Source organism: Bacillus rossius, chromosome 1 (genome assembly GCF_032445375.1).
Source record: "Bacillus rossius redtenbacheri isolate Brsri chromosome 1, Brsri_v3, whole genome shotgun sequence".
NCBI lineage: Eukaryota > Metazoa > Arthropoda > Insecta > Phasmatodea > Bacillidae > Bacillus > Bacillus rossius.
The window spans coordinates 182,907,620-182,979,708 of NC_086330.1; positions in this window are offsets into that span (position 1 = coordinate 182,907,620).

The following is a 72,089-nucleotide window of genomic DNA, read 5'->3' on the forward strand; positions in this document are numbered from 1 at the left end:
TACTTCTCAACATTACACAAATATAAGTAAAAGAAGCCATTATTGTATGTAGCCAGCTTTCCTCAGTTCTTTGAGTATGAAGGATATTTCTTTGATGCACGGATAGTTTCCTGCACAAAGCGAGACATGTAGAAGTCTTAGTCGGTCAACCAATATGTTTGGATCTTTCCATGATGTGTAATCAATCTCTTCTACCGCCATCTTACTTGCTTGTTTATTATAAATACTTTTAATATCACAATCGCCCCAGTGATCATGATAAGCATTATCAGATTTATTTATTACAACACGACGTATCCATTGTTTCGGTTTCAGGACATCGCCACATTCTTCGATCTTGTCAGCTCTAGGTGCTTCATCACAGTCTATGCCTTTGTAAACAGCCTCAGAGTCACTGTAACAATCACTGTAGAAGACATCCTCTTCACCCAGATTACCGTATGAATTCGCTATCGATGATGTCGAAGTGTCTTCATCGTCTTCATGTTTCCTTTTTAGGAGTCCATCATTTTTTCAAAGAATGGAGGATCTACTGAATATAGGCTTGAATGTATTCTGACTTTTCACGGTGTTGATACTTCCATTAGTTTCAGTCTTCCCGAAGCCATTAGCATCCTTCAATTTATGTTCTTCCTCACGATCGGGTGAGCTAATACCATCACGCTCAGGACAAGGAAAATTATTGCCATAATGCAGATCACTCTTCTTTAGTCTAGTGGATCCATCGGTGCCCTCTATGCCGTAAGTAGTCTTGACTTTACATGTTCTACCATGTCTTTTTAAGCTGTCAATTCGTGTTAACAACCTGCTACAACGATTACAGCTTAACATGTTGCGTAGTGGGTTTCTAGCACAATCATTCTTCTCATGACGTCTAGCATTCCTTCTCATGACAAAATCCTTGCCACAGTATCTACAGCGGCTTCCTTCCGTTTCAGCTATAGATAACAAACCACGATCCATGGTAACTTCTGTGACTAATGTTAGATACAAACTGCCAGTTTTCTCCAATTGGAACCATTTTTAAAATAGAGTTTTTGAAATATTTCATCAGCGAGAGTTAAGTTATCTAATGCAAAGCAAATTGATGCAAGTAGTTCCGACTGTCGTCAACGGATGGCGCCACGTGTTGCTTGCAGGTAAATAATATATATTTCATTAATGTGGGATGCGGAACGCTCACTATCGATCGCAAAGGGAGGTTGGCTTCGATAGTATCCAAGGAGAAAAAAGTTCGTCCTTCCTGCTAGTGCTTCTCAGATTTCTCACGGTCCGCCATCTTGGATTACGACGTCACGGCGACCATCTAGGATGGTTGTGACCTTGACCTTTGACCGAAACCGCAGGAATGATCGCAAGCACACGGATTAACCATCAAAATATTGATAAGAATAATCAGGAACACACGGAGAAAACCATCATAATATTGCCAAGAATAATCAGGAGCACACGGAGAAAACCGCCACAAGTTTTCTTTGAAATCATTAAAATACAAAAAAAAAAAATTATCAAAAAATTAAAAATAAAAACGAAAAAAAATTCAAACATTCTGGCTTGTACTAGAACTCTATCTTTGCTCAACAATGAGAAGTTCACAAGCCAGAATGTTTCAAGGACAAAGTCAAATTTAAAGGTCAAGGTCAAATTTCAAGGACAAAGTCAAATTTAAAGGTCAAGGTCAAATTTCAAGGTCAAGGTCAAATTTCAAGGTCAAGGTCAAAGGTCAAGGTCAAGGTCAAAGTTCAAGGTCACACCCATCCTAGATGGTCGCCGTGACGTCGTAATCCAAGATGGCGGACCGTGAGAAATCTGAGAAGCACTAGCAGGAAGGACGAACTTTTTTCTCCTTGGATACTATCGAAGCCAACCTCCCTTTGCGATCGATAGTGAGCGTTCCGCATCCCACATTAATGAAATATATATTATTTACCTGCAAGCAACACGTGGCGCCATCCGTTGACGACAGTCGGAACTACTTGCATCAATTTGCTTTGCATTAGATAACTTAACTCTCGCTGATGAAATATTTCAAAAACTCTATTTTAAAAATGGTTCCAATTGGAGAAAACTGGCAGTTTGTATCTAACATTAGTCACAGAAGTTACCATGGATCGTGGTTTGTTATCTATAGCTGAAACGGAAGGAAGCCGCTGTAGATACTGTGGCAAGGATTTTGTCATGAGAAGGAATGCTAGACGTCATGAGAAGAATGATTGTGCTAGAAACCCACTACGCAACATGTTAAGCTGTAATCGTTGTAGCAGGTTGTTAACACGAATTGACAGCTTAAAAAGACATGGTAGAACATGTAAAGTCAAGACTACTTACGGCATAGAGGGCACCGATGGATCCACTAGACTAAAGAAGAGTGATCTGCATTATGGCAATAATTTTCCTTGTCCTGAGCGTGATGGTATTAGCTCACCCGATCGTGAGGAAGAACATAAATTGAAGGATGCTAATGGCTTCGGGAAGACTGAAACTAATGGAAGTATCAACACCGTGAAAAGTCAGAATACATTCAAGCCTATATTCAGTAGATCCTCCATTCTTTGAAAAAATGATGGACTCCTAAAAAGGAAGCATGAAGACGATGAAGACACTTCGACATCATCGATAGCGAATTCATACGGTAATCTGGGTGAAGAGGATGTCTTCTACAGTGATTGTTACAGTGACTCTGAGGCTGTTTACAAAGGCATAGACTGTGATGAAGCACCTAGAGCTGACAAGATCGAAGAATGTGGCGATGTCCTGAAACCGAAACAATGGATACGTCGTGTTGTAATAAATAAATCTGATAATGCTTATCATGATCACTGGGGCGATTGTGATATTAAAAGTATTTATAATAAACAAGCAAGTAAGATGGCGGTAGAAGAGATTGATTACACATCATGGAAAGATCCAAACATATTGGTTGACCGACTAAGACTTCTACATGTCTCGCTTTGTGCAGGAAACTATCCGTGCATCAAAGAAATATCCTTCATACTCAAAGAACTGAGGAAAGCTGGCTACATACAATAATGGCTTCTTTTACTTATATTTGTGTAATGTTGAGAAGTAATAAAATATTGAAAGTAAAAATTTAATGTTTTTATTTCTTGTATTCTGATTTCCAACTAAGCCTGTGTGTGTTTCCGCTACTGTATGTGTGATCATTACGTTTCCTGTGTGTACTGTGTGTACGTTCCGTTTCCTGTGTGTACTGTGTGTACGTTCCGTTTCCTGTGTGTACTGTGTGTACGTTCCGTTTCCTGTGTGTACTGTGTGTACGTTTAGTTTCCTGTGTGTACTGTGTGTACGTTCCGTTTTCTGTGTGTACTGTGTGTACGTTCAGTTTCCTGTGTGTACTGTGTGTACGTTCAGTTTCCTGTGTGTGTGTGTCTACTGTGTGTACGTTCCGTTTCCTGTGTGTACTGTGTGTCCGTTTAGTTTCCTGTGTGTACTGCGTGTACATTCCGTTTTCCTGCGTGTACATTCCGTTTTCCTGCGTGTATGTTCCGTTTTTACTGCGTGTACGTTCCGTTTTACTGTGTGTACCTTCCGTTTTCCTGCGTGTAAATTCCGTTTTCCTGCGTGTACATTCCGTTTTCCTGCGTGAACATTCCGTTTTCCTGCGTGTACGATCCGTTTTCCTGCGTGTACGTTCCGTTTTCCTGCGTATACCTCCCGTTTTCCTGTGTGTACATTCCGTTTTTCCTGCGTGTACGTTCCGTTTTTCCTGCGTGTACGTTCCGTTTTTCCTGCGTGTACGTTCCGTTTTCCTGAGTGTAAATTCCGTTTTTCCTGCGTGTACGTTCCGTTTTCCTGTGTGTATATTCCGTTTTCCTGCGTGTACATTCCGTTTTCCTGAGTGTAAATTCCGTTTTCCAGCGTGTACGTTCTGTTTTCCTGCGTGTACATTCCTTTTTCCTGTGTGTACTGAGTTCATGGTCTATATGTCTGATATTGACATGACCCGGTCTTGCGGTCCGTGCCTTTACGATGACGGTGCTGCCTTTTCGTTGTCGGTGCTTCCAAAATGTGCTGCCTTTTCGGTGGCGGTGCTTTCTTTTAGATGTCGGTGCTTCCAAATGTGGTGCCTTTTCGTTGTTGGTGCTTCCAAATGATCTGTCTTTTCGTTGTCGTTGCTGTCTTTTCGTTGTCGGTGCTTCCTTTTTTGTTGATTGCGCGTAGTACAAAATGTAGTGATTGAATATTTACTAGTTTATCACCTCTTGGTGTTACTAAAATATTTTTCAAGGTTACTTGCTCCTTTAGTATGTATAAAAAATGACACGATGGATTAATTGAATATAATTAGCTAACGACGAAGGTCATGTGGCCCTGAAATACTAGCCTATACGTCTGATAATGACATGACTCGGTCTCATGGACTGAAGACAATTGATCTTTATGTGTGGTTTTGTACATGAACGGCTTATAGGTTATTCAGATTAATGAGAAATTAGACTTTCATAATAGGCTAATCGGCACTGTATTAATTCGTTGGTCCGGTAGATTGACTTGAGTTGATTTTCGTAGAGTGAATGATTAATAAACTCCGCGAAAGGTAATGGAAAACAGAACCTAACATTTATTTAATAATTAGTTACAACTGTCTCTGGTCAAGAATCGAACCGTGAACAGGGATCCATCGAATCAATTTGTAAATTAATAATTGATTTTTACGGAGACTATTGGAATTTTTCCCGCATTTCTAGCTAAATAATTACATGATTTCAAGATGGCGGTTAAATTTCAAGATGGTGGGCACCTCAGTAATAATAAATGATTACTGCACTATAGCATGTTAGAATAAAACTAGCATGATGGAAAGACAACTACACACGATATGGTGTCCTCCAGCAGACTAAAACAAGATGGTGGTAATGACCACTAGCATGTGGTAGCTCCTGGTAGCATGTACTAAACATAAAATGTTGGATCCATGATGGCAGACAAGGACAAAGTCAAATTTCAAGGACAAAGTCAAATTTAAAGGTCAAGGTCAAATTTCAAGGTCAAGGTCAAATTTCAAGGTCAAGGTCAAAGGTCAAGGTCAAGGTCAAAGTTCAAGGTCAAGGTCAAAGTTTAATGTTAATATACAAGGATAAAGGTATGGAGAACAGAACAATATATTAACATGACGTCAGCACACTCTAGTAGACGAAAACAAGATGGTGGACTCCAGCGGACGAAGACAAGATGGTGGACATGATGTCATACCAGCTGATGGTAAATACCTTGTTATTGGTGGAGGTAGGTCAGTCTGTAGGTGGCTTCTGTGGAGGAAGGATCTGATTTTTTTATTTTTTGCCCTCACCGGGTTCGAACCGAGGACGGTAATCGATATGATCAATCGGAATTCTATTAAGTTAATTTTTTGATGAATTTTGGAATTTTTCCCGATTTTCTAACATAAAAATTACGGATTTCCAAGATGGCGTCTAAATTTCAATATGGTGATTAATTTCAAGATGTCGACCATAACGATAATTGCAACATTAATAGGATTCAATATGGTGGTCGTAACGTAAAGTGTAAGAAAGGTATAGTACTCAAACAAGATGGCGGGTGTAACGAAATATGCAACATTTATATAATCCAAGATGGCGACCGTAACGATAACTGCAACAGTGGTTTTTAAGATTTTTATTTAATTCGATTATTTAAATTTTTTTAATGATTTTTAAAAATTTTCCCGATTTTCTAACATAAAAATTGCAGATTTTCAGGATGGCGTCTAAATTTCAAGATGGCGACCATAACGAAAATTGCAACGGTGACGTCATAATTCAAAATGGCGGACAACACAATGTCGGAATTTTCTAGAAAACAAAATGATGTCATCCAAAATGGTGGATCCAAGATGGCCGCCGTGATCAACTTGTCCCGTTACGTTATTTCCCGTTTCGCCGTGTCCCGTTACGTCGTGTCCCGTTACATTGTGTCCCGTTACGCTGCGTCCCGTTACGCTCATCCAAGATGTCCGCCGCGACGTCACAATGTAAACAATCATCAATCCACAGCCAGAAGCCAGGCGCAGCTCCGGCTATTATATACTACTGTTCACACTTGAAAATTTTTTATAACTAAATAATGATTTATGATTTGTTGGATTCGTCTCCGCCGCAAATAGCAGAATAACTTTTAAAATCTTGATACAATTCAGAAAAAATAATTGTTTTTAAATAATTAGGCTAGGAAATCCGCCTTATTCCGCAATTGACAGTTCATGTCACGCAAGTTGGCCAAGGACATAAGAAGTTAGAGATGTACAAACTGTTAGTGTTATTTCTCTATGTCCGCCCAGAAATAGCTGCAAAGTTATTCTAACGAATAAAGTAGTGAGTGTAAAAAAAACCAAAGGTCTAAACCGTTTGTCGTCAACATGTTTGGGACGACTGTTTTTACCCATTTTGTGATTTATTGTTTACTTTATCATTAAAATTAATTATAATGAATCACCCAATCACATTAATACTACAGCAGTAACACAGAAAAAAATAATAAAAAATATTGACAAGACAGAATGTATGAGAAACATTCGGAACATGCCAGTGCCGCTGCCTGTCAGTATATAAGCTGTAAGTTGCGAAAGAGTAATTTTTTGACGTGACAACGTCTAATAAATCGATGAACGCCGGCTGCACGCACGAAAAAGTGTCCCACTACGGATGTCCCACTACGGATGTGTTCTGTTTGCTCATTGTACGCATGTGTGGCATCTCTCTTCCACTCGATTGGAACAACCATCGATTTGACTTTTCTATCATATTTTCGTCGTTTGAGTTATTAATATTATGTAATTTAACGATCGTCCACCGATTTTCAGCACAATCGGTACGGTTATTTAAAAGTAATGTTGAAAATTCAAATACGTTTTGAACCAACAATGATGTTTTACAGTTACACATAATTCAAATTACACCCGGGATCTTTTGCACAATGTTTTAAAAAATATTGTAACACATAAATAAGTTTAATGTATTTGGGATGCGTATTTGTTATAAAATCGTGTTAATATTATACCCCTACCGTGAACAAAGTTTATATATATATATATATATATATATAACATTTGAAACTATATTATCTTAGTATGGCCTCGTGGGCGTTTGGTTAGCGTATTTAACTTTTATACTAAAGGTTGTCGGTTCGAAACCCGGCAACTGTCAAATTTTATTTTGTACCTGTAAAAATAAATATGGCGCACGCAACATTTCAAAAGTAATACATATAATTGAACTAATGAATGCAAATAAAAGTAAATTTATTAATTCAATTGCACATTTCATTTCACTCCTTTGTATCCATACAAAATAGTGATAATTCAATAAAAATGATTCAATTTTATTGATAAAAGTATGCAGAGGTATATTTTATCATGAAAAAGATTTAAAAATTAAAAAAAAAATTATTTCTCAAAGAATATAATATTTTTAATGCCTAAATGGTTTGGTTGCAAAAACCTATTACGGCTCAGTCTCAGGCCGAATATGATATTTCCTTTTCTTCTGGATCAATCATTTCATCAATGTTTTGTTATGACGTTGTCACGTTAAATTTTCGTCCGTAAACTACTTTACGGACAACCAATTTTTTTTGTTAATGTTGTCTATGATTTGTTTTTAAAAAAGCATATGATGATGACCGGTCGATTAGTTTGTTTTGGGTGAGTATTAGTAATAAATCTTATTGTGCTAGTATTTATATTTACAATGCCGCAAAAAAGAATATATAATCTTTCCCAACAAAACCGTAATGCAATTAGGCTTCGGAACATTGCAAATCAATGGACTGCAGAAAAACGATAATTCACAAGAGAAGAGCGCCGCGTTAGTATGGCCCGACTTCGTGTTTCTCAAACAAAAGAGCAAACAGAGGCAGACCGTGAAACGTCTCTGTTAACAATGAGAATTCGTCAAGCTTATCGCACAGATCAACAACTAGGTAATCTTCGGCGCGCACGAAAAAAATGATTCAAGGGTTGATTTGAATCGAGCAGCGTTTTTATACGATTGCACAATTGATAACAACTCGCATACTTTTGTTCGTATTGGTCCAATGGACCTTGTTTGCGAACATTGTGGCGCATTGAAGTTTGCTGGAGAAACGCCTGGATTGTGCTACCTTAATGGAAAAGTGAAATTGACATTATTCACTCCGCCACCCGATGCATTGCATTCATTGCTTCGTGGCGAAACACCAGAATCACGACAATTCTTAGCGATCACTCAAAAATACAATAGCTGTTTACAAATGACTTCATTTGGGGCAGACATAATCGAAGAACAGGGATTTAATTCAACATTCAAGGTATTATCTTTGAAAGATTTGACAATGGGCGTGCATAACATGATGTAAGCTTTTGGACATACGCCATTGCTAAGCACATGTATGTCTGTAGAAGAAAACTACAAAAAAATGACAAAAATTCAAATAAAGCAAAAAATCCTGACAACAGCAATTTTTTGCTTTATTTGTATTTTTGTCATTTGTGTTTTTTGTAGTTCTCTTCTACAGACATACATGTGCTTAGCAACGGCGTATGTCCAAAAGCTTACATCAAGTAACATTCAAGGTACTTTATTTACTCTCCCTTTTCCTCTAAAATAAATAAGGCATGCTAACATTTCCAAAAAATTGTGATTATAAATCAATAATAATGACTTCACTTTCGATTTTACAGATTCAAGGCCCAATAAACGATCGAATTGGATTGCTGCAACCCCTTGAAGATGCACAGCATAAATTCTTACAAATATACTTCATGGGCAATATGGAAGAACTACTTGATCGGCGTCAAGAGATCAACACAGTAATGAAACGAATAATACTTAACGAACTGCAGCAATTACTTCATGAACATCATAAATTGGTCAGGCTGTTCAAGACTTCATTGGAGCGCATGCCAAATAATGACTACAAAGTCGTGATCAGAGCAGATAAACGACCAGCTGCAACACACGAACACACTTTTAACACTCCAACAACAGATGAAGTAGCAATCCTGATTATTGGTAAAAACTTGGAAACACGCGATATGGGGTTTACACATCGCGATACCGGGCAACTGCAACAAATATACGATACACGCAGTTCATATGACACGTTGCAATACCTGTCGATGTTTTCGTAAGGAGACGATTGATATAACTTTAATATCAATATGATAAATCAATTAAATGGTGACTATCAATATAATTGTTTTCATTTCAACATGACATAAAATTTACTTTGTTTGGTTTTGGTTTCCAAAAATATGTAGATGCACTCCTAATTTCCCAGGAAGCACAGGAGTCGACTAACAGATTAGGGGCTGTTTGTCTGAAGAACATTATGCAAAGGGCTGGCAACGAATCTTAAAACATATATCTTGACCACTTTTAAATATATTGAAGGTGACATTCGGGGATTTAGTGACCACACAGTTCTGTCCACCACTTCAGGGAAGACGGACGTCAGATTTACGTCTAAGATAATAATTTTACTGTTTTTTATTTTAGGTGAGGAAACTACTAAGAAGGTTAGCTCGATGAATCATTGCGCATATCGTTTGATGTTTCTTCTTAATGCTGACAACTATTTGCTTGGATTTCATCGATTCCTCCAGCAATATTTCGTCGACATGTACGTCAAATTCGAAACGCAGACCCTGAATTCATTCGGTTCAACCAAGCTAAACTGCGCTTGGAGAGGTATATTCATTTACGCTTTTCAATTAGCATCGAAGGAGATGCAGTTAATGTTGGTCTATTGACTATTCCACCAGCGACGTACACAGGTAGCTTGCGTCATATGCAGGAATATGCGCAAGATGCAATGACAAATATTTGTCATTACAGTTGGCAGGATCTTTTCATTACCTTTACATTTAATCTGAAATGGATATAAATTTTTCAAATGCTGCTTTCCGGACAAACATGAAGTGAACCTCACGACATCACCACACGTGTCTTCAAGCAAAAAAATCCGGTTGCTGATGAACTACATAGTTAAACAACGTATCTTTGGGAATACTCGATGCTAGATGTATTCAATTGAATGGCAAAAACAAGGCTTGCCGCATGCACTCATTCTTATTTGGTTAGTCAAAATAATTCGACAAACCAAATTGATAATATCATATGTGCCGACATTCCTGATCCTGATCCAGTCTACATGATGTTGTAATTACGAATATTATTAATGGACTATGTGGCGCCATTTATCCCCAATACCGTGCATGGTCAACGGCAGGTGTTCCAAACTTTATCCACGAAAATTTATGGTGAAGACCAAAATTGGCAACGATGGTTATCCACTGTATCGTGGTCGATTGTCCGATGATAACGGTTGAACTATCACAAAGAAGGTGAAAGGAAACGATTTCGTGGTCGACAACAGTTAGATTGCTGGGGGCGCGGAAAAGTACCATACTGGAAAAGTACCATACTGATATGGTACTTTTCCGTATGGCATAATTCCGCCTCTCTTCTTCAAAAAAGACGGAAAAGTACCATACTGGAAAAGTACCATACTTGGAAAAGGACGAGGCGGAATTGTGCCATATTTTTTTACACACTCCATGGAATGACTGCAACGCCTCTGTTCTCAGAATAGTGTGGAGAATTCGCCTGTAGACAGCACTGTCAACTCCAACAGTGTCTTCGGTTAACTCAAATGACGCCAGATAGCAGCACGTCCTTTTTAAAGTATGGCACTTTTCCGGTATGGTACTTTTCCGTCTGTTTCGAAGAGGCGAGGCGGAATTGTGCCATACGGAAAACTACCATATTTTACTACCAGATTCAATAACATTCGGGCCAGCGATAGATTGGCTATAATTTTTCATTATTTTTTTAAGGTTTAAAAATATATATACAAATATTTACTAGGTATAATCTATAATACAACATCACTACTGAATTCATACTAAAATTTAATTTAATATATATTGCTTAAACTAAGAGAAAATGAATAAAATATCTTCACCAGAATTTTTTATTTTTATTATACCTCTACGGATATTATCTTATGACAATGAAAAATTCACTGAGGTGCAATTCATTTAAATAAATATCCACTTGTGTCAGATATTTTTATTTTATATTATTGTACTGAAAATTTGTGTAAAACATCATGTTAGCTTTGCACTAAGTAAATGAGGCAACGAAATACTTAGAATATGACACTCCATTTGACTTGTATGAATAGTGTACATAATGGAAATTGCTAATATGTAATTCATTCGACATCTCGTAAACATTTTCCATGTTTAATATGTATCATCAAATTTAAAACTGTTATATGTATTTCATTTTTACGCATTAGAATCAGAGGTTCTCCAAACAGTTTCAGATGTATTCATATTGAGGCCATTCAAATAATTATTTTTTTACACAATTCTTCCGTTTCTTACTAACAAGGTAGCTTTTTCCAGATATTTATTATTTAATTGCAGATAAATATGATTGCTTCCACTTATTGACTGTTTTCAACATTTAAATGAGCACTGAAACCGCTATAGAAGATGGAATATGAGAAAATAACCGACTTGTTTTATATAATGAGAACATGATCTCTATAAACTTCGCGATTGCTGTATTTTGATGCTGTAGCAAGTTTTATGTAAACTGCGTTTCGGCACTGAAAATGCATGGATATGTTTAAATGCAAATACCGATAGTCATTGAGGGTTTTACCAATGTTATATTCTCCACAAAGGCCATGAATCCATTTGTGTTCCTTGGCTTCTGGTTTCTTGCCTATCTATTATTATGCATGCCACAAATTCAACACAGCACTGGTAAAATAAATTTTACAAATGAAACTGAATATCACAGCTACGTAATTTCATCATAAAAACATACCTATATGTAACTGCCCTATTACGTAGATTTTTTGTTGATGCCCCCTAATGGAATATTTTGGGTACTATAAATATTCATATTAAAATATACGCAATACTTAACCCTTTCAGTCTTCAGTCACGATTGTGCATTACCACTTCACTTGGTCTTTATCTTGGTTAACGAAAGTACAGTGACTCATTAGTTTTAGGAGCTTTGTATCGTCAAACTAATTTTTCCATCGTCGATCTCATGTATTGTGGTTTGCAATCCCTCTTATTTAAACTTTAATCAAAATTGACTAAGAAAATTTAACTTTTATGATTGTGTTCTTATAGAGATATTTTAACCTATGCAAATAATTCTATATTCATATTATTCACAATACTTTAACTAACACTTCTCTGTTATTCAAGTTATTCGCGCATTCGTTTAGTTGCAAGTTAGAATGCAAAACTTCACACTCTCGCACTGTGTTCATGGTTTGACTGCAATTATTTGAACATGCCCCTCTTGGACCTGAGCCAACGATGCCCAGTTAGGATAGAAGTAAGCGAATCAGGTAATGCAACTTAACAAGGATAACAATGTTCTCTCTAAGAAATGGGAACGCAAACACGGGTTGGTCACACCTATGAATTTGAGTTATACCCTGGGGTCAGACGAATCCGCGAAATTTCCGGGGCTCTAGTGATAGGAAATGTGTTTCTAAAATAATGATGATGATTGCTGTCTATCAGAGGGAGTTAACTTCCGATCATAGGGAGAACTTATCCTAGGACATTAAATATGGGCTCAACTTTTTCTTTTATAAATCATAACGCGCCTATGGAAGGTATTTTAAATAAGGTAGTGTATAATCATTTGTATCGCCATGCAATAAGTCTTATATTGGCTGTGGTGGCACGAGAATGTAAACTAAACTTTAACAGCAACACTATATAACCCACAATGTTTAACATTTCATCGATTTGTTTGCATTTATTGCATACTTTTTCCAATTTGCAAATATGATATGCATGTTTTGGGAATAATAAAAAATATGTTTATAACGTTAGGAAAATCTATTTGGTGTAACATCATGCTTTCCTAAATGTAATGTATTTTATGTAGAGTATTTGTTTACTAGTGATTTCACTATTAGTAGTAAAGAAATTTTAAAATATTTGCTGCCCTAATAAATTTGTAAAGTTGTATTTAATTACAATGTGCTCTTACATACCTTCAATGTTTGCAAAAACATTTCATTTATTTGGTTTTACAGGTGTCGAAATGTTACTTCTTTATTTCAGTTGTGGAACTAAAACCTGGCCTAACGGAGTTTTCTCCATAGAACATCTCAGTGACTATGTACTAACGTGAAAATTTGAATGTTAGTGTATTTTTTTTCCTTTGCCAACTGTGTTTCATGAAATCTGTTTAGTTGTGTAATATTTATTATATCAAAACCTGTGAAACTTTCAAAATAAAGGTTATGTTTATATTTTCGCTATTTGATTAGTTCGTTGTAGTATTGGCTTGTTGCAGTGAAAAACTGTGTTTAAAATTTGAGCTTCGTGTAATATATAGTTGGTTTAAATCAATTGTCGCAATTGCTATATGTGTCTAAGTATAATATTGTATCGCTTTCCGTGTCTGCAGACTAACGAAATAGGCCTGTTTAAAAATGTTCATTTAACTATACCTGTTATAGTATTGAATAGGTTGTAATGAACACATATAATTTGTTAATGGTAAATGTCGTATCAATCTAAAATCTATTAGCTCGTGAAGCGTAATAATTTGGTTAAAATGTTAACAGTAGTTTTGTGATATATGATTATACTCATAAAATTCATAATACAAATAAATTTTTTGGAACTTTCAGTATTCTTAGGTTCCAAACACTCGATAATTAACAATCGCAGAGCCCAGCAGGAGCGTGCATTATTGAATTGATACAATGAACTTCCGAGAAACTAAAACGATTTATCAGGATTATTAAATTTTAGCTTCAACAAATCAACAAGTATAAATGGTTGTTAGAGATTTGTGATCATCGCAACGGCATTTCTATTTAGTAGGCCTAATATGAAATTTCAGTTAGGTACACACTGTAAGAATAAAAGTACATTTAAGGATTTTCCAAACAAGATTAAACCTTAAATAAAAAAAATGCAATGTTATTTCAAAATAACATAATCTTCGTAGAAACTACACTGTATTTTGATTTCCGAGTTTCATGTTCCGTTCGGAACCAAAATAAACACACACGTGAGCAAAAGTTGAGTGTTCTCAACAAGTTTTTGAAAGGTTTAAGATACCCAGATTTTTATTTTGGATTCAATTTCAAAGAAAGTTTACTCAGTGTCAGTCAATATACGACAGTAGCCTTAAATTAATGAAGATCCTTAGGTGATTTGAAGCAAGTGTTCTTCGTAACTTGACGGCAACAATTTAACAATGTAACTTAAGTTTCAATATGTAGGTATGACAAGCATATAGAAAAAAAATCATGGTTTGGAGATGCCTTGTCTTTACGCTTGTAGTTGGCTCTCGGCCTTCATGGTGTAAGTGTTTTATTTATAATTGTAAATGTATTAAATTTAAAATCTACTTAAAATGTTGAGTTATTGTATTTTCATAAAAATGCAATGTTTCATTTGTTAAATGTAAAATAACGAATTTTACTTAGTAAACTAACCTTCAAGAGGATTTTTCGCTTAGCTCATAATATTGTTGTTTTAATTTATTATTTTCGAAACTTTCCATTTGTAAAACCTCTACAACAGAAATAATATCTTTGCAGTGAAATTTAATACTCCGGACATACAACATTTGAGGCTTTTGAAAATATTGCGAAAAATTTTTACTATTTTTCACTTTATATATAGGTAGTAACTAGGAGACCGAGCTTCGCTCGATGACTTGTGTTTGTAGATATAATTTGTAGTCACATTATGGAACAGTGTTGCGAGGTAATTTCTATGATGCGCTTGCAGACTGTAACAGGAATTGACAGGAATAAATAAAGATTAAATACAAAAAATATAAACAAAAAATATATATTTTTATTAAGTAATATAATTTAGTGATTAATATTAAGTACTGGTCCATATTAAACATTTCTTTTTTTTTTGAAAATTTCATGACAGAAGTGTATAGCTGAAATCTTATTAACTTTATACTAAAGGTGGGTTTACGATTGAAAATTAACCCTATGGATTAAGAATTCGTCGTGTACTTAACGAATGACTCCATGATAAGTAGTTGCATGGTTTATGATTGTCGTGTGCGAGATTTGACGGGTCTTGTGCGAATCATACATTGACTTAAGACTCAACCGAGATCGTAAAATTTTATATTTTGACTTAAGAATTACTGTAAGGGAAGCAGCAATCAGTGTACAGTAGAATATGTTTCTGGTGCGAAACAATGTTTCGTTTGGAAAACAAGTTATCATGTAGTATTAAAGGGCTAAAAAATATAGAATCATTAGCATCATGTCCTGAAATAATGATATGCATAGCAAAAAAATTCAAGAAACCTTAAAAAATTTATTCGAATATCAAGTTTGTTTAGGTTTTGCTAATTGATCATTCTGATGTGGTTTTGGTTCATCTTTGTTATCACATGAGCCGCTACATAAAACGGTATTAAAATCGATGAATATATTTAACTACAATGCCATTTTGTGGTGGCATTGAATAGATAATATTAACAAAATATGAATAAGTGTTTACATATTAAGTATTCAGCTTCGTGTAAAAATTCTCGGTTACGAGCTTAAATATTATAATTTTCAGGTTCAGTCATAGCCATGTATTTGGTATATCAACTAGGTACGAAACCAATTTCACCATTAATTAAAATGTTAATTTGAATAAAATACCAGTCGGAAACGATTCCAATTCCAAACCAAAATGCATTTCAAAGTGCAGACGGTACCTAAGAATACAAAAGTTCAGCATAAACAACATGGCTGCTTTCTCGCACGTTTCTATTGGCTCAAATTAACAACCACTAACTCAATCATAAACATATGTCTTAACACTGTGTTCGTCATTGTACAGGTTAAGTTTATAACTCTTAAGTTTTTCGATCGTAATCCCACCTTGACTCTCATTTTCTACGACTTAGTCTACAAGGTATACGTATCTCTATGTATTTTATTTTACTAGAGTGTTTAGATATTTTCAATTTAAAATTGTATTTTCATGCAGTTGGGACCTATGTAGATGGATTCCTAGCCTCCAAATTCATATTTTTTTGTCAATTTAAACGTAATCATGAGAGCAGTTGACGAGAAATTAGGTTAAAGCAACATTTGTAAAAAATATTTTCTCTTTAGTAAAATCACACCTATAGAAATAAACTTAAAAATACAATCTCAAACAAACCACAAATTTCCATCGAAATGTTAGAGTCATTTACAATATCCTTATATATTTTTGTATATGTTCATATATATATATATATATATATATATATATATATATATATATATACGCTCATACGAATAGCTCGCTTTTAAGATATACGATTTGGTATACTAAACGTTTTCATATACATAATAATAACATTAATTTTCCTCTTTTTAATAGTTCTTTCAAAAGGGAAGATTGATTCAAGATGTAGCTTGGGACATATTATATTCCTGAATATATAGTTAGTCATAAGAAATCACAATAACAGACGATAAGGATAAATATGCAATTACAAAGAAAAAAAACCATTAATCAGGGAATTTCAAAGCACAGCTAATACCTTGGAAGGAGTTAGTCAAAAATTTGTTACATCACGGACACAGTAAGCCAACAAGACGAGACGGTAGCAGCAAGGACAGTAAATTAAGACAAAAAAAGGATTTTGGACAACACCATGACAAACAAATAACCCAACGATGATACTAAAAGATAACATTGAATAAACAACGACAACACAAAGACGCTAAGGCGAATCCAATGATGTAACACAACAGTATTCCTAACACAACGATAAATAGCACAGACGAATAAAGGGTTTCTAAAAACAACAGTTGCGACGTTTCGGGCGAGAGATTGTAGATTGTTCCCGTCCCCAGGACAGATAGTTTCTTGTCACATACACTGTAATAGTGTATGCCCAAAACTTCACCTTCAATTATTAATTGTCATGTTATTTAAAAGTTTGCTTTTGTCATTGGCAGTTTGATTTTTTTTAATTACATTGATATAAATATATATTAATATTGAATTCTCTTAACAGGCCATTTCTTGTTGACCTGTGATTGTTTTGTTTTATGGATTGTTTTTGTTTGCACTTCTATTAAAAATAGATACAGGTATTAATGCAGAGAAGGATACTCATAAGAGGAATCGGTGTATTTTCATGTTTTCCGTAACAGTACATCACAAGGACAGAGATTTGTCACATTTTTTCCGAACAATTTGTTTCTCAATTTGTATTGTATTACACAAAAAAACACCACAGGCATTATAAAAACACGTAAATGATCCTAAGATAATCTAAAATTCCATTATACGTATAGCACTACCTTTGTAGAAGATTTTCCGGAGGTAGGATACGCACAAGAGATGTAAAGTAAAATTTTTGTGTAATTTTTTTACAAGTAGTAGTTATATCGAAAATATTAAACATTAAAATTACTTTGAAAACATCAAAAATAATACTACGAAAAGTGTTCATTCAACCAGCTCATTACAGTATTTCGAAATCACCCCCTTTCTGCATATTCTGCAACACCATTCCCAATAACTGCATTCATGCAATTAAAAGCTAAATACACTGCAACTTTATCATTATCTTCAATTGCAAACATGAATGGTTCTCAAGTATACATTAAAAAAAACTGTAATAACGGTTGACAGGTTGGCCACACTGTCAATATTTTTTTTATACATTGATTATTGAGGAAACTATTTTCCAACACACAAGTACGCAGGAGGCACGCTGGTCGTGTGGTCAGAACACTTGCTTCCCACCAAGAAGACCGGGTTCCAAATCCCAGCGGGGTCGAACCCGCATTTTTACCAGTGGGAAAACGTTGCGGCCTTTGACGGGGTCTGTGGGATTTATCGGGGTACTCCCGTTTCCCCTACAAAACAATCCCGTCGATGCTTCATACCCCATACACTCCACCTCATGCACCGATATATGTCTGTCCCTCAGGTGGGCAGCCGGCTCCTGTGAATATGTGCCGCAAAATTAGGATTTTTGGCACAATCCTTAATTTAGAATTTAAAAAAAAAAATTCGGTAGTCATTTTTAGCGGCTAATATTTAAACACTCCCATTTAACCTTTGTCAGACCAGTCACCCCAATCTTTTCCTCTACTGGATCTGATTTTTGCCAATGCAATGCATGTCGTGCAGTGTACTCGTCTAACCCCGTTTCTAACGCACATTCACTGGCTGATATTCTCCTCCTCCTCTCCGTGTCAAAGAGTGCTTTCCCCAGAAGACTATCAGATCAGGCAGTTCCTGAGAACCCTCCTTACGTGAGCGAGTTTCGGACACGAACACGAGTCGTCTTGCCCAATCCCTCGGCACGTCCCCAGGCTCGGTAGAGCCTTTTTCCGACTGAGGTTACGAGTTTTCACCCCCCCCCTACCCCCTTCATAATGTGCCGTGTATTAAGTATTTAGGCACGTTTTATTTAAAAATTTTGTAATCTGAAATATTTTGGAAATATTATTATTTTTTTTCTCTCATCTTATTTTCTTTACGGCCAGGCCCTCAGCCTCTGTTCTCAGAGGCGAGCTGATTTTCTTTCCCAGCCTCATGCTAGGCTAGCATTCTGGCTAATACTTCCCCCGCCTTCAGTCACGCCTCAAGCCTGTAATATCATTTCCCTTCGTGACCCTAACTGCAAAGCAAGCCTGTAGCTTGCAGGCGACCAGTTCGCAGAGACGAGCTGAGATTCGCCTTTTTCATCACGTCGTAGTGTTATATTCGCCCCTCTGTAGCCACGACGGGGCGTAGTTTCCCATCAGCGTTGCATTTTACCCCACCTCCCCCCCTTCTAAGTTCCAAGTAAGACCAATGACCGGTCGTAACCCCCTGGACACCGGTGACCGTTTCCAAGGTCTCTTCGCAAAACGAGTGCGCCAAAACTGATCACAAGCGCTTCCTAGCGGCCAAGTCGCGAACTTCTCCGCTTGCCTACCCGCTAGGGCGCCAGAGAGCAGCACCTGCTTTGCCTTGAGTTATATGGACGCCCGGCGCGAGTCGATTCTTTTCAACTCAGCCGCCTCCGACAGAGTTCTCTACGGTCGCCCAGTGTGGCCAACTTCAAGACTCCTGCTAGAGTTTTTTCTCCGCCCACATTCGGGCAAGTTCGGTATTTTTCGGCGAGCCAGACAACCCCCCCCTTCCACCTGTTAGATCCGGGGGGCACTTTTTAATTACGAGACGCCATTTACCGCGAGACAGATCAACTCGCGTCGCGGCTGCAGACAGTCCTCCATCGAGTATCGGCGAATCGGGTAGATTTCATCCGACCGTTAACGAATATGTAGTCGCCTTGTATAAGGGATGCTATCCCTCAAGTCCATTTTAGTAGATTAGTCTGTCTGCATAGTTTAGTTATTTGCCTTAGAAATTTTTCTCTTTGAAATTTATTATTATGAAGAAATCATCCGCGTCCTGCCACGCAATTCGCGAGCTCCCGAGCCTGGCTGACTCCACGACTGCAGCGTGCTGGGCAACTCCCCTGTTTTGGTGAGTGATAATTCGCGAACCCTCCTTTTTCCCTTTAAATTTTTTTTCCGGGCATTTTCTGCCCCATAGACTGCCTGTATACCAGTTCTAATCAGTTTTGATTTGGACTGTTGCAGACAGGGTTCGATGACCGGGAGAGATTGATGCTCTCATCTCGTGGCCTCCCCCCCTTCCCTGTTCCGTGGGAAGAAACATTAGAAGAAACTTTTCTACCACCCGAAGTGATCGTTTGAAGACCCCGGGTGGTAATGTAAATTCAACATTTCCCCCTTACCTAGCTACGAACTATCTTCACCGGATGACCAACCCACCAGCGACCAGTGTTTTTCTCAAGAAAATGTAAAACTAATCGAACTAATTATCAATGTAATCATCGGATCCATCCAACTTTGGGTGTAAAACTCATAATGCAAATGTTTATAGTTCAAACTAAAAATGTAAATTATTCTCAGTAAGCCGGGCCGGCCCCAATTTCGTGTTCCTTTTGTTAATCTTGGAAAATGGTTAAATCTTTTGTATGTATGTTAAAATAATTGAAACATGATATTCATCAGGGCAAATAAAAAAGGGAAACTATAGATCAAGTTAATCGTGTAGTTTTTATTTTATTGATTATAACGATCCCCCAACTTCCCCTTTGCTTGTTACAGGAAGTTCCTAAATTGTGTTTGTTCCCACCTCGTGTCGCCTCTGGTAAATCATTTCATTTAACGTATTTTTTTTCCAGCTTGTTTCCAAGGCTCTTTTAATTAATTCCAAATAATTCTATTTTGAGGCACGAGGGGTGTCACAATAAAAGGCTTCACAGGGAACATTGGCCAGAGCAATGACGTGGGCCAATAACCCCGACGACTCAAGGCTAAGACACAGCCTTCCTAAAGTATGGCTGCGCTACACCACTGCCCCCTGGCGACTTCTGTTGTAAGCTATGTCCGCTAGTCCTTTTGCCAGTCGCCAGAGATCGGTACCTGTCCCTCGATTAGCCCCATGTTGTAGCAGACAATTTGAGTGAGTTGATATTTACTCGTTTCGGACACCTTTCAGTAGGTCGCGCGGACATCGGCCAGTGCTGCCAACTTCGAGATATTGAAGTCAGAGTTTTGTTTATTTACCACTCGGAAAACTACGGACTGAATCATATCATCGGTGAGACGCCCCGCAAGACTCCTGTCCGGCCGTAACTAAAGATGTAGTCAGCTCGGCAAGGGATGCTGTCCCTACAAGTCTTTTTAATTAGTTCTTATTCCATCTACATTCATCGTAGAAGTAGTTACGCTTCAGTAGTTAAATATAACATATAAATATCCGTGATTTTGCGATCTTCGGATCCTGGCGAGCTACGCTTCGAACACTAGAAGCCACCTCCCTGTCTGACAGGGTCCAAGGGTCCAATAGCCAGATCCGGACATAGCAGTTCCTCCTTCGAGTCCTCCAGCAATCAGGACGACTAGGGCGCCCTGAAAACATAAGATATCTGTTTCGGCCAGCGAGCACCAAACCTCCGGTGCTAAAGTTTTTTTTTTTTTTAACTTCCCTAACCACTTTTGCATCACGACGTAGAAAACATCAAAAACCAGAAATATTTATTTCGGGACTTTATAGCACTTATTCATCACTCTGGGATAGTTTTTTTCTAACGTTTTATTTCTTTATTTTTGTTTACCGACGCTAAATGAAACCTAATATTTCGTTCAGGGCCGGCCCTTAATTTCAGATATTTTACAAGCCATATTTTTAATTATGTAATTTTAATGAGCTTTAATGTAAATTCAATAATTCAACGATTTAATAATTTAATATAATTATAATATATATGTGAGTCAATCAGAGGTTATCAATTTCATGTTATAAGCATTACCAGTCAAATAAACATATAAATACTTATATCTAGACGAAATCACACCTTGTTTCTTTTTTTTTTTTTTCCTTTTTGAAACTAAAAGAATCACCGTTACAGCAGTGTATGATAAAAGGTTAGCATTGATATGTAATTTAAACTTATTTTCCAACACTGCACAAACGTAACAAATGTCAGCCTCATCCACATAGACCCTGCCTCAAACGAGGAAACTGTTTGCATATTTACATTTCTTACACCAGTACGTAAAAATAATCTTCTGGTATTTTTCACGGTACATGGCTGAAAACAGCCCCAACACGACCAAAACAGAAGCACACCAGATTTCAGACCAAGAAAACTGACTGTGAATCCCGACAACCCATCAGATACATAAAGAAGGTTAAATAAAGTAGTAATATATATTTTGTTTTGTAAAATAATCCGCTGAGTTTCACTTTATCGTACTTTTTATGTAACTTAGTTTATTAACCAAAAACAAAACTTAATTGAACTGATACCTCAAGGATGAAAATAGGTCGTGTCATTTTGAACATAATTTAAATCGTGCAATATTTAATTTATTTTTTATGGATTGTCAGGGACTTATGATTTTCGGTCACGTGACTAAGATCAATACAATGTATTGCATTTCAACTACTGACCTGGAGTTAACATTTGAAATAAAATCGCAAGCATTTGATTGCTGCTTGATTCTATAGCTTCTTTAGATAACAGCCATAATTTACCCATGTCTTTCGAGTATTCGAACTATGTGATAAGCATTTCATTACTCAAGAACATACAACGATTCATAGCAGCATTTTTATATTGAAATTCAGACATTTATTTGAAAGCAATTGTTATCGTTTAACAGTTAATCAAATTTAAAGCAATAACAATAAAATTTAATTCGATGTAGCAAGAAAATGATTATTACAATTATTGAACGAATTAACACCTTTTTTATTTGACATGTTTGAAAACGTATTTTTCATACATAAACAAATATTATTCAATGTTTTAAACTACAACTGTTAGTATGATACGTGTTGATATCAGGTTTATGTACGAGAAGGACACAGTTTAGCCATAAAAGAAACAAATGATATCACTATACATTCACCATATCTCATCTCAAACAAATAACAGATATATGTAGGTTTTTTTTTTGTAAAGGCAATATCAACATTAATCTTTAAAAAGTATGTTCAAAAAATCTAAGAACTTAAATTTAATGCTGCAACAGCTGATTTCCATGTCTTGGAAATTTCTGGAATTTGCGGTGCCAGTACAAACTTATTGCTTACTGGCTGACGTAATATAGGTATTTAGTAAGTAACAACAAAATATTTCGGAGGAATAAATTTAAAACAAACACCAAACGACCCATAAACTATACCTTTGTAGGTATGCTCGCATCCACGATTATTGTTTAGTGTTTCAATATATAAAACTCTTTAAGACCTTTGGATTTTTATTTGTATGTATCAATAAGCGTTACAAGAGTTCTGAAAGTATTTAAAATTCTTTCAGATAATTAATATTAACTACATTTATTTCATAAAGACATTATTTAATAATTTAATATGAAGATTTACTCAGAATTTAACTCATGCCAATGGTAGGCTATGCTATATTTTATTTATTTAGTACAAAGTTATCAGTTTACGGTGACCACATAAATAAGAACAATGATCCAAAATACATTACCTAACTATTTTTTATAAAATACAATCATTATCAAATTTTGAGTATCAACATTAGCACTCTAAAACTTATAACAATTATTTAATAAATTAATTTTACTTTTATAGCATCTATCCTGAAGCATGTTTGCAAAAATATTTTGTGTATGAAAGTAGTATGTAAATGGGCATACTAAATCAGGGTTCAGGGTGTGGATTGAGATTGTCGGTCCGCCATCTTGGATTGTGACGTCACGGCGGCCATCTTGGATTGTGACGTCACGGCGGCCATCTTGGATAAGCGTAACATGACACTTTTTCGTGCGTGCAGCCAGCGTAACGGGACACAGCGTAACGGGACATAACATAACGGGACAAGTATATCACGGCGTCCATCTTGAATCCGCCATTTTGTATGACGTCATTGTGTGTTCTCGAAAATTCCGGTGATGTGTTTTCCGCCATTTTGAATTATGACGTCACCGTTGCAATTTTCGTTACGGCCGACATATTTAACTTTTTTATTTATTATCCGATTTTAACGATTTTTTTTAAATTTATAAAAAAATTCACTTAATATAAATTTAATAAATTATTTATAAAAAAATTACATAAACGACACGGAGTTCGGAGTCCTCGGTTCGAACCCGACAGAGGCAAAAAAAAAATAAAAATGGCGACCGATCCAACCCTCACAGTGGACGCAGGCAGACTGACCCCCACCACTTATGTCAATGCACATATACCATCAGGTAGTATGACATCATGTCCGCCATCTTGAAATTCGGACGCCATCTTGAAAATCTTTATTTATTATCCGATTTTAATGAAAAAAATTCCAAAATTCATCAAAAAATTAACGTATTTGAATTCTGTTTGATTATATCGATGCACGTCCTTGGTTCGATTCCCGACGAGAGTAAACAGTCGATCCTTCCTCCATGAAAGCTACCTAGACTGATCTACCACCACCAATACCAAAGTATATACCGTCAACTGGTATGACATCATGTCCGCCATCTTGTCTTCATCTGCTGGAGACCGCCATCTTGTTTTCGTATGCTAGAGTGTGCCGATACCATGTAGTATAATTATCTGGTCACCACACCTTTGACCTTGACCTTGACCTTGAAATTTGACCTTGACCTTGAAATTTGACCTTGACCTTGAAATTTGACCTTGACCTTGAAATTTGACCTTGACCTTGAAATTTGACCTTGACCTTGAAATTTGACCTTGAAATTTGACCTTGGCCTTGAAATTTGACCTTCACCTTGAAATTTGACCTTGACCTTTAAATTTGACTTTAACCTTGAAATTTTACTTTGTCCTTGTCAACCATCATGGACCCGACATTTAATGTTCAGTACATGCTACCAGGAGCGACCAACTGCTGGAGTACGTCATCTTGTGTGTGTACTCATATTATAGAGTACATTTACATCTGGTTAATTTTATTTTAACCTGCTACAGTGCAGTAATCATTTATTACCGAGGTGCCCACCGCCATCTTGAAATTCGGACGCCATCTTGAAATCATGTAATAATGTAGCTAGAAAAGCGGGAAAATTTCCAAAATTCATCAAAAAAATCACTCATTAACTTACAAATCGAATCGATGGATCCCTGTCCATGGTTCGATTCTTGACCAGAGACAGTTGTAACTAATTATTAAATAAATGTTAGGTTCTGTTTTCCATTACCTTTCGCGGAGTTTATTAATCATTCACTCTACGAAAATCAACTCAAGTCAATATACCGGACCAACGAATTAAATCAGTGCCGATTAGCCTATTATGAAAGTCTAATTTTTCATTAATCTGAATAACATATAAGCCGTTCATGTACAAAGCCACACATATAGATCAATTGCCTTCAGTCCATGAGACCGAGTCATGTCATTATCAGACGTATAGGCTAGTCATTTCAGGACCACATGACCTTCGTAATCCATCGTGACATTTTTATACATTCTAAAGGACCAAGTAACCTTGTAAAATATTTTAGTAACACCAAGAGGTGATAAACTAGTAAATATTCAATCACTACATTTTGTTCTACGCGCAATCAACAAAAAAGGAAGCACCAACAACGAAAAGACAGCACCACCAACGAAAAGGCAACACATTTGGAAGCACCGACTACGAAAAGGCAGCACATTTGGAAGCACCGACAACGAAAAGGCAGCACATTTGGAAGCACCGACAACGAAAAGGCAGCACCGACAACGAAAAGGCAGCACCGACAACGAAAAGGCAGCACATTTGGAAGCACCGACAACGAAAAGGCAGCACCGACAACGAAAAGGCAGCACATTTGGAAGCACCGACAACGAAAAGGCAGCACATTTGGAAGCACCGACAACGAAAAGGCAGCACCGACAACGAAAAGGCAGCACATTTGGAAGCACCGACAACGAAAAGGCAGCACCGACAACGAAAAGGCAGCACATTTGGAAGCAACGACAAAGAAAAGGCAGCACCGCCAACGAAAAGGAAGCACATTTGGAAGCACCGACAAAGAAAAGGCAGCACCGCCAACGAAAAGGAAGCACATTTGGAAGCACCGACAACGAAAAGGCAGCACCGCCAAAGAAAAGACAGCACATTTGGAAGCACCGACAACGAAAAGGAAGCACCATCAACGAAAAGGCCGCACCGCCAACGAAAAGGAAGCACATTTGGAAGCACCGGCAAAGAAAAGGCAGCACCGCCCACGAAAAGGAAGCACATTTGGAAGCACCGATAAAGAAAAGGCAGCACCGCCAACGAAAAGGAAGCACATTTGGAAGCACCGACAACGAAAAGGCAGCACCATCGACGAAAAGGAAGCACATTAATTTGTCATTGACTGCAATATTCATTGGTTCCAATATTCATTGGCTCCAATATTCATTGGCTCCAATATTCAATGGCTCCAATATTCATTGACTCCAATATTCATTGGCTCCATCAGTCATTGACACCTACAGTCTTTTGGTTCCAAAAGTCTTTTGGCCCCAAATATATTAGGCTAGAATTCTTCGAGTCTAAGAGACTATGAGACCACATGGCTACGAGTCTAAAATGATCTAGCTGGTTACGAGTTATACATGGCTTGCGAGGCTACAGAGCAACGAAGTTTCTAGTACACAGGTTTACATGACTGCGAGGATACAGGACTACAAGTCTGCAAGAGTACTTGACTACGAAGGTACTCGTCTACATGACTCCAGTTACCGCATCTGTCTTCGACAGAATTTTTTCTTTTGCTCCAACTGCTCCATCAGCATTATGTTATAAGATTACAAGGCCTCTTGCTTACGTAGCTTCAAGTCTACGAGCCTCCAATGCATCATGACTACGAGACTACGAGCCATGAGGTTACGAGACTACGTGACTACGAATCTTCAAGTTTACGAGACTGCGAGGCTACAGAGCTACGAAGCTTCTAGTACACAGGTTTACGTGACTGTGAGGATACAGGACTACCAGTCTGCATGAGTACTTGACTACGAAGCTACTCGTCTACAAGGCTACAATTACAGCATCTGTTTTCGTCAGAATTTTCTCTTTTGCTCCAACTGCACCACCAGCATTATGTTATAAGATTACAAGGCCGCTTGCTTATGTAGCTTCAAGTCTACGAGGATACTTGGATACGTAGCTTCAATTCTACGAGGACCTAAGACTTCATGACTACGCGACTTCGAGCCATAAGGTTACGAGATTACGTGACTACGAATCTTCATGTTTACGAGACTGTGAGGCTACAGAGCTACGAAGCCTCTAGAAAACGAGTTTACGTGACTGCGTGGATACAGGAATACAAGTTTGCATGAGTTCTTGACTACGAAGCTACTCGTCTACAAGGCTCCAATTGACACATCTGTCTTCGATGGAATTTTCTCTTTTGCTACATCTACGCCATCAGCATTATGTTATAAGATTACAAAGCTACTTGCTTATGTAGCTTCAAGTCTACGAGGCTCCAATACATCATGACTAAGAGACTACGAGCCATGAGGTTACGAGACTATGCGATTGCAAGTCTTCAAGGTTACGTCATCGCGAGGCTATAGGACTACGAAGCTTCCAGAACGCATGGTTACGAGACTGCGAGGCTACAATTCTACGAGGTCCCAAGACATCCTGGCTACGCGACTACGAGCCATGAGGTTACGAGACTACGTGACTACGAATCTTCAAGTTTACGAGACTGCGAGGCTACAGAGCTACGAAGCCTCTAGTACACAGGTTTACGTGACTGTGAGGATACAGGACTACCAGTCTGCATGAGTACTTGACTACGAAGCTACTCGTCTACAAGGCTACAATTACAGCATCTGTTTTCGTCAGAATTTTCTCTTTTGCTCCAACTGCACCACCAGCATTATGTTATAAGATAACAAGGCCGCTTGCTTATGTAGCTTCAAGTCTACGAGGATACTTGGATACGTAGCTTCAATTCTACGAGGTCCTAAGACTTCATGACTACGCGACTTCGAGCCATGAGGTTACGAGATTACGTGACTACGAATCTTCATGTTTACGAGACTGTGAGGCTACAGAGCTACGAAGCCTCTAGAAAACGAGTTTACGTGACTGCGTGGATACAGGAATACAAGTTTGCATGAGTTCTTGACTACGAAGCTACTCGTCTACAAGGCTCCAATTGACACATCTGTCTTCGATGGAATTTTCTCTTTTGCTACATCTACGCCATCAGCATTATGTTATAAGATTACAAAGCTACTTGCTTACGTAGCTTCAAGTCTACGAGGCTCCAATACATCATGACTAAGAGACTACGAGCCATGAGGTTACGAGACTATGCGATTGCAAGTCTTCAAGGTTACGTCATCGCGAGGCTATAGGACTACGAAGCTTCCAGAACGCATGGTTACGAGAATGCATGACTAATTGGCCGCATGGCTACGAAACTTTATGTCTCTAACTGACTACAATAGCACTATTCAGTGGTGAGAGTTAATTTATTTCATGCAAAGGTACTTGCTGCAAGCAGTTCCGCTTTTCAACATCAGATGACGTCACGTTTTGCTTGCAGGTAAAATAATATTTATTTTATGCGGGATGCGGGTTGTTCACTATCGATCGCATAAGAAGAATGGCATCGATAGTCTTCAAGGAGAAGGAAGTTCGTCCTTCCTGCTAGTGCTTCTCAGATTTCTCACGGTCCGCCATATTGGATTGCGACGTCACGGCTGCCATCTTGGATGGGTGTGACTTTGACCTTTGACCGAAACCGCAGGAATGATCGCAAGCACTCGGATTAATCATCAAAATATTGATAAGAATAATCAGGAGCACACGGAGAAAACCATCATAATATTGGCAAGAATAATCAGGAGCACACAGAGAAAAACGACACACGTTTTCTTTGATATCATAAAATTACAGAAAAAAATATTTAAAAATAAAAATAAATTAATAAAAAATTTAAAATAAAAACAAAAAATACATAAACAGATTCTGCTAGCTTGTAAACTTATCATTGTTGAGCAAAGATAGAGTGCATACAGCTGGCTTCGCAAGGAGATGGGCGGGAAAGTTTCACCACAAATTATGTGGCGTTCCTACAGACCATGACATCTTTCTGCACACTGCAAGCCCGACCAAACCCCTGCTTGGCAGGTCCTCACAAGGCAGCAGTAGCTAGGTAGGTAAACTATCTTTCAGGCGGAGAAGCAGTGTAGCCATACAGACTATACATTAACATATTGAGAAGTGAGAACATGTTTATACTTTACAAACTACTCAGTGAAATTGCGCTGTTGCACTGCATTGCCAGTCTCCACTTCTCAGAATATTTTTTTGCAGAATAAGAAGCATGTTGAAGGTTGGGATATAATGTAGGCTAACAGTGACCCATAATCAACACTGTTAATATTTGTTGAACTATTCAGGTTTTTAATCAGAATATAGAAAACTAAAGCAGAATAATTAAATATAGCAGTTTTTGCCTAAGTCATGAGCATACATTTATCCAGTCAGATCAATAATGCTGTGTACTCTGTTTTGCAAAAATCTGGCTTCTGGGAGCCCTAGTAGATCAAGCTGTCAAAACAACTGTCCAAAAGTTGGCAAAAACAGTTAACCATGATCACTCATGTTTGATATGAAACCTATTTCAATAAATGAATTAATGAATGTCTCATTTATGTGTCATACTTTCTGAAAAAAGGAAAGGGGAAATTGAATTTGCTGTAAATAAAAAATGTACCTTCAGACATGTTATACCAATATATTTAAATTTCATTCAAGATAACAAATTAAAAGGTTCACTGTTCACAAGACACAAAACCTAAACCCATGTTTACTGGTGCCAATAAAATTGGCAAATATAGTTGTCTTGTTTTTCTATATTTACAAAATTAATGTTAAAATTATATTTCAACAATCAAAAACAACACTGTTACAACAAATTCATGCTGTATAATAGTGTAAATATGTACCAAGGTAATTTTTCCAGTTGTTAGGGTTTCACCCACTCACTTTTCTGGTGTTGTAGTACCATAACTGTCACAGGGTATACTGAAAGCTTCAAAGTCAGGGTATGACCTACTTGGGCCAGATTATTTTCAAATGCAGAATATATTTCATGCAAAGGTAACCTGAATAGGCTATTTATATGTATTACTAGTTTACCTGAGTCAAACAACATAATTTACTCTACTAATTAGTTTATTACATCCACCAGATCATTTCAAAGTACAATTTTTTACAAATATATTGGAGAAGTGAATTTTATACATTAAATATAATGATGAGCAAAAAATCAACCAATATATGAAGAAATATTTACACTCTCCAGCGGCGAGAAGAAGAAAAGTTTTTATTTTATTTATTTATTTTTTAAAATTTCTAAGTCTACTACAAAAATATACAATTATATTGTACATGTAGTATAGGACTCGTCAAGAATATTAAACATTATGAATACACATTTAAGTACAACCATATACACATAAACGTAAATAATAGTTAAAAAACAAATAATGTACATTATATAATAATAATAATACATTTTTAGCATAGTTTTGCTTCCATAATATCATTAATAGAATAAAAACTTAATTCCAACAGCAAATCTTTCAGTTTTTTTTTAATACACAAAGTTGGTTTTCTGATTTAAAATGTGGTGGAAGTTTATTATAAAAACATAGAGCAGAGTATCTCGGACTATTTACAAAACATTTTGTACAATGTTGTCATATATGAAAATTATTTTTTGTTCTAGTTGAATAATTATGTAAATTGAAATTCTGCAGTTCATTCAATTGTGAATGAGCAAATATAAGTAATTCATAAATGTATAACGATGGTAATGTTAAGACACCTCAGCTTTTGAAAAGTTGTCTGCATGAGGTACGATAATTTACATGCATTATTATACGTACAAATATTTTCTGTATTTGAAAAATTTTAGATGAGTCCGTGGAATTACCCCAAAATATTATTCCATATCGTAAGTGAGGTTCAACATAAAAGTAAATAATTTTTAAAGCATTTAGATTAGTCCGTTTTGAAAATGTTCTCATAGCAAATAATATTGAGCTCATTTTTTTAGTTAAATAAGCAATATGAGATTTAAAATTAAGGTTCTTCTCAATATATTTACCTAGTATTTTGGTTGATTTTGATTGAGATATATTATCACCATTAATCGATACAGTTGGGTCTTGCAAATTGTATAAGTTATTAAGTTTAAAATGCAGCCACGTTGTTTTTGTGTTAGTAAGAATTAATTCATTAGCCTTAAACCAATCTATGATGTCCCTAGTTAAAATTTTAATATTTGCAATTAAACTTAAAGGGTCACAAACTTAAAGGGTCACAAAATAGCCCAACAGGATGATTCCTTCTGTGTAGGTCCATAGTTATATTGCTGATAAATTCATAAAGTGCAGTTATCGTCGATTTACAACACCTGAATCCATGTTGACTGTCCACTAAAATTTTATTTTTCTCAAAAAATGACATTAATCTATAAAACATTAATAATTCTAATATTTTTGAGAATGAGGACAGGAGAGATATTGGCCTATAATTCTGACAGGCATCACGAGGACCTTTTTTATGCAAGGGAATAACTTTTGAACACTTCCATTAGGTAGGAAAATAACCTTGCATAAAAGATTCATTATAAAGATATAACAATGGGTCAACTATATAATCAATACAAGTCTTTAATAATAAAATCAGGTACAGCATCTAAACCTGATGAAAGTTTACCTTTTGATTTAAGAACTACTGACTATAACTCCATTTTAGTTACAGGAAATATGAAAATAGAAGACGATGTAAAGGTTGTTCCAGAAATGGAGGCTGTATTGTACACATTATTATTAATAATCTGATGAACACGGAGTTGGTTATGCAATATTTTATAAAAAATATTCACTAAACTCATTAGAACAAATCTTTGCTCTTCTGGTTTTGAACGACAGCATCTTACTGCACATTTTCGATCATAGGCATATCGTCCAGACATTTTTATCTTTTCACGTTTTCTTGCAAACCAAATATTTTAAAATGATTTCTAATTTACCAGCTGCAAGTTGTTTACCACTAAACACAACATGGCGCCAGCAAGTCAATCCTTGCGAGTCAAATAAATATCCTACTTATTTTAGCGGAGTATTTTCAAAGCAAATTATTTTTATTATAATACTGAATAATTTTAAAAATTGATGTAGAAACTTCGTTACAAGTACAAGTAGCTATGCTATACTTGTTGAAGTCTTTAGTGTGATTGTGTGATATTGCTTTTAGCGCGGTCACCTGTATCATGGCGAATGACGAACTAACAAAAAAAAGGGTCCATCATAAAAAAAAGCCTGTGCAACAATTTCCTATTCCAGTTTCCTCCCCATGCGTAACACTACAAATGTGAAAATGTACCCACTAACAATCTAAATTTCGTTTTGTAGCACAAAGATTAATAAAGTAGATAAATATTTTTTAAGTTTAGTTTTGTAATATTTACGTTTTATTTCCGTAGGTACAACTACTGTTTGCAAAAATAATGAAAAATTAATTTAAGTACAATTAAAGAGCATCTACAGGTTAAAAATTTGCCAAATGTAATACTATATGATTTCTGAGCAATAAATTAAGTTATTGTCAACATCTTTGCAAGTTAACCTAAATTCGGTAACATGCTAAAGGTGGTTCAGAATATAAATCAAAATTTCAAAGACAGTTAAAGCATTTTTTAAAATACAAATGTGTAATTAATCACATAAAAAAATGTTAGACATTTTACCATGCCACCTATTGGTGGAAACTTATGCTTTAAATGTGTAGTAAATAAATCTAATTTTCCGCAAAAATTGCCATAAGTGCACCCAGAAAAAACTTTAAACAATTCAAGAGTAAAATTAACAAACAAAAACCACTTAACTCAGATATATTTTTAAAAAATATTACAGATGAAACTAGTCAACATAAATATTAATGGACTAAATCTAGGCAAACAGCAGATAAATCATAAAAATAAAAGAAGGGGGACACGCTATATTTAATGAAATAGTTTCCTTTAAATAAATTTTTAAGAAATCTTAAACTAGCGAACTTAATAAATATTAAATAAAGGCAAATTAAAATTTGTTAACTACTCTAATTAATTATATTATTTCACATAGGCTTGCGAGAAAAACGAAGTGCATTTGCAGAGTTGTCGACGGTGAGCTTTGCTTGAATCGCTCTCACAATTACTATTATGAAATGCAAGGGCAATAGCACATCACATGAAGAAAGTTTTGTGATTTTGTCGTTTGGACAACGAAAGGCATTTCAATAGAAAGAATTGTGAGAGATGATTGTTTCTGGCTTGAGAAAATGGAGTCAAAATTGTTGCGTTTTTTTAACAACTGCTTGTTGCCAGAGCTCGCTGATCCATGTCGTCCCAGGGGACAACCGATTCGTGAGCCAGAATATAATATACAGGCATAAGAAAGTCATTCAAAGAAACGCAAAATTTCAGATGTGTGAAATTTGAGACAGAAATTGTGTGGCTGACGAGAACTCTTTTTTTTTAAATTTGATACAGTTATGTTTTATAACCGATTAAAAATTATTATTATTGTTTACTTCTCATGCTTTATCTCACACAAGAAATATAAAACATATTCGTGCTTCATTTTGTATAAAAATAAAACACATATATAATATCGGGAGACAGCCTTGAAAATCGTTCATATCACCAACATGGCCAATCAGACTCATAGTCATGTTTACGATGGCAAGACAGCTAGCAAACCAGTTCAGTTTATATGCAGCTTAACTGAAATATTTATACAATATTTTCGGGGTAGTTTTACACTCAAAATAATCTAAATCCAATTTAGCAATCCTTGTTTTTATAATTTATAGTACTTACTACAAAAAATCTTCCATTTCCTTCGAATTGTATTGAGCACTAAAATATTGATTTACTTTTGGCCCTGATTTTATTTGACGATAGACTGTAGAGTTTCGCTTTTTTGCATTGTTTATTTATTAGGTTTAAATCATGATGGACTCCTAAAAAGGAAGCATGAAGACGATGAAGACACTTCAACATCATCAACATCAAATTCTTACGGTAATCTGGGTGAAGACGATGCCTTCTACGTTGATTGTTACAGTGACACTGAGGCTGTTGACAAAGACATAGACTGTGATGAAGCACCTAACGCTGACAAGATCGAAGAATGTGGCGGTGTCCTGAGACCGAAACGATGGATATATTAAATAAATCTGATCAAGCTTGTGATGATCACTGTCTCAAAAATGAAAGTTACCCTGAGGTTGGTGGTAAAACGAAGACACCCGAGATTATAATATTTATTATAAACGTGCAAGGAAGATGGTGGTAGATGAGAATGATTACACATCATGGAAAGATCCAAACATATTGGTTGACCGGCTAATACTTCTACATGGTTCGCTTTGTGCAGGAAACTATTCGTGCATCAAAGAAATATCCTTCTTACTCAAAGAACTGAAGGAAGCTGGCTACATACAATAATGGCTTGTTTTACTTGCATTTGTATAATGTAAAGAAATAAAATAAATAATTTTAATTATAAAAATTTAATGTTTTTATATCTTGTATTCTGATTTCTAACTCAGACTTAGTTCTCGTAACTTGTGTTCCTTTTTGCATTTTTGTTAATAGTGCTTCCAAATGTGCTGCCTTTTTGTTGATGGTGCTTCCAATTGTGCTTCCTTTTTTATGGTGCTTCCAAATGTGCTGCCTTTTTGATTATGGTGCTTCCAATTGTGCTTCCTTTTTTGATGGTGCTTCCAAATGTGCTGTCTTTTTGTTGATGGTGCTTCCAAAATGTGCTTCCTTTTTGATTATGGTGCTTCCAAATTTGCTGCCTTTTTGTTTTTGGTGCTTCCAATTGTGCTTCCTTTTTTGATGGTGCTTCCAGATGTGCTGCCTTTTTTGATTATGGTGCTTCCAATTGTGCTGCCTTTTTGATTATAGTGCTTCAAAATGTGCTGCCTTTTTGTTGATGGTGCTTCCAATTGTGCTTCCTTTTTTGATGGTTCTGCCAAATGTGCTGCCTTTTTGATTATGGTGCTTCCTTTTTGTTAATGCTGCTGCCTTTTTTAATGTATTCTTGATCTTCTTGGAAGCGAAAAAAAAAAACATGGTCTGTTGGTTCAATTGAAAATAATTAGCTGACGATGAGGAAGGACGTGAGGTTCGGAAATAACTGGTCTTTACGTCTGACATTGATTACGACCCGGTCTCTCGGTCCGAAGATGCTTGGTCTATATGTATGTATGGCTTTGTACATGAATGGTTTAGAGGTTATTCAGATTATTGAAAAACTAAACTTTCATGTTAGGCTTATCAGCGACGTATTTAGTTCGTCTAACATTGTCGTACATTGACTTGTGTTTTTTTTATTTTTGAAGAGAGAATGATTTAAAAACTCCGCCAAAGGTAATGGAAAAACAGAATATTAAATTTATTTAATATTTAGTTACACTTGTCACTGTTCAATTATCGTATCGAGGGCAGGAATCCAGAGATTCAATATGTAAATTAATGAGTGATTTTTTTTGATGAATTTTGGATTTTTTCCCGAATTTCTAGCTAAATAATTACACGGTTTCAAGATGGCGTCCAAATTTCAAGATGACGGGGGCACCTCGGTAATAAATGTTTACTGCACTGTAGTGGGTTGGAAATTAATTATTCAGATATAAATGTACTCTATAAGACGAGTACACGCACAAGATGGTGTACTCAAGCAGGTGGTAGCTCCTGGTAGCATGTACTGAACTTAAAATGTTGGATCCATGATGGTCAACAAGGACAAAGTAAAATTAAAAGGTCAGGGTCAAATTTCAAGGTCAAGGTCAAATTTCAAGGTCAAGTTAAAATTTCAAGGTCAAGATCATAGTTCAAGGTCAAGGTCAAATTTCAAGGTCAAGGTTTAAGTTAAAGGTCAAGGTCAAAGTTCAATGCCAACAGTTGATGACAAAGGTATGGTGAACTGAAAATTATACTAACATGGTATCAGCACACTCTACCTGACGTAAACAAGATGGTGGTCTCCAGCGGATGATGACAAGGTAGCGGACATGATGTCATACCAGTTAACGATATATACCTTGTTATTGTTGGTGGTAGGTCAGTCTAGGTAGCTTTCATGGAGGAAGTTCAACCGTTTACTCTCGCCGGGAATCGAACCAAGGACATAAATCGATCTAATCAAACATAATTCAAATAAGTTAATTTTTTGATGCATTTTGGAATTTTTTCATTAAAATCGGACAATAAATAAAGATTTTCTAGATGGTGTCCAAATTTCAAGTTGGCGGACATGACATCATACTACCTGATATATGCTATGAAACAAGTAGTGGGGTCAGTCTGCCAGCAGCCACCACGGGGGAAGGATCGGTCACCATTTTTAATTTTTTGCACTCGTCGGGTTCGAACCGAGGACTCCGAACTTCATGTCATAAAAGTAAATTTTTTATAAAAAATGTATTAAAATTTATTAAGTGATTTTTTTTTTAAATTTTAAAATTTTTTCATTAAAATCGGATAATAAATAAAAAAAGTTAAAGATGGCGACAATAACAAAAATTGCAATGGTGATGTCATAATTCAAAATGGCGGAAAACACAACACCGGAAAGTTCGAGAACACACAATGATGTCATCTAAAATGCGGATCCATTATGGCCGCCGTGATCTACTTGTCCCGTTACGTTGTGTCCCGTTACACTGTGTCCAATAACGCTCATCCAAGATGGCCGCCGTGACGTCACAATCCAATATGGCGGTCGGCACCAAGCACTACAGCCTGAAGCCTGCGCTCGGAGGAACCAATATATACTACTATCATTCTTGAAGGTTTTCTTGCAAGTGAGGAAATGTATTCGGTGAGATACGCTAAAATTGTTGTAGATGGAGACAGCAGTGTATATAAAAATATTCTAGACGCAAGACCTTACAAATCATTGACTGTAGAAAAATTGAGTGCTCGAACCACCTTTTAAGGAATTATTGTAATAAATTGAGTGTCATTGCAGCAACAAGTGATGGAGGCCGTTATCCTATTTGTCTTGGGGAAAAAATTGGAAATTATATTTGGCGAATTGGAATGTCACTGAAGAAGGCTGCAGAATACAGTAGTAAGACCATGACAGATTATATTGAGCTAAGCATTTCCGAGCTAAGAGAGGATATTTTGAATGGGCCAAATCATGTATTTGGGAGCCATAGTAACTGTGCAGAACAGGGGTATTTCTGTGATGCAGCAAAACCAGATGAAAGCTCCATTATAAATGATTTGATAAGCACTGAACTATTTGAAAAAGTTATGTTGGCAGCAAAACACCTTGCCAGGAATACTCGTAGTTTGCTATAATGTATGGACAACAATGCTGCTGAACAATGCAATTCTTCCATTTCCAAATACACTGGAGGGAAAAGAATCAACTTTTGTAGAGGAAATAGTTACCAAACAAGATGTGCTGGAGCAGTAGTACAGCATAACACAGGAACAGCTCACTACACGATACATAAGCAAATGTATGGCAGAAGTCCTGGATTTTTCTGTAAAAACGTCCAACTTAAAAGGAAACGAAGGACAGATTTGAAGAGACATTCAAGAAACGTGTAGAAGAAATATCCAAAGCAGTCCAAGAAATTCTCAAAGAAGTTTTTGTGACAAAAGATAGTTTTTATGGACCAAATGCACAATGACCAGACATGTATGATCAAGAGTTTGAGAAATAATGCTCCTTATTTCATTATTCACTGAGAAGAAGTGATGAAGAAAGAAAAAAAAACTAAGAAAAAATTACAGTTCTTCAAAGTGGGAGTGGTTTGTGTTTGCAAGAATGAAGAAAACTACTCACTGCTTCACATTTAGGGTCAGTTTGTAAACGCCGCAAAACAACGAAATGTGACTCGCTTGTGAAAAGTATTCTGTACGGAACATCTCTACGGAATGAAGCCATCATGCATGGTCGAGAAAACGAGAAAGTAGCACTAGAAGATTTGCAGAATTCTTTAGGAATATCTATTCGTCGATGTGGTCTGTTCTTCAGATTCCATGTTTACGTCAAATGTTTTGCTACCTACTGAAACGACTTATTAACTTACCTAATATTTTGCGCGTTGCATTGAAAATCATACTCTTTACTTATCACCCTAAACAAATAACTTTTGTCCGCACGAATATGAGCTGCAAAACATATTTTCAAGATAATTAATTAAATAAATAAATTTTTTTATCGATGTTAATTAAACATTTATTTCAAAACTTTTACACATTTTGTGTACGATAAATGCTCACTGACAGTTTACCAGTAGTTTGCAAGTAAACTCTCCACGGTCATATTTTTGACGCAGCGCTTTCAAGGTCCCTGGCCTATGAACAAGGGATGACTATCCGTCTCTGCCTGTTCATGGGACAGAGTAAGAGCGAGTCTACGCCAAATACCACATGGCCTCCTTCACAACCCCCTTCTCACCGTCCTAACTCCTACAGAATAGCTGGTTTGGGGTGGCAAACAGCGACTCCGTCCACCAGCCCTTGCGGCTAGTAGTGGGGGTAGCTAAAAGTTCGGGTTTTCCACTTCACCTCGCACCACGTTCCTTAGACACTGCGACAGCTTGCTAACATGTGCCCGGATGTCCCACCTTAAATCCCTTCCTGTGTTGAGTGGTAGTGAGCCCAGGCCTATTGTAGATTTTTTTCTACAGGCTGAGCGCCTCGCTAAATTGAATCTAGTGTCAGCTGGCACTTTTATGAAGGCTCTGCTTAGTAAGTGTACTGGTGTATATGTGTCAAGGTTAACAGAGGCTTTCGTACAGAAGGTAGATTTCCATACATTTAAGATGTCGGTACTTTATGCTGTGTGTTCGCCGCGCGTCATGGACGCGTGAATGTGCGATTTGATTTTCAGGTTTCAGCGTCCTAATGAGTCAGTCAGTCATTACATTGATGAGGTTGTCACCTATGCCGATGTTTTGGAAATTGAAATCGCTGAGCCTGAGTTAGTACAGCTTATTTCAGGAAACTTTGCGCCCCATGTGCTCACCCACTATGGTATGTTAGCTCCACCTACCACCTTTGATGCCTTGCGTGCTTGGGGTAGTGAGGTAGATGCACGGTTATTAGCGGTGTCTAAATACGCGGCTGAGTTCTCGCCTCCCCCCATGTCTACGTCCGCGTCACGTGTTCGTGACAGGGGATTTCACAGCTTACAGGTTACCTCAGATTTTCGTGGCAGTGACGGACACGATGCTGACTCTAGTGTTTTACGCACATATGAAGATAATAGTCATCAGCGTTCTTCTTTTTCGCCTCACTTTCATGACAGCACCACGTAGCTTTGACAGCGGCTCGCGTCCGCACTTCCCTGCGGGCGGTGCGGCTGGCTAGTGTAATACCTCCCGGTGGCCGTCAGTCTGCCCCGCTTCTTGAGACTACGCAGCCGCGTCGGCGTTTGACCGGTGGTGCTGTTGCCACTTCCGCGCAGTAATCACAGGGTGTTCTTACATACACTCACGCTCGTTGCGCAAACTGTTGTGTGTTTGGACATGTGACTGAGAACTGTGATCAGGCACTCGTTGATGTTAATGCCCGTAGATGTTTTTCTTGTAAGGGACTTGGTCATTACCGAAGTAATTGTCCGGGAAACGGCTATTGAATGGACGGAAAAAAAGTCGTTTCTGTCACTTTTATAAAAAAGCCTCTAGCTCTGTTTTTCTTAATTTTTTGCCCGTGTGTATTCACGATCGTTCTTTCTCGGCCCTAGTTGATACCGGTGCTACGTGCTCGGCTATCAGTGAGAAATTTCTTCAGAATTTAATTGAAACATTTCCTAAGGTTTCTTTTCGTGTATTTTCTGAAAACCAGATTAATATTTGTGTGGCGAATGGCGAGTGCCTTCGCGCAAATAAGTTAGTGGTTATTCACTTTAAGATTAAGCATTTTTCCTGGAATTGGAAGTTTCTTGTTGTTCCTGGTCTTTCACCTATTTTTATTTTGGGTTTAAATTTTTTGAGCAAGACACGCTGTGTCCTGGATGTGGGCCAGCAGGAGCTCCGTTTTGACTTCGCTTTTTCTGTGAAGGTTTCTTTAAGATCGCAGCCTAGTAATTCCGTTATTTTTGAGTGTCAACATGGTGATATTATTGCTCAAAGGCAGGCTATCGCCGACTTAGTTCACGCATATTCGGATGTTATCACCTCTAAATTAGGAAACTGTGATATTTTGTCCATTAATTTCTACTTAAAGGAAGAAAGTTCCCATCCACGCTAAATATCTGAAGGTTTCTCCCCCTAAACTTCAGGCCATGCGTAACATCGTTGATAAGCTCTTAGCCGCTGGTGTAATTTCTCCTTCTACATCTGATTTTTGCACTCCTACTTTTTTAGTACGTAAAAAAGGTGTGAGCTGGCGTATGGTACTTAGTTACATTCCTTTGAACCATAAAATTGCCAAGGATGATGTTTATCCGCTCTCCACTGTTGAGTCTGCCCTTCAACATCTAGGTAAGGTCAGATATTTTTCGGTTATTGACTTCAATCAAAGTTTTCACCAGTGCCTGTTAGATACTAGTTCCCGCAAATATACCGCATTTTCAACTCCTTTTGGCCATTTTGAATTTAATCGTATGCCTATGGGTGTTAGTTTTGGCAGTCAGGCTATGAGTCGGATCCTCGATCATGTCTTATCTGAATTCAAGTATGATTATGTGTTTAATTATGTCGATGACATCGTTGTTTATAGTAACACCTTTGAGGATCACATTAATCACTTGACTGAAGTCCTTTCTCGTTTACGAGGGGCAAATCTCACTATTAACCCTAAGAAGGTTACATTAGGAAAATCTTCTGTTAAATTCTAGGGTTATGTTATTTCACAAGGTACCCTCCTTATGGATCCTGACAAGATTTCCCCTATCATCCAGTGTCCTAGGCCTGTAAATTAAAAGGGAGTCCAGCATTTTTTTAGGTATGTTAGGTTATTTCTCCAGGTTCAGTAATAATTTTGCCTCTTTATCTGCGCCTTTAAATGTCTTACGTAAGAAGAATTCAGTTTTTGAGTGGGGCCCCAAACAAGAGAAATCTTTTCAGGTGCTGAAGTCTTGTATGGCTTCACCCTCAGTTCTCATTCTACCCGATTTTAGTAAACGGTTTGGTGTTGAGGTAAATGCCTCGCACATTGCTCTTGGAGCCATCCTAGGACACCTAGAGGAAGGTCAGATTAGGCCCATTGCCTATGCCAGTCGCTCGCTATCGGAGTCTGAGCAGCGATTGGGTGTCTACGAGAAGGATGCCTTGACTTACCTATTTGGGCTAGAAAAATTCGAAAGTTATTTCTATGCTCGGGAGTTTGATTTATTTACCGATATTAGTTGGCTCTTTAATCATCCACATCAGCTGGGTAAGCTGGGTCGTTGGATTTTGAGGTTATCACGATTTCAGTTTATCATCCATCATATTCCAGGTAAAGAAAAATGTTATTTCCGACTCTCTTTCGCGCATGTTTTGCACCGATGAATTTCAGCCCTTGAAACCCCGCTCATCTGATGCTACTAAATTTATTACTGCTTTTAAATTTTTCCCTGAATCCTACTTTAATATCAAGGAATGTCAGACTCAGGACCCCCTCTGCCAGCAGGTACTTAGAGATCTTCATGATAAGAAGGCTGTTCCCTATGTTGAGGAGAGTGGTTTGTTGTATTTTACAGGAACTTCTGGCAGAGCCCGAAATGCTGTTGTTCCAGCTGTCTTGACGCCTATGGTGTTAACCTATTTTCATGAATCTCTCTTAGGTGGCCATCTAAGAATAGATAAAACTTTTCGCAGAATTTCTGTGCACCTGTTTGGCCCGAGCTTCATGCTGATGTTCGGAAGTTTGTTCGATCTTGTCTAGATTGCCAGATTTCTAAGCCGCCTTATCATTATAATGTGGGTCTGTATGCTGCTGATCCTCCTGTAGCCCCCTGGCATGTCTTACATATTCATATTTTTGGTCCTCTTACACGTTCTAAGAAGGGTAATGTATGTTTGCTTGTTGTTTTGGATATTTTTACCAAATTTGTCATTTCATTATCTCTTAGAAACATGAAGGCTGTACTATCGTTAAGGCACTTAAGGAACAGGATTTAAAGTTGTTTCGACCTCCATGTATGATTGTTTCTGACAATGCCCTGTATTTTCAGTCTACTATCTATAAGAAATTTCTTTTTGAATGGGCTGTTAATCCCATTTATAGTTCTGCTCGTTTACCGCAGGGCAACATGGTGGAGCGGCTAAATAAGGTTCTCAAAAGCATCCTGATTTCCTTCTACCGAACTGATCAGACTCTTTCGGATTCAGACATTGAGTATATCAATGTCGGACTTAATTCTGCTCTACAACCTGTTACTGGTTTTCCACCCTCGATCCCGTTCCTAGGCCGTGAGCTTACTGTTCCTTTACTGAACCAGTGGGGCTTGCCGTCCTCGACACCAGCCTGGACGCCCAGGCACTGGAACATGTACTCGACACAGTTTCCTGTAATATTCATAAGGCCCGTAAGGCCGTTTCTGACAATTATAATAAGACTAGAGCTACTCATGGTTTTAATATTGGGGATTTAGTCCTTTGCAGGGCATTTAAATTTCCTAAGTTGGCTGATCAATCAAATGTGAAGTTACTTCCTCCTTATGAGAGACCCTATTGTGTCGACAAGTTATATGGTGTCAACACCCTTTTGTTAAGGTGCTGTAGGCGCAAGGTTAAATTCCGAAAGGCTCACATAACCCTGGTGAAACCTTTCGTTAAATAGATTTTTATGGGTTTGTTGTAAGCCTTTTTGCAGTATTGTATTATTATGAGATAAGCCTATTGGCCTGTTGTTAAGTGTTTGTTTTCCTAGGAACTTGTGTTTAAAACATGTGTTTGCAGCTGGTATTTTACTGGATTTGTGCGTGGTGTTGTGGCTCCTTTTTTTTTTTAGTTTGGCGCGCCAGTAGTATACAAATGGGGCTACTAGGACTGGGTTCTGGGTGTGGTGCTTGGTGCTAGTCAGCCATCTTGGATTTGTGACGTCACGGCGGCCATCTTGGACGAGTGTAACGGGACACAGCGTAACGGGACAAGTAGGACATTGACCTTTGACACTCAAAACTTGCCAAAATTGGGCAAAAATTTCACAAAAATCGCCAAAATTTACATTTCTTAGGAAACAAATTCCGCCAAAAATTCTCAAAAAATTCCACAATCCAAAAATTAGAATTTCGAAACGCCTCAAAAGTCGTTTTGCCCTAGAAAGAACCCAAATTACTAAAAGAGGCTTAAAACTCCTAAGAGCTAGCCGCCGTTAAGCCTCTGATGGCATCTAGGATTATGACCGCCATATTGGATGATAACGTCACCGTTGCAAATATTGTTACGACCACCATCTTTAAAATCTTTATTTATTATCCGATTTTAACGAAAAACTTTTTTAAATTTATAAAAAAATATTAAAATTTATAAAAAAATTCAAATAATAAAAATTTAATAAAAATTTTAAAAAACAAACATTAACGACACGGAGCTCGGAGTCCTTGGTTTGAACCCGACGAGGGCAAATAAATTAAAAATGGCGACAGGCTCCTTCCTCAATGGTGGATGCAGGCAGACTGACCCCCACCACTTTGTTCATTTTATAAATATATACATCGTCAGGTAACATGGCGTCATGTCCGCCATCTTGTCTTCGTTGCTGGAAGCCATCATCATTGTATCGTCTGCTAGAGTGCGCTGATGTCATGTTAGTTTAAGTCTTACCCACTAGAGTGCAGTAATCATTTATAACTGTGACACCCGCCATCTTGTCATTTGGCCTCCATCTTGAAAATCCGTAATTATTTAGCTAGAAATTCGGGAAAAGTTCCAAAATTCATTAAATTAATCACTCATTAATTTACATATTGATTCGATCGATTCCTGTTCTTGGTTCGATACCTGATCGATGCAATAATGTTTATTTTTATGTAAAAATAGTAATAATTTCAATAAACCATTTTCAAAATTCATTAAATAAATTTGTAAGCTATATACTGATTGATTATATCGACTAACATCCTTGGTTCGATTCCTGGCCGATACAAAACAACTTTAATTTTAATAAAGTATCACTAAAGTGGCAGCTTTGAGAAAAATAAAAACACCGCAAGTTCTTTTAAAACAACTTTTATTACATAAATACAACACTACTACAAGTACAAAAAAAATACACAGTCAAATTACTAAAGTTTTGTGGATTTCTCGATGTCTGCATCTGCCACCCATGAATTAAAGCGAGGTGGAAAGCCCCACCACTTGACGTAGGACCGTCCTTTTCTTCGTTTTATAATATTCTCCACCAAGTACGTATCGGGATACAATGTAGGCTGAATCTCTTCGGTATAGAAGCCGCCATGGATAGGTTTGTGTTCCAAATCTTCGAGGTAGTAGGTCCCAGGCTCTGATTCACGAACATGTGTCACACGGAAAAGTTCAGGACTCCAGTTCGCAGTGAAACCTTTCTCGAAGATACCTTTCTGCTTGGAGATTCGCACAATGTCACCGACGTTAGCTTTACGCTTTCGTGGATCTTCCTACTTCGTGTTGGAAAACATTGTTTGAAGCAGGTGATTGTCCATTAGGTCATTTGGCTTCATTTTCGTGGTAGATTGCACCGTGGAATTATACTCGCTTATTAGTTTCGGCAAGATGTCAAGCCACTTGTAATTTCCATTAGCCGTGAACTGCCGCCACATCTTGGAACGCAAAGTTCTGTTAAACCTTTCGACAACGGAGGCTTTGACGTTACTAAATGTAGAGTAGTGTTAGATGCCATACTTCTTCATCAAAGCCTTGAAGGTTGCATTGTAGAATTCTTTCCCGAGGTCCGTTTGCAGGTGCGACGGTACATGTCCATCACGCAAAATATTGTTCATGGCCTTGGCTACTTCAGTGGCAGTCTTTGATTTGACAGGTCTTGCCCAAGCGAACTTGCTATAAACATCGATTACTGTCAACATGTACTTGAAACATTTATTCAATCGGGAATATGGTATCATCTCAACCAGGTCTGCTGGAATAAATCATCAATTCCACGAACTACGACTTTACGACGAAGGTATTTTCGTCTAGCAGGAGCATGAAGTTCGCGAGCGATTCCGGTTCGACTCATTGTATGTAGCCAGCTTCCCTCAGTTCTTCAAGTATAGAGACTATTTCGTTGATGTGCAAATAGTTTCCTACACTAAGCAATGCATGTAGAATTCTAAGGCGATCAACTAATTCATTGGGGTCGTCCCAATATACATAGTCAAATATCTGATAACTTTCTAGCTTTTTTAAACTTTCGGTATGTATTGTTAGTTCACTGAAGGGATTAGCGAGAATGTCGATTTTTTCGTGATCTTCGTCTTTATATACACCACTATCTGGATCGTTATCGCGAAAATGTGCATTGGTTAGCTCTAGCAGTTTTTTGTACTCTTGTAAGTCTTTGTGAGAATATCCTTTAGGCTCCCTGCGAAACAGCAATTCGTACAGACCTGGAGTCCCGCGCGTTTTGAACGCTTCTACGCGCACGATATTTTCTGGTAGAAAGTCTATTTCTTTAGCACCGAGGAACCACTTATTATGTTTTCTGTACACTCCGTAGGTCGTGTCATTATTCCGGCTCGTATACGAGATCAGGTATGGTCGGACAATTGCATTAACTTTATGTTCCTTTGTCGGTATTTTTTTCTTGTGCATGGACTCTGTACTTGTTAAGTCCTCTTCTTCTCGATCTGGTTCATACTTTCTCTTCTTTACAGTTGGCATTTCATCTTCAACTTCTGTCTTCACAATGATGGCTGGTTCTTCCTTGTTTTTAAGTTCGTCGAGACGACTAGTGATTGGTTTAAATATCTCCTCATTTGCCATCTCACGTGCAAGTCTGGTTTGTCTAGCAAGTAGATATTTTTCACGAACAGACTGTATAGCTCGATGAAGGTCACTGGCCAGGTCCGACATTGTACTGGCTTTAAACGTATTGCAAGACCTCCTTTTATACTTTTTTATTTGTTCGCAGAAACTTCTTTCTTGTGTTTAGCTAAATCTGAATTTGTTGACAAGTGAGATAGCGATGCTTTCAGACTACTTTGAAAAGTCCTCAAATCGTCACGTCTTTGTGCATTCGATACTTCGATCAAATCGCGAATGCGAGAATCCAAGGCTTCCACACACTGGTCGATGGCAACGAGATAATCTAGTATTTCGTTTTTCACACTTTCTACTTTTTGAGCCAGTAGCGAAATGTATTTGCGGATAATGTCGTCATGACACTTGAGAGCAGTACGTAAGTCTTGACTGCTGCGTCTAAATTTGGAAATGCTATGACTCATGTTTGACGATAAACTGATCGAAACCTCGTCTGTACCTGCCCTTATATAGCGGCCAGTCCTTTACGATGACTAGAAATCCGTGCTCGTGTTTCCAGCACAAGGAGCACATGTCTTTGAATTCCTGGAACGTCATGTCGATGTTTACGTGATCATCATAAGTGTGACGTAAATTAAGTTCGTCCATGCGAAAAAGTACTATGACATTTGCGTTGTCCGTAGGAGATGTTTTGGAATACGACTGTACGTCTGACACAGTCTACCTTGGAGTGCCTGCCCATGGAAAAGTACTCTTGTATTATTCCTTGTTTCTCGCACATTACATCGTCGAAAACAAACACGGAATTGGTTTTTGTTTCGCTTGTAGGTACCACATCGGTGTTATCATTAAATGGAAAATACTCCAGACCATCCACCGATTGTAGAACCGTAGCTAGGTGCTAGTACCTTGGCTGTTGCAACGACTTGGAATACAAATAAACGTTTTCGAACCGAAGACCGTTTGGCTCCTCCAGTAAACTCAGCAGAACGCACGTTTTGCCGCAGTTGGACGGACCCGCCATTATGCATCGTACGGCAGAAGGCAACAGTAAGCCATGTCGTGATTCACGCGCACTAAATACATCATCTTGCGTAATGCGCACAGGCAAACACACTTCTTGCTTGACGACTTGCATTGTACTGACGAAATTGTATAAAATCAAACACATTTATTCTTTCTGGTCAGTTGTGCGTAATGACTCGAAGAGGTAAGATTAAAAAACACATCGGTGCAGGACTCGTGAACTCGCTGATAAACAATCTGCCATTGAGCTACACATTCCCGGCTACAGATTCTGCGGCCCCGCCACTAAACTAGCGAAAAGTTTGGCTCGCAGTGACGTGGGCATTAATTCTTTGGACGAAAAGTGCAAGCAGCCCGATATCGCCTACTCGCTCAGCAAGGATCTGGAATCCAGACACCGGGCCGACGAGATATTGGCACAGGAAGCCGAAGATATAAGTAAATCGTCGAACGCGGGACTTGGAGAGAAAATCGCGGCTTGGGGCGTTTCCAAAATCATGAAGGCAAAGACGAAATTAGGACTGATTGCTCGTCAAGCCAGCTCCATCAAGTCAAAAACTAACTCGCGCAAGACCAAACGCAAGACTGGTGCAGTCGTGCAAAAAGCCAAGCAAAAATTGCAGACTCTCGACAAGAAGATTATAGGAGAATTTCTTCCTTTGCTTTTGCCTGCATTGGGTGCTCTCAGCGGCCTCATCGGTGCAACGAGCGGTATAGTGCGGGCAGTCAACACTTCGAAGAATGAACGCAAGCAGTTAAAAGAAGCACAGCGACACAATGCCAACATGGAAGCCATTGCCATCGGTAAAAAAAACGGTGCAGGACTCTGCTTGCAACCTCACAAATCAGGTCGAGGCATGAAAAAGAAACAAATAAAAAAATCCTAAGTTCTTTGCCGAAACGTCCGCTCACCAATATAGATTTGATCAGGTACGCCCGAAAACAGAAAATACCAAATTTCCGCGGCGTGTTTATGCGAGAGACTTTGCCCAGCAAGCCAAAAACGAACGAACGTGCCATCATTAATTTAGACACGTCGACGGGTCGAGGCACGCACTGGGTGGCGTACATAGAGTCTGGTAAAATGGCCGAGTACTACGATAGTTTTGGAAATTTACGGCCTCCGCCAGAACTGTGACAGTACCTGGACCGGTCCACTACATTGTTCTACAATTACGAAACGGAACAGAGGCCTAATCAAACAAACTGCGGACACTTGTGTCTTCGGTTTTTAACATCAAAAATTAGCTGACGAATAAAAGTTACTACTTTAAGGTTGTGCAGTGATGATAATTTATTAGTCATGTCGATAACACTTACCTTGACAGGTCACGCATCTGAGCTGCGGGCGGTTCATTTCCTGCCTCTGGATTTAGAAGGAGAATGGTGTATCGGACTCGTAGATTTTCAAACATATAATGCCATACCTAATATCGACGAGGAAAACTGCAAGATCTGCTTCCTGAAAAGCGATGGGACCGATCATGAAATACAGTTACCTGTTGGCTCTTACGAAATTGACGACATTGCAAATTACATCAGAGATATGTTACCACAGGATGTAGACTTTCAACTGCGTGGAAATCCAAACACTCAAAAAAGCATTCAAACCTTCAGTGAAAATGTCGACTTTACGAAAACCTGGCACCATAGGTACGATGCTCGGATTCGAATCAAGGGTGTATGATACAGGAAGAACGTACGAATCTACGCGTGCAGTAAACATTTTGCCTGTGAATGTCATAAGAATAAACTTTAATTTGTCAAGTGGAACGTATCTCAATGTAAGACTAAGCAACATGCTGCACGAGTTTTCGTTGATGGTCCCGCGAGGATATAAACTGGTAGAAGTACCGCAAAGTATCATTTACGTTCCAGTCGTCATAAAGAGCGCACATGAAGTCATCGTCAGAATCGTTGACCATCGAGGACGATTGGTGAATTTTCAAGACGAAGAAATTACATTACGTCTGCACTTGAAGCGATGGGCATAAAGTTCGTAACACCGAACAGTTATAAAAGAAATCGTATTGCAGTGAATAAGAACAGTTCTCTACCAGACATCGGTGCATTAACACCTGACAGCATAAAGTATCTTCTCAGTATTGGACAAGTGCCGAGTAAATATGGAAGACGAAATCCTCAACGTAGAAGATCCGGTCATTTTTGATGACAGCATTACGAAAATGGAATTTCACGAGTACCAGCCTTTCCTGCTCGGACCATATGCACTACCATCGGAAGTACGCATTGCTGTACAGCACCAAGATATTTGTACTTTACCTTCGCTTTCATTTCTACGTATAAGAGGCACGCTGACAATAGCGGATGGTACGCACCCGACAACGACATCAATATCCTGCAATGGTATTCTTCACCTAATCGAGCGCATTACTTATGTACTCAATGGCGTCGAGGTAGACCAGACAAGAGATGTAGGCATTACATCTGCTATGAAAAATTACCTTTCGCTCACGCCAAATGAACTGTCTGCTGCAAAGATGAGCGGTTGGGCTCTCGAGGATGAATATAAGCTTCCGGTTTATGCCGAAGGGAAGTTCGAAGTTTGTGTTCCTCTGTCCATGCTTCTTGGATTCGCTGAGGACTACAAGCATATAATCATTAATTCGAAACAAGAGCTCGCACAGCTTCTAGCCAACACGCACATTAATGCAATTGTCGCCGCTGCAGAAAACCCTTAAGATGTCTCGCTAACACTACAGTCTATCGAGTGGATGCTGCCCCACATCCAGGTGAGCACATTTGATCGAGTCAAGATGTTGAAGAACATAGAAAATGGCAAGAACTTTGATGTGCCATTCCGATCCTGGAGCCTGGAAACTTATCCTGGCTTGCCTCATAGTCAGCGTATCAATTGGATAGTAAAGTCCAGCTTCGCTACGGAAAAACCAATATACGTCATCGTCGGGCTTCAGACTGGAAGACAGCTCAAAGCAGGAGTGAGTCGCTCCGTATTCGATAACTGTCAAATACGTAATGTAAAAATATTTTTAAACAGCGAAAGTTATCCGTACGTAGACATGAACATGTACTTTGAAAGTGGAAGATTTCTTCTCGCATATCAAATGTATGCCAAGTTTCAGCAAGCTTACTATGGGCGGACAGTCACCGATACTGAGTCCCGACAGTTTCAATAACATGGCTCCGTTAATGGTGTTTGACGTTTCCAAACATGATGATCGAATAAATTCAAACATCATCGACTGTAGGATCGAGATAACGACTAGCGGAAATATTCCGCCAAACACCTATGCTTTTTGTCTGATACTTCACGATCGGCTTACATCGTACAATTGTCGAGACAAACTTGTGAAAATTCTGACATAAATAGTGTTTCGTTTTCTACGATAATTTAGTTACGACCGAGAATTGCTAGCGACAAGATAAACTGCAACCTGTAAGGTTTTCAGAGTCAAAATGGGTTCGTGCTCAAGGAAATTAGCGTCACCTCCGGAGACAAGACTCGAACACGCACTTTCTTACCTCCGTATCCGTGGAAACTACAAGACGAAAAAAGGAAACGGTCGAATGAATGGCTATGTAAATATTATCACGGACTAGAGTGGGACGAACGAAAAATCCGCACTACCAAGTGAAAAACACTATTGAAGATTTACTAGTTTAAAACGAAATAATATACTTTGCTGGACCTGAACAGAAGAAATGGCTGAGCAAGTTGTGTGATGCGTCAGTTGTAATTGTAGACCTACAGACCGACTACGGCTGTCCTTCCCTGCGCAAGCTTAGTGAAATGTATGACGTACAGCCACGTGACAAGTTGAAAGTGTCTGTGCCTGTACAAACTCGCAGTTAATGCAGTAATGGCACACACAGTGTTAGTAGGAGCCTGCATATATAAATGGTGTACATCCGTACGTGCCTTCAGTCGACGTTCCACCTGTAAGAAGATGTTTACGTTTCATCCTGCTAACGTGTACGTGAGCGTAAGACCTAGCTTCAGCAGTGTCGAGTACAGCTACTGGGATTCCGGGTATCTACGTACATATAAAGAAACCTGAGATGGAGGCGCTCAGCATTGGCGGTTTGCGCACTTTCCTGTGTCCTACGAACCGACTCAGCAGCTGGTAGATTGTTGCGAACCTGGAAACTGTGCCGTCTATCACATGAGACTACATACAATCCTTCCTGCCAGCATCGCTGAGGTAGTCGCCTCATCTGCACGTGCAACACCAAACATGGGCGTGTTGCAACCTGTTGCGACCTGTGATGCTTCTACGCAGACGTCCAACCGGTGTGTGTCTCGACGTCGAAGTTCAGGCAGTGAATCTGTCCCAACTAGCACTGAGCTTAAGCCCAGGCGTAGACGTGGTCATAGACGTCACCGACCATGTCTTGTCGAAGTTGTGGACGTCGCAGAAGATGACCAGCTGGAAACCTGTGTTCCTGATCCCGTGACCGGCGAACCAGTTGGAACCGGAGTCGAAGAGGCAGTTCGTGCGGCATTAAAGACTTTGCTTGTGAAAATGCTTGATTCCTTAACCTAACATGTATTTGTGTACTTTTTATAAATAAATGTGTAAAACTTGAACTCGTTTGATTTTTATTTCTACAATTTTTAGATACCTAATAAAAATTATTTTAAATACAGACAATATTTTGACTAATGTAGTATACCAGTAGACCACGGGTATATAACCGAGGTTCTGACGACTGGACCCACAGTTCACCTCTGACCGCGGTGCAGTACGGACTAACTCTTTTCAGGTAGTTTCGTGAGATTTAGTTATGTCGACTGGAATAGACTGTCTACCGTCAGCAGCGAGGAACCTCGATGGCAGTAACGTTGATGGAGTCGGAGATCCTGTTACCGACTGCAGAGGAGACCACGACAGCAGTGGAGATCCCGATACCTGCTGCAGAGGAGACAACGATATGTGCTGTTCCATCATCAGCTGAAGTTTCACTATCTGCATTCCAGACTTCAATTAATGAAGAGCGTACAGCACATCAATGCAAATATTGTGACGCATCTTTAACAAAACCTACGAATGCGTACAAACATGAAAGAAGCAGTTGTCCGAATAATTTACTGAAACGAATACAATTTCAGTGCAATAAGTGCGGTACACTAATTTCACGTCTCGACAATTTATACCGTCATTATAAAAATTGCTCCGAGAAAGCTAATTGCGAGTATAATGAACATGGTTATTTTTTTTATTCATGTGTTGAACAAGCTAATGAGAATATAAAAGTAAGACCCTGGTGATATGGACTTCAGTCTGTCTCTGGCTGCGGTGATGAACGGCTATGATAATTAGACTTGTATAACAAAATAGACCAGTATCTAGCTATTCTTGAAAACTCGATGGCATCATTACCAGTATCAACACCAACCTGGATCGAAGGTCTACCATCATCAGTGCAGAGCCCGATGACAACGTCGTCTACAGCTACACCTGCTCTCTCAGCACAGCAGGAGATTTCGACGCGTGGAACATCTTCCGCAGAGCAGACCTCAAAGGTTTCAGAAGTTAACATGTCAGCAGTGTTACAATGGTTGTCAACCGTTCCAGTGCCATTGATAAAGGAAGGTGCATCCAACGGTGTTCCATCGCCCAACTGTACGTACTGCGAGATGATCAAAAACTTTAAATTACGTGATTATGTAATACACAATTGTAATAATAACTCTAAAGGCATTAAATATCAGTGCAATTGGTGTTGCAGCCGGTTTATACACTATGGGAGATTAAAAAGACGCCTCAGGAATTGTCATAGACATGTCATCAGAATCAAGCTGTATATTTTGTAACAAAACATTAGCAACTATTCGAGGTGAAAAACAACACGAAATATATCACTGTCCTTTTAATGAAGTCGATAATTCGGCTTTGTGTGAAAATTGTGGTGTACCAATATGTAGACCTGATAGACTGAATAGACATTTCAAGTCATGTAAAGGGCTTAGTCCATACAACAAGATGACTGTTTGAATCTTTAAATCCACATTACTTTAGTAATTTGTCTGTGTATTTTTTTGTGTACTTGTAGTAGTGTAGAATTTATGAAATAAAAGTTTTTTAAAAGAACTTGCAGTGTTTTTTTATTTTCTCAAACCTGCCACTTAAATGATACTTTTTAAAAATTAAAGTTGTTTTGTATCGGCCAGGAATCGAACCAAGGACCTTAGTCGATCTAATCAATCAGTATATAGATTACAAATTTATTTAATGAATTTTGAACATGGTTTATTAAAATTATTATTTTTTTTGCATAAAATTAAACATTTTTGCATCGATCAGGTATAAAACCAAGAACAGGAATCGATTGAATCAATATGTAAATTAATTAGTGATTTATTTAATGAATTTTGGAACTTTTCCCGAATTTCTAGCTAAATAATTACGGATTTTCAAGATGGAGGCCAAATGACAAGATGGCGGGTGTCACAGTAATAAATGATTACTGCACTCTAGCGGGTAAGACTTAAACTAACATGACATCAACGCACTCTAGCAGACGATACAATGATGATGGCTTCCAGCAACGAAGACAAGATGGCGGACATGACGCCATGTTACCTGACGATATATATATACAATGAACAAAGTGGTGGGGGTCAGTCTGCCTGCATCCACCATTGAGGAAGGAGCCTGTCGCCATTTTTAATTTTTTTTGCCTTCGTCGGGTTCGAACCGAGGACTTCAAGCTCCGTGTCGTTAATGTTTGTTTTTTAAATATTTTTGATTAAATTTTTTTTATTTGAATTTTTTTATAAATTTTAAAATTTTTTTCGTTAAAATCGGATAATCAATAAAGATTTTAAATATGGCGGGCGTAACAAAATTTGTAACGGTGACGTCATCATCCAATAAAGCGGTCATAATCCTAGATGACGTCAGAGGCTTAACGGCGGCTAGCTCTTAGGAGTTTTAAGCCTCTTTTAGGAATTTGGGTTCTTTCTAGGGCAAAACGACTTTTGAGGATTTTCGAAATCCTAATTTTTGAATTGTGGAATTTTTTGAGAATTTTTGGCGGAATTTTTTTTCCTAAGAAATGTAAATTTTGGCAATTTTTGAGGAATTTTGGGAAATTTTTGCCCAATTTTGGCAAGTTTTGAGGGTCAAAGGTCAATGTCCTACTTGTCCCATTACGCTGTGTCCCATTACACTCATCCAAGATGGCCGCCGTGACGTCACAAATCCAAGATGGCTGACTAGCACCAAGCACCACACCCAGAACCCAGTCCCAGTAGCCCCATTTGTATACTACTCGCGCCATCCTTTTTCCCTGTTACCCTTGCTTGCTATGCCCGACTTCTGCCAGCGATCTTCAGCTTCACCTCACCGAGAGACGTCTCCGTGGGGCCTTCCGTTCGTCCCCTCCTCCCTACTGGTGGTACCTGCCTATGAGAGCCCATCGTGCTACTGCCCATCATGCTACCATGAGCTTGCCTGGCGGTTTCCTGCTTGCGTGGAGGCTCGATGCTGTTTCGCCGCTTCTGGGCCTTGGAGAGCGGCCGTGTTGATTCCAGCTGAGCACTTCCCGCACCGCCGTGAGTCCATGGCTGCCCCTAGCCCTTGCTTGGCGTGTCTTCGACAGCGCAGCTGACCCCTTCGTTAGCCTGCTAAGGCACTGCGACTTGGTGCTCCCTGCTGGAGTCCCCTCCCATGCCTGGGTGGTTGCGACTCGTGGGGCCGCCCTGCTCTGAGCCCTTGTTCTTGGCTGATCACCGACTTCATCTCTGGACTTCTTCCTCCGTATCAGCCGCTGGCTGTCGTCTACCGCTATTCTGAAGACCAGTTCTTCAGCCTCTTTTTACCTGCGTAGCATCTGACTACTTTCGAAGCCATCTCGTTGATCGCCGCGGCGGTCCTGAAGCTTGCTGTTTGATGCTGTCACCAGTCTCCGATTTCAACGTCATGAACTTTCTTCATTGTGTGGATCTTCTGGCTCTCCAGGCAGGGACACTTTAGAGAGGGGAGTTGAAGCAGTTGCTCCGTTCTCCGGCATTGTACAGAATTCCTTCCCCTCCTTTCCCCTCCCCTCTCCACCTTTCCCCTCCCTCTCCAACTTCCCCTTCCTACCCCCCTCTTCATCATTCCCCCGCCGCCTCAACAGCCCTCTTTGACTAGTGGTTTTCTGGGCCTATATATACTCCGGCTCCCATCTTATTGGTCGCAGTCTTTCGGTCTCCTGACTCGAAGGCTGTCACTGGAATGTACTCGGCTGTGAAACTTAGCATCTGTATTTAAGTATGAAGTATTATTCCTGCCTGCGCGTTGTGACTGCGCCTTCATTTTTTATTTCTGCCATTACTCTAATGTTTCGTATTTGCTATCATTTTTGGACCATTCAGGTCATTTTGAATTGAGTTTCTTTTGCTCACGCCGAGTACTGCCTGTAGCCTTACGTAATATTTCTTTGGTTGTATATGGGCATGCCACGACGGCATTGTACACTTCCTGAAAAGCCGCATTATAATTCTTTTCTTGATTTTGCTTTCAGTTTTGCTTTCAGTCTAGCGGTCCATATTACTTGTTTGCTACTTCTAATGCTTCGCCACCATGCCCGCTTTACTCCCACATTGTTTTAAATTGTATGAATCATTGTATTTATTCGTTGTGGCATCCCACGGGAGCGCACGAGCAGCGCATGATTATTATAAATTGCTAACCTGTAATTCAGTTATATAAAGTATGTCAGTATGTTTTCGCTCTAGAGGCAATTTCCAATAATAAATTATATTTTTGTAAAGCCCTTTTATACTATTTCCCAAAGCACCAGCTTTCCACTGTCGTTAGGGTTTACTGTAAAACACCCCTTCCCTGCTTTCTTTCTCGGTCGCAGTCAACGCGGCTTCACATCCATGGTTAAAACACGAGTAAGGTCAGATGATATTTCGATAAACCAACCCTTTAAGCAAATATTAAGGTGGTTCGCGAGTTTTACCGGATAGTTATCAGTAAGTACTTCAAGTCAGTTCCTCTTTTCTACGGTCCGAAAAATAATGGTGTTGTACTAGTCGAGAGAAAGAGAGATAAAGAGATAGATTTAGAGAAAGCGAAAGATAAAGAGAGGCAGAGAGTGACGGAGAGGGACATAGAAAAATAAAAAAAATATGGAAAGAGATATAGATGTACATATTTACAGAGAGGTATAGTGCTTGATATAAAAATAGGGGTTGATATAAAAATATATACATTAAGACACGTATAAATATATACATAGAGGATAAATACATTTAAAGAGATAAACATAAAGTGTTAGGGATATAGAGAATTATTCAACTGTATTAACATAGAGATAAACAGCTATATATATAATATACATGTAGAGATATAATCAGATATGGATATAATGTGTGAGATATAGAGATATAAAGAGTTACATGAGATAAAGTGATAGAGAAAGATGCTTTGTATGTTTGTACAAACTAAAAAAAAAATCCAAATAAATTACAAAGATACTTCGAAACGCTTGCTGGGCATTAGCTAGTTACTAAATAAAATCTTTACTAAACGATCTTAAAATATTTTATGAATAAAAGCCTTTAAAAATTATAATATTTATTTATTTTAAAATGCTTTATACAATATAAACATAATTTTGTGTCACTTCAGTATTTTAAATTGCAGTATTTGTAATATGTTTATCTCTATGAATACAATACACATAAATTATTTAATAAGGCACTTGTACTGGACGATAATGTAAACGCATCAGTAAAACTTCATGGTGTTTCCTCAGAAAGTCCTTGGTAAAGCACACGCACCCTTCAGAAAGGACACTCCAGCTCACAGCCTCGCACTTAGAAGGGATTCTGCAATAGATACAGTCTTTAGTGGGGTAAGTAGAAAAAAATAATATATATTTCAAACCATCGTAGTGCAAAAAGTTGCATTATATTTTAAAAATAAAACCACTTTACAATATTAAGATATCTTTTGACGTATTCTGGTCATACATCATACTTAGAGCATTTAGAAAAGGACGTATTGTATAATTTTCCTAATATTTATAATATTAATTTTAACAAATAACAATGATACGCTACAGTTGGTTATGGTCATTTTATTTTGGCATAAGATAGTTAATTAAATTAAAATATAATTAACACTTCAAGGTATTCGGTTGTGCAATGTGTTCGAAAGACCGTAATTGAACGTAGTTTTGTGAATTGTACTGTGGTCATTTGTACTATAAAAATTATTCCGTAAAAAAACTTCAAATGTAAGTTATATTAATATCATACAATTTTTCAACGTTTAAAAAAAGTTCAAATTCATCAATTTCTATAACCATTAAAATTAATGTGTCACTGGAAGATATAAACAGATTTTTAGCTTTTTTATGTCATTTTTATTATAAAAGAAGGAAACTATAGCGATTTAAAAAACTTTTTTTTACTCACACTGCGAAACATTACACGGTGATATTTTTAAAGAGAGATTATCTCTATTATATATTTTTGTATAATTTATATTTCTAGCTATTTATAAAAATTACTGACCTAAAGAGAGAAAAATAAATATTTTTCTCAGTCCATTAAACATCTATAAAACCTAGTGGTTGCTGATTGGACAACTGTGACTTTTCGTGTGCTAATGCCGATGACGCAAAAGTTATACTTGACAACGAAATTCAATTTCTTGAAGTATCCATAAGAAGAATTAAAAAAACCGTACTTAGAGTACTATGTTTTGTTATTTTAAAAATCCCTTTACTACGGTACGGGTTAAATGAGACCACCTTAATAAGTATTTTAGCACAATTATTTACTGAAGGATAAATGGCTATTTCTAGATTTGTAGACCAAATGTTTTGGTATTGAGGAATTTATCTTAAATCAATGGTGAGAGTACCAAGGAAGAGGTTAAGCTATGAACAAGACCATCCATTACCAGTGCAAATGTATGTAACATCCTTGCACATAGGACCTGGGCTCCTTTTCGTCGACGCAGGACGTTGTCGTAGCGGTTAACCGTCCCTGCCTCAAAACCCCTTCTGTCGTCTCAAGGGCCCGAGTCGTGAGGCGCGCGGGTTGGCGGTCACAAGGGCCTTGAGATATAGCCCCCCTCCCCTTCCCGTCAAGAAACCCATGCTCCCCACACGGCCAAAGGTCCGGATTTGTGGGCCAAGTGTAATCAGTGTAATGCAGCGCTCGCGGAACTCCGGGAAGTGTGTCCGGGCCTCTAAGTCCTCGCCTCTTGCAGCTCCTCTAAGGGCGAGTCGACAGGACCGGCCCTTCTCCCCCATCCCCATCCTGCTCCACGGGCTCTTCTCGTGCCCGCCGCAAGAGGGAAGGCCCGAGGGTCTCGCCCCGGGCTGAAACTTGCCAATTTGGAGCGGAGGAAACCTCAACACGGGCCGGCCGGAGTAACACTTGCTCGTCTGAGATGGATCCGCTTCCCGGGCGAGCTGGCGTGAGTAACGTGCTGCTACATTCCAGCGGTTGTTGTTAGAGACGTGGAAATATTCCTGCTTTCATTTAGTCTAAATTCAAATTGTTAAATATCTTTAATTCCGGATAAGCAATTTTACCGGAAATAAAACATTAAATTAATTTTTCACTGGAATACGAAACAAAAAAAGTAGTACAATAGTATTTAAAACAAGTTGAATTAACTGATCTATAAGAAGCACAAAATAACCGTGAGGGAGTCATTTCAGTACTCGCCAGTCATGTGTAAACAAACGTCAGACCTCGGTTACGAGCAGATAGATGTGTTCTTATTTTGCTCATGTTGCAAATAAACTTGTATTACGAAACTCGGACAATAAATTTAACGTAGAATTATTTAAAAAAATACCGAGCGTGATAAAAAATCTGATAAATAAAATATTCGCTATTAACGTACTAACATTTAAGGACCCCAATCACAAACATACTTTCTGTGCCCACCGCTATAATTTTCTGCCTGAATAGAAAAACGTTGTTTGTCTCCATCACCCGCAGATAGCAGCACGAAACAAACGAAAATTTGAAACTATTAGAAACGACTAGGATAAAAGCCAAGACTTTAACAAATCCTAAACCCCGGCTTTAAACTTGATTTTCGATACGTAATTTCACTTAAAATACTGTCCAGGTTGTTAAAATTCACTAAAGTTATTACTTAAAAGTTTTCACGAACGTTATTAGTAGTAGTATTTATATAAAAGCCACATTTGCGCCTGGCTTCTGGCTGAGGAGTCGGAAACCGACAGCCATATTGGATTGTGCTCAGAGATTCAAGTCCAGGGACAATCTGTTTGATATCAGTCTCGGGAGTTCGTTGGACAAGCCAAAAATTCCCGTTTACAAACATGGGAAACAATGACTCCCCGAATTCCCAGAACAGATGGCAGCTACCGAATGCGCACTGCCTGGCCACGAAGGAAACCGAAAAAAAAAAACAGGGAAATCCCGGGATAGGTTGAGACCGGGTACGGGCAGATCAAAGGTGACCTTGGCGAGACGGGGTCACATTGACGCTCACAGGAACAAGTATAAATGCGGTAGAGTTCACAACGCGATAAAATACTTCAGTGTTCCTTGTGTCCATCCTCGTGTGCATTAAGTTTTTATATTCATGATACACCGAATGCCCAAGTTTAAATACCCAAGTTTTGGTCCATAACTGTGAAATTTTTGAAAGTAATTAGCATATTTATAGGCCAGATGTATCTGACAAAACAACAATTATAAAAAATATAATAATAATAATAACTGATTTATTGCAATAAGACAAGGCCATGTACTTCTCCAGCATTATTACAGCCTTCCGTCCTCATGCCCTCCTTGACCTACGTTTTACAAAAGATGATAAGCTATATATATGTAATAACATTAACGAATTACTTCACTATGTACTTCCTATACTTATACAAAACAATGTTGGTTCTTTCCACCTAATTGTGTGATAAAATATTACTACAAATTATTGGGATAAGTCAATTGTTTTATAGTTCTTAGTTGATTATGTAAAAATCTAATTTGACTATAGTGCGTTGATTAAAAGAGTAACTGGGACAGGAAAAAATATTCGAGCAAAAACAATGCTGACTCTGTAAGCTAGAAAACATTTTGTTGACCTTCAATATATATAAAAATATTCGTAAATATTTTAACATTATTACGAATAGCATTCATACAGGCCAATTAAACAATGGAAATTTTTAGCATTCTGATTATAATTAAAATTAAAAAGAAAATAATTGAATAATTTTCAATTATTTCCCCAGAAATAGAAACAAAGCCAACAAAGAAATAACTTCGCTATTTCATTGAAAGCATTCATTATCCTCTTTCTTTAGACCGCAACATTCTACAGAGACGAGATATTGTATTAATAATACCTTACAGTTCGAAGGAACGATTTAAATCTTAATCAGTCTAACCAGAATAAATTAAAATAAGAGGAAGGTAACGCGTGACTACTATCGTTTTTAAAGGGAAATGCTTCCAGACTCATGAAAAATACTGCATTTTGCGGACGAAGGAAACAAGGTATTATAAATAACATTTGGGGTGGGCAGAAATTGGGGCGACTACCACTATGTTTTTTCGTGATTTCCATTCAATTTTAAATGTAGGGTGCTCAAGATACTTTGAAGGTATGGATAAAATTATATAAAAATATGTTGATTGAGAGCAATGTTATGATTTTCTGATTCCTCTGGGCGGGCCGAGTCCATTTATTCTAGATCCAATGAGACATAGTTGGGTTGGGCCTTTGCAGACGGCTGCAGCTCGAGGCGTCGCATTGCGTCGTGCGCGCTGCCACACAGGGCCGCCTGGGCCGAGTCTGTGGTATTTCTCTCGGCTTTCTCCGGTTTTAATCTGCATTAGAAAGTCTGGGATATAAATGGGTCTCACTAGTTGCTTCTTCGATTTATAAATTTGGTTTGGTTACAATTCCTCGCTGCTTGTGTGAAACACACACCACACACACACAAACACATTTATTTTTATATATACATATATATATATATATATATTTACAGGATGTATCAAAATTCATGTTACAACGCTTGAGGGTAGAAAGCTCTTATTATTTGCAACCATTTTTTCCAGTAAACATGTTGCCGGAAACGCTTAGTTAAGCCCCTGTAGCCCCAGAAAGAGTCAGCGTAGGCAACCCTTTGGGCTTTGTGCGAGACAGACGATGCTGTGGTGAATTACGTGTTTACGACGCCGGGCAGCGCTCGAGAGGACTGTACGATGTCGAATGCTGACCCCACCCCTTTTTACTTCCGTTGGTGGCGCCCTCACCTCTTTTCTTCCATTCGTGCCGTGCCCTAGCACTGCTCAGCGTGACATCGCAGTGTCGCAGTGTGTTTTGATATCACTGGTGGTCTGTCGTTCACTGGTGGTGTCATTTCTTTCGCTGTGGTTCTGAAAAGGGCGACGTTTTAGTGGAGCTCAATGGAGTACACGTTTAGTGAGTACACGGACATGCTGCTTGTTTACGGGGAAGCTAGACAAAATGGACGAGTCGCCCGTCGTCTATACGAAGAACGATATCCGGTTCATAGGATTCCAGCTCACACCATGTTTGCAAGACTTACTCAGCGAATGCGTGATACTGGTACATGTGCCGTCACAAGACAAAATGCTGGTGCTCCACACAGGGTTCGTTCTCCCAGTTTTGAAGAAGATGTACTTCAGAGATTTGAGGAGAGTCCGGATACAAGCACAAGGGCAGAAGGTTCCGAAATGGACGCTGACAAAATGCCTGTTTGGCGAGTTCTTCATTAACAACTCTTGTACCCGTACCACCTTCAAAAAGTTCAAGACATGGATCCAGTGGACTATCCTCTTCAAATGACCTATTCTCGTTGGTACATTCGAAGAGTATTTAGGAACCCCAAGTTAGCGGTTTTATTCAGCGATGAAGCCAAGTTCACTCAAGATGCTATTCTCAATTCGCACAACAGTCATGTTTGGAATGATCTCAATCCGAATGCAATGTGTGTTACAGCTCGCCAGGAACGTTTTTCAGTTAATGTATGCGCCGGTATTTTTGACGGCGTACTCATATTGCCTTTTTTCCTTCCGCCACGACTTACCGGCGCCGGATACCTCCACTTCCTTCAGAATGAACTACCAGGTATTCTTGAAGAGGTTCCATTGCATGTCCGACGTGTGATGTGGTACCAACATGATGGGGCACAACCTCATTTTTCCCTGCAAGTGCGAGAGTTTTGAAACCCAACATTTCCAAACCGGTGGATTGGACGAGCGGGCCCTGTCACATGGCCGCCAAGGTCACCGGACCTAACCCCGTTAGATTTCTTTCTGTGGGGTTACGTAAAAGGGCTTATCTACGCTACGCCAGTAGAAACGGTAGAAGAGCTTACACAGCGAATCATTCAAGCGTTCGAAATCATAAGGTCGACTCCACACATGCTCCAGCGTATCCGTGAAAACATGATTCTCCCTTGCCACCTCTGTGTCGCTCAAGGTGGGCGTGATTTTGAGCCGTTGCTTTAGGCTGTCACGTTGTTAAAACGTATGCAACAATTTGAATGTTGTGAAACAAATCCGAAGCTGTGATTGATTTCAGAATGAAATTAAAATCTGTGCCATGATTAAAAAGGTTATTTCTCTACTCGAACGCCCCCACATCAACAACATAACACTCTACAACGGGTTGCTTACGCTGACTCTTTCTGGGGCTACAAGTGCTTAACTACGCGTTTCCGGCAACATGTTTATTAGCAAAAATGGTTGCAAATAATAAGAGATTTATACCCTCAAGCGTTGTAGCATGAATTTGGATACAACCTGTATATATATATATATATATATATATATATATATATATATGTATATATAAGTAGTATGTTTTCATCAGTCCGGGCACAGGGTCCAGGGTCCGGTGCCGGGTGCCGAGACACCATCTTGGATTGTGACGTCACGGCGGCCATTTTTGACTGAAAAATTCCTCAAAATTCCTCAAAAATTGCTCAAAAATTACCATTTTGAGGAAAAATTTCTCGTTTTCTTTATCTTGAACTTTGACCTTGACCGTGAACTTTGATTTTGACCTTGAAATTTGACTTTGACCTTGCCAACCAACATGGACCCGACATTTTATGTTCAGTGCATGCTACCAGGATCTACCACCTGCTAGAGGGCATTGCCACCATCTAGTTTTAGTCTGCTAGAGGACACCATCTTGTATGTGTACTCGTCTTATAGAGTACATTACCATCATGCAAGTTTTATTCTAACCCGCTAGAGTGCAGTAATCATTTAATATTACTGAGATGCCCCACCATCTTAAAATTTGGGCGCCATCTTGAAATCGTGTATTTATTTAAATTAAAAAATTAGGAAAAATTCCAAAATTCACCAATAAAATAAAAAATTTATTTACATATTAAATCGATGGATTCCTTTCGACGGTTTCCTTCTTGACCGGTGACAAGTGTAACTTAATATTAAATAAATTTTATATTTGGGTTTCCATTACCTTTCACAGAGTTTATCAATCATTCACTCTACGAAAAATAAACTCAAGACAATACGACAATGATCGACGAATTAAATACGTTGCCGATAAGCCTAACATAAAATTCTAGTTTTTGATACTTAGAATAACCTCTAAATGTACAGGTACTATGTTATCCATACATACACACCAAGGGTCTTCGGACCGCAGTCCGGATCATAAACAATGTCAGACGTATAGACCAGTTATTTCCGAACCTCCCGAACTTCTTCATCGTCAGCTAATTATATTCAATTAAACCATCGTAACATGTTTTCACACTTACAAGAGGACCAAGAATGCCATCAAAAAAGCAGCACATTATGGAAGCACTATCACAAAAAGGCAGCGCATTTGGAAACACCATCAACAAAAAGGCAGCACATTTGGAAGCACCATCAACAACAAGGCAGCACATTTGGAAGCGCCATAAACATAAAGGCAGCACTTTTGGTAGCAACATAACAAAAAGGCAGCACATTTTGGACGCACATTAAAAATGGCAGCACAATTTAAACCCACCGTCAATTAAAAGGAAGCACATTGTACAAAACGAAGGCTCATTTTACGAAAAGGAGTTATATTCTCATGTACATTCAACTCGGTAGATGCGATCGTCAATGTTATTTCAAAATATAATGTTTCCACCAGTCTATTAAACCATAAGTTTTTAGTTCCATGAGTCATTGGTTCCAATAGTAATTGGCTCATCAGTCATTGACTCCAACAGTCTTTTGGCTCCAAAAGTCATTGGCTCCTACAGTCATTGGCTCCAAATGCCTTTTGCTTCAACAGTTCCAATGATATTTGGCTAGAATGCTACGAGTCTAAGAGACTATGAGGCTACAAGGCTACGAGTCTAAAATGATCTAACTGGTTACGAGTTATACATGGCTGCGAGACTCTATGCCTAAAAGGCCGCGTGGCTATGAAACTACATGTCTATGAAGATACAAGGATACAAGTCTACTCGGCTCCAAATGACTGCAATGCTACATGGCAACAAGACCACTTGGCTACAAAGCATCAATTCTACGAGTCTACAAGACTCCTCCAACTGCCTACGAGTGTATAAAGCTCCAACTGCTCCAGCAGCATTATATTATAAGATTACAAGACTACTTGTTTACGTAGCTACAAGTCTACGAGGCTACTTGGCTACGTAGCTACAAGTCTACAAGGCCCCAAGACATCATTACTACGCGACTACAAGCCATGAGGTTACGAGACTATGTGACTACGAGTCTTCAAGTTTACGAGACTGTGAGGCTACAGAGCTACGAAGCTTCTAGAACACAAGTTTACGTGACTGCGAGAATATAGGACTACAAGTCTGCATGAGTACTTAACTACGAAGGTACAAGTCTACAAGGCTTCAATTGCGGCATCTGTCTTCGTCTGAATTTTATCTTTGGCTCCAACAGCTCGAATGCTCCAACAGCTCCAAATGATCCAAAGGTTCATTGTTCCAACAGCTCCAACAGCTCCAAATTGATCCTAATCTCCATCAGATCCAAATGCTCCAATACCCGAATGCTACAATGCTAGAATGCTCCAAATGCTCCAAAAGCTTTTAAAGCTCCAACAGCTCCAAATGCTCCAACATCTCCAAAGATCCAAAGTTCCAACAACTACAAATGCTCCAACTGTCTACAGCTCCATATATTAATGATGTCGAAAAATTTGTCTCCATTTAGTGTTAGGCCTTGCACTATTTGACAAGACCAAGAGTCTACGAAGCTACGATACTACAGAACTGCTTGTATACATGATTACTTGACTATGAAGCTACACGTCTACAAGGCTCCGTTTGCCGCATCTGTCTTCTACAGAATTTTCTCTTTTGCTCCAACTGCTCCAACAGGATTATGTTATAAGATTACAAGGCTACTTGGCTACGTAGCTATAAGTCTACGAGGCTCCAAGGCATCATGACTATGTGACTACGAGCCATGAGGTTACGAGACTATGCGAATGCGAGTCTACAAGGTTACGTGATCGCGAGGCTAAAGGACTACGAAGCTTCCAGAACACAAGTATACGAGACTGCGAGGCTACAGTACTAAGTAGCTAACAGGACACGAGGCTATGTGGCTACGAGACTACATGTCTCTAACTGACTATAATAGCATCATTCAGTGGTGTGAGTTAATTTATCTCATGCAAAATAACCTGTTTAAAATAGTGTCGATTATTGTCTACAGATTAAACCACATGTTGCTTACAGGTAAATATTATTTAGTTCTTTTATGTGGGATGCGGGATGCTCACTAACAATCGCAAAAGAAGGATGACTTCGCTAGACACCAAGGAGAAGGAAGTTCGTCATGCATGTTAGTACTTACCAGATGTCTCATGGTGTATTATTTGACCGAGTAATGGTTGTTTATTTTTTGATTTCCAACTGGTACAAAAAATGCAAGTGCTGATTTACTAGCAGAAATTCACGAACTGTCGTCTTTTTTATTTTTTGCTCCTACCGGTTTAGAACCAAGGATGGGAATCGATCTAATCAATCAGTAGGTGAGACGGGGGCAAGTTGTAAGAGTTTTTGTTTTTAATTTTTTTATGTGTTCATATATTATACCTAAGAAAAATATTTACTGGGCAAATTATGAAAGAGCCCTTCTTCTTCCATCTCAGGTATCTTGGAAACAATCCTTCTGCTATATTTTGCTGCACAAGCGGAAAACCACTTAAGAGAAAAGTGGCACAACCAGCCTCGCTCTGGGGCTGGTTGTAACAGACCCTGGGGTTGGTTGTAACAGTATTTAAAGGTGTTTTAAAATTCAATACAGAAATTATTTACAATTTATTGCGAACCATACAGGAAATATTAAACATATACTTGTTTTCACATATTTGGCAGAATTAAAAAGTCTTGCGAATACATAGTAGGTAACTTATGCTTACTCGGATAATCCATCTTATTGACAGTTGTGACAAACAAACATTTTAGATTTTTTCGCACAAGAAATGTGTGACCACAATTGGCACTCCAAACAACGAACCCACTCGTCACCAGGCTTGCTTGAAGAAAATGGATCGAAACACACTAAACAAAAACATTCACTGTCGTCCTCTGATGAGCTGCTGTCACTTTGTAATGAATTTCGTTGTTTTGGAGGAAGTTTTGTCTTAGCTTTAACACGTCTGCACATTTGTGGTAATTTCTTCTTTCCCTTCAGGAAGACCGTATTTCTTCGTTTCTCATATTCTTCCTCCAGCGCATTCTTTTCCGGAGTGTCTGTCAAAATGGCTCATTTCCTTGTTTTTCTGCCAACATTTGTTTTCCTCGGTGGGGATTTAGGAAATTTTTGTACTGCTTCCGGGGAAAACCATTCTGGCTTGAGTAAATTATTAGGACATGCTTGAGTTTGATAATCTGGAGATTCCCTTGACATATCATGTGAACAACTTGGTGCTACATCTGGATTTGGTCTGTCCATCACAAAAGAAGGAGCAAAATCTGTATCATTAAATATGTCTCTGTTGTAAGGAAAAATTGCACATTTCTCAAATCCTTCTTGGATGTTTATCGGAGTTGTAGCTAGAGGGAAAGCTATTTTTAAGATCGATGGGATATCATAGATTGTCATCGACTTAACTGTTGCCTCTGGGGTTTTGTTGTTCCTTAACCATTCATCCATTGCTGTGTTTATCTGTCACTTGAGTTGTGAAAAGACACTTTCATCAAGTGGTTGAAGCCGATGAGTGCAATGAGGTGGGGAAGATAACATAACTATGCCATTTTGTTTTGCAAAATCTAGACAGATGGGAGATATGTGTGACTGATGATTGTCTAAAAGTAGGAATGGTGTATCTAAGCTAGGACGAACACAAGCGACAAAATGCTTAAGAAAAATCGAAAACTCGCCTTCGGTTGTCCATCCAGACTTATTTGCAGCACCTATACACCCTGTTTGACCATATCTGATGAAGTGATCGTAATTCCTGACTCTAGGAAAGATGAACATGAGAGGAATAGAATTGCCTGCAGCATTCACTGCCACATTTAAGGTAAACAACTGTCCTCGTTCGGCTGATGTCATCGTCTAACTTGTTAAACCTCCTTCCTTGCTATAATTTTGGAAGGATTTTGGACAGTAATGACCTCAGTTTCATCTACATTCCAAATGTCATTTGCTGTGAAAGAGTGACGATCGTTGTAACAGTCGATGGGGTTGGTTGTAACAACTTATTTGAGTTTTTACAACCTGCCCCAAATGACACTATTAGAGAATTCATACATTTTGACAAAGTAGTATATATAATTTAAATGCCAATAACATATAAGCAAAGCCAGTGTTTAGAATATGTATGTACTCCAAAGGGAGTTTTTAAACTATGTAAACACAAATAACAATAATTATGAATATTAAACGGGATATATTTACTCACCTTGTCGAAAACAGTCTTTCTCTTCTTGTTTCTAAAGAGCGCGCCTGACCTGCGATATTTTGCCATTCACACTGAGAGCAACTACAGGCGCTCCCGAGACTAAATGATGAAGACTCTCTGGTGAATGGTTGTGGAACTAACTGTCGTGTTACAACCTGCCCCTGTTACAACCAGCCCCGGTCTCCCCTATTTTAATAAGTTAATTTTTTGAATTTTTCAACTTTTTTAATTAAAAATGGACAATAAATAAAGATTTTTAAATGGCATCCAAAACGATAATTTACATAGTGGTGACAATTCAAAAAGTCGGGTGTGTCGTAAGATCTTTTTAATACTTTTTATTGAGAATTTTTTTAATGTATTATTATTAGTAGGAGTAGTAGGCTGTTACTAGACCAATGTAAAAATAGAAATGTAAACATTGCCCCAATACCAGCCTGGGCGCCGCCATCTTGTTTCATGGGGGCCGCCATTGTTGTTGACATTGGCTACCAGGGCGCGCCACCGTCTGCTGGAGGCCGCCATCTTAGTTCAGCCTTTAGTTACCGGAGCGCGCCACTGTCGCTCCGAAGGCGGGAATTGTATACAAAAAACCTGGGCACTGGGTGGATTCGATCCCGGGGACGCACAATCGTCGTGGTTAGGAGGCGGACGCCTTGACCACTAGACCACGGGACCAGATGAAGTATGGGGAATTAAATAACGAAGATATGCTTTAAAGAAGCTATGCCTAAAAGAAGCTATGTCTTTAAAATTTCGAAAAGCAAACCCCCCACCCCAAGTATGCCTAACCGCTATTATGCTTAACCGCCATGTCTTAAAAAAAATGCAACCATACTAGCTATGCCTATAGACCCCACCACTCCACAATCGCCGCCATGTTTAAATTTCGAAAAATAAAATATCGCTATGCCTATAGACCCCCACCACTCCACCGCCATGTCTTTTAAAAAAATATGCTTAAAAGAAGCAACCGCCATATTTAAATTAGGAAAATAAAATATCGCTATGCTTAAATAATACAGCCATTCTAGCTATGACTAAATACCTGAGAGAAACATAACCTCAAAAAAGCGCCATAATAGCTATGTCTACCCCACCCCCACCACCAGTATGCTTAAAACAAACACCGCCATATTAGCTATGACTAAATACCTGGGAGAAACTTAACCCCAAAAAGGCACCATACTAGCTATGTCTACCACACCCCCACCACCAGTATGCCTAAAAAACAAACACCGCCATACTAGCTATGACTAAAGAAACATAACCTCAAAAATCCCGCGCAGAGAGAGCGAGATGTTGTCCGCTGGAGCGTCACTCATAAACTGCGCAATTAAAACCCCCCACATCATATTATAAGCATAATAAAGGCGCCATGTTGTATGCTTAAAACCCCCGCCATACTAGCTATGCCTAAACAGTTAACTTTCGAAAAGAAATAAATCGAAAAAAAATATATGTCTGTAAACCCCCACCCCAAGTATGCCTAAAACCCCTGCCATTATGCTTAACTGCCATGTCTTTAAATTTAAAAAAAAATATGTCTATAAACCCCCACCACTCCACAACCACCATATCTTTCAAACAATATGCTTAAAAGAAGCAACCGCCATGTTGTATTCGAAAAGAAACATCTCCAACCCCCTACTACAAGTATGCCTAAAATACACACCCCACACTAGTTATGCCTAAATGTTTTTAACCAATGTGTTTGCTCGCGTTAGCACTATTGTTCTATATTTAGATCACTTGTTATTGTGTTTAAGCGGAGGTATTTGCCTTTTGCTCGGGGTTCGTATCCCATCCGGTGGGTACGAGTGGTTAGTTCTGTGTGTAAATGTGGCGGACGTTGCCTGCATCGCGGAGTTCGCAGAATTTTTCCTCGTAGACATGTGTTGACATATGGGCTTCGCGATTTATTACAGATTGATTTGGTGGAGATGATTCCGTACAGCAGGATAAATAGCGGTTTCAAGTACATCCTTACTGCTATAGATGTTTATAGCAAATGTGCTTATGCGGTTCCAGTTAAACGAAAGACGGGAATATTAGTCACCGCGGCCATGAAGAGTATTTTAAATGAGGCGGGAAGTTTTAAGAATATTCAAAGCGACGCTGGAGCGGAATTTTACAATAAACATTTTCAAGCCTTAATGCAAAAGTATGCAATTAATCATTACTCTAGTTATAGCGAAGTCAAGGCGTCTGTTGTAGAACATTTTAATAGGACTTTAAAGGATATGCTTTACCGTGAGTTCTCGGCGCAAGGAAATTATAAGTGGCTTACACTTTTACCGAAATTACTTTCTGTCTACAATAATAGGTTCTACCGCACTATAGGCATGGCTCCGAATGCTGTGAGGGATAACTCTTTGCTACAAACAGTTTACAGGTATGTTAAGTAAATCGATTCTAGACGGTTAAAGGCTCGCGTGGGTTCGTACGTACGTATATCAAAACACAAGACAGTGTTTGAGAAGGCATTGAAACCGAGATGGTCGCACAAAGTTTTCAGAGTGGTCAGAGTTATGAATAATTTTCCACGTGTGTTTCATTTGAGTGATTTGGACAGTAATGAAATTAAAGGCGGATTTTATGGTCCTGAGATTCAAGTAACTGCGTACCCCGATACTTATTTAGTGAATAAAATTCATAAAAAGTGTGGCGAACGTTTGCTAGTGTCGTGGAAAGGTTTTCCCGTTTCCGTAAAGACTTGGATTAATTACCGTGATATTAGCCGGTAGGTTTGTGGGTCGCCCGTCTTTCCCCCTCCGGCTTTTGTTTTTCGGCCTCGCCGCCTGTGTCCGGCATAACAACTTGCCCCCTGGGGCGTTCGCGGGCGAGACCGGGAGCGAAGCTTTCACTTCCCCCCCCCCCCCTCCCAAACCACGCGCCGCATCGGTAAACACTTTCCCTAGCGTCAGGTGTTTTGTCAACAAGTCATCTGCAGATGCATCGCGGCCACCGGTGTGAGAACATGCTTCCCTACACACCATTTAATTTATATTTATTTTGTTACATGTCGCCGGGGTGGGGGGGGGTGCGTTTCGGTGAGTTTTTATTTTATGTATGCTTATTGGTATGTTTCAGAGCGCTATTTGGAGGGATAGAACTGTTTATTTATTTTAACTTTGCGTACTTTTTTTAACTATGCCTATATAGTTTATTTCTGGCATTCATGCCGCAGCTAATTACTTAACGCTTCGTGTTACCTGTAGGGGTCCCTTAATACATTCCTGGTCGCACGAGCGAGGTTTCCAGCACGGCGTTTGTAAAGCTTAACACATTGGCCTGTAAATATATTATAAAATTTAAATATGCTTAACACATTGTTTACACAATATTATATATTTTAACTTTGCTTATTTTCTATATTTATAATATTTATTTTACTCGACCTAATAGTAACTATGCTTATTACTTAATGCATTTTTTACAGACATTATAATGCTTATAATATGATGTGGGAATTATAATTGCGCAGTTTACGAGTGACGCTCCAGCAGGCAACATCTCGCTCTCTCTGCGCGGGATTTTTGAGGTTATGTTTCTTTAGTCATAGCTAATATGGTGGTTGGAAATTAAGCATTGTGATTAAGCATAGCTAATATGGCGGTAATTGATTTTAGCATAATTTTTGTAATTTAAAAACATGGTGGTTTAGACATAGCTATTATGGGGTGGGGTTTTATAGACATAGCTAGAATGGCTGTATTATTTAAGCATAGCGATATTTTATTTTCCAAATTTAAATATGGCGGTTGCTTCTTTTAAGCATATTTTTTCAAAAGACATGGCGGTGGAGTGGTGGGGGTCTATAGGCATAGCGATATTTTATTTTTCGAAATTTAAACATGGCGGCGATTGTGGAGTGGTGGGGTCTATAGGCATAGCTAGTATGGTTGCATTTTTTTTAAGACATGGCGGTTAAGCATAATGGCGGTTAGGCATACTTGGGGTGGGGGGTTTGCTTTTCGAAATTTTAAAGACATAGCATCTTTAAGGCATAGCTTCTTTAAAGCATATGTTCGTTATTTAATTCCCCATACTTCATCTGGTCCCGTGGTCTAGTGGTCAAGGCGTCCGCCTCCTAACCACGACGTTGGTGCGTCCCCGGGATCGAATCCACCCAGTGCCCAGGTTTTTTGTATACAATTCCCGCCTTCGGAGCGACGGTGGCGCACTCCGGTAACTTAAGGCTGAACTAAGATGGCGGCCTCCAGCAGACGGTGGCGCGCCCTGGTAGCCAATGTCAACAACAATGGCGGCCCCCATGAAACAAGATGGCGGCGCCCAGGCTGGTACTGGGGCAATGTTTACATTTCTATGTTTACTTTGGTCCAGTAACAGCTTACTTCTCCTACTATTATTTACTGGTTTACTCTCGCCGGAAATCGAACCGAGGACCGAAATTGTTTAAATAACTAAACATTTGAATTAGGCAATTTTTAAATTTTTTTTTTTGGAAATTTTTTTGGAATTTCTAGCATTGAAATTACTGATTTTCAAGATGGGGGCCGTAACGAAACGTGCAACATTAATAGGATTCAATATGGCGGACGTAATGTAAAATGTAACGATGACATCGTACTCAACCAAGATGGTGGGGCGTAACGAAGCATTCAACATTTATATAATCCAAGATGGCGACCGTAATGATAAGTGCAACAGTGGTTTTTAAGTAATATTTTATTAAATTTTTATTATTCAATTCAATTA